General features: G+C 37.0%; 2 protein-coding genes across 2 annotated transcripts in view; both read left to right on the top strand.

Annotated features, from left to right (window-relative positions):
- LOC141600423 (transcription factor MYBC1) overlaps positions 1 to 1,466 on the top strand; it is a 2,101-nt gene extending 635 nt beyond the window's left edge. The window contains exons 1-2 of the mRNA XM_074420657.1: positions 1 to 698; positions 917 to 1,466. The exon at positions 1 to 698 is cut by the window's left edge and continues 635 nt beyond it. Of these exons, the coding sequence (XP_074276758.1) occupies positions 1 to 698; positions 917 to 954 (736 nt within the window). The 3' untranslated portion in view covers positions 955 to 1,466. The remainder of the gene's footprint in view (positions 699 to 916) is intronic.
- A 33,600-nt stretch (positions 1,467 to 35,066) lies between these two features.
- Positions 35,067 to 52,344, top strand: LOC141602257 (uncharacterized). Its single transcript, XM_074422561.1, has 2 exons — positions 35,067 to 35,086; positions 51,708 to 52,344. The coding sequence occupies exons 1-2, from the start codon at positions 35,067 to 35,069 to the stop codon at positions 52,342 to 52,344; spliced, it is 657 nt and encodes a 218-aa protein (XP_074278662.1).
- Positions 52,345 to 72,089: the final 19,745 nt, after the last annotated feature.

Below are 72,089 nucleotides of genomic sequence, written 5' to 3'. Positions count from 1 at the left end.
CCCAACTCACCCCAACTCCTCCGAGTTCGAATCCTCCTCCGCCGAACTCTGCGGCGGAGTCGGCGGTGGAGGTGGTGGTTCTGATGAGCCGGCTCGGACCCTTAAACGCCCTCGCCTCGTGTGGACCCCGCAGCTCCACAAAAGGTTTGTTGACGCCGTGGCCCACTTGGGTATCAAAAACGCCGTCCCCAAAACCATAATGCAGCTCATGAGCGTTGATGGCTTAACCAGGGAGAATGTTGCCAGTCATCTGCAGAAATATAGGCTTTATCTGAAGCGCATGCAGGGCGGTGGTGGTCACGGCGGCGTTCACGGTGGTGGGAATTCCGCAGGTGGGTCCGGGGATTCCGCCACAGACCGATTATTCGCGAGTTCCCCGGTTCCGGCTCATTTTCTGCACCAGCCGGGTTCCGCGGCTGCGTATGTGCCGGTGGCGGCGTTGCACCACCAGCAGATGGCAGCGGCGGTGGCGGTCGGACATTATAATCATCATCAGCAGCAGCAAAGGCAGATGGGGGGACACTTTGGGGGACCGGCACCTCAATTTGATACTAGTAATATGTTTTTGACAAGGCAGGCCCAGTTAATAGGAGGCCCAAATAGAAACGGTAACGGAAATGGTAACAATAATGTTAATGGTAATGGTAATGGTGTGTTGTTGCAGACTAATTCCGGGTTTATTGAGGATTTGGAGTCTGGTACTACTTCTAATCCTGCTGCTAGGAAAGTTCTTACTCTTTTTCCTACTTCTGATGAGTAACCATTTTTATGTTGAAAAAACTAAAAAGATGTTCTAATTCTTGTCGGTAACTTTTCAAGTGTAATTCCATTCACAATTGTTAATCATCGTCTAGTGTAATTAAGTTATGTTAAACAGTGATTTTTACCTTTTTTTTTTTTTTACTTGGGTTTCTAGTGACTGAGTCATTTCAATCGGGGGGGAGCAGCCTGTGACTTTAATCATAATTTATTTGGTTTTCGGAAGTGGTTGGAAATTGAAAATGATGATAAAGGAGATATCTTGGTTGATGAGGGCAGCTGTAATTGTTTGGAATTTGGAAAGGTAGTGTTCGAGCTGAATCTTAGCTAAGGCAGAAGAATTGTGTCAAGCTCCGCCTCCTTGAACCGCATTGACACCAAGCGTTCCTGCTCTGTTGTAGAAACGAGCATTGGTCTCCTATGAGGAGACGGCCTCACATATATGGAGCTAATAAGGGTTGGAATAAATGTATGGAAGGATCTCACAAAAATGGCTGTGTGAGGACTGTCTCCTCTGTGTTAGATTGGCAAGATGCCTTCAACATTCTTCATCAGAGTTCAAGATAACAGCTGAGTTGTTTTCGGCCAATGTAGTGAAAGTCTCATGTAGATGTGGTGGTTATTCCTTTGTAATTTGTAAATTGTGTCATTCCATAAATTAAAAAAAACCTCTGATTTTTAATGTTAATCAGATATGATTATCTTGCTGTTATGCTGTTAATGTTGCGTTGTAATGTCGGTCTGTACTGATCCTCCAACATTGTATCTTGTTTGATTCGCAAGTATACCTGTAATCTATAATAGATTCATGGCATTAAGCCAGATCTCTTGAATTGCTTATTAAACAATGGAAGGTTGATTAATTCAAATTGCATTTATTAAATAGCTGTACTAGACAGCTCCATGGTGTTAGGATCTGGCAAAATGTGCATTACTTGACTTGTCAAAAGGATCATCTTATCTCAGATCATGTGTTTAACAGAATCATATTTGGACTTGAAAAAGTTTTAATCATTGAGTAATGTGTTGGATATGGGAATCCTCCAAATTCTTGTACGGGGACATTAATTAACCGGGTTTCAGTTATTTCGAGCTGTGTTGTTACCGGATCATTTGGGTAAAGATCAATTCAAGAAAGTGATCATGACTTCATTTCGGGGTCGTTTTTTCAGGTCTTCTCCTGGACAGGCTAAAAGTTTGCTGATCTATATACTTGCAAATTGCAATGTAGGTGACTCCTCTATTAAAATGGCACAAAAACTTCCGAGAGAGTCTCTCAATAGCGTTATTGAGATACTTCTCTCATGATGGGGTGAGAGACCCACATAATTTATTTTTTCCTTATTATGCCTCTCACTAAATTAGTGAGAGACGGTCTCTCATGAGACTATGAGACCTAGTGGGTAATGTGACTTAATGTGGTGTTGTTTACTTTTTCTAATGATTATTAGTCTTTATTACACGGTAATTATGATGACAATAAACATTCTTTTTAATCTCTAAACTTTTAAACGATTCTGGAACTTATTCCTTTATTGCTTTCCGTCACCAGCACCTAGATTTTTTATGCTAGAATCCAACTAAAGATGTAGTTGATTTTTAGAGTATGAACTCCAAATTATACAAGGGATTAAGTCGACATATACCTATTGTTCAAGGTAGATATTTTGCTCATTTCATCGAATAAACCTCATCTTACTTTGTTTAAATAGAGAAAAATTCGAATGAGATTTACTCTTAAAACAAGAGAGACTATAATTTTGAAACTGTAATTCCCGTATTAAAAAAAACATCTCTAAATTCTTTACATATAGAGGTGAAAATGATTTGGTAGTAATAAGTAGTAATAATTTGAGTAATAAGTTTGGGAAGAAACAAAGAAGAAGACAAGGGACATACAACATGGTGGGGCGACAAGGGTAGGGCTGGGAAATAAACATGGGAGATGAGATCATCAGCTTATAATATAAATATTTGAGGTTAAGGATTTGTTTGGTAGGGGACCCAAGACCCTCAATACTAGTTGTAGGACTAAACTAATTAGTACACGTCTCATTTATTTATACATAACAAGTAGAGAGAGATGAATAGTGTATATGGTGAAGCCAAGTATATATCTCCCTCCTTAAACTAACCCTAATTATACACTATGGGACCAAACCCATACAGAGCATAAAGAATTTTCTGTCTTCTCTGGCCCCTCCCTCATTTTTCATCATTCATTATTCTAATCACAGATTCACCCACCAATAATGCCCTGCCTAATTTTATTGACTTTCGTTGACTTTTCTAATTATTATTTTACTACTCTAATATGCTTTTTTTTTTTAAAAAAAAAAAAAGAAATGTGAAAAAGTTTTTGAGTATTTAAACACGGTTGATAATAAAGTGGGAAACTTAGGAGAGGGAGATTTTGAGAAAAAGGAACATACATCGGATGTACTACATTCAACTTTTTTATTTTTTGAGCATATATGTATTTTTTTTTTAGCTTATTGCCTCAAACTTTATTTGTTTTTGAGCATATGTATATTTCTTTGAGCATATTAAAGTTTATAAGTTAGATTTTAATATTTTTTCTGTCAAAACTCAAATTTAACTAAACTAATCAATCAATCAATCAATATATATCTATATTAATAAAGGAAGCTTTTTTCGAGCGATTACGGAGTCTCCAACCTTCACTAAACACCTAAATAAAATAAATAATGCTAAATAATAAATATAACTACCAAAAAAATAAAATAAATAATGCTTAAAAAAAATCACCCGTTTACACAATACATAAATTAACAATAATCATTCTCCAACATGTATAATAAGTGTACACATAATCAAACTCCTATTATTATCTTTTAAGTGCACACATAATCAAACTCTATTACTCCATTATCTTTCTTTATTATTATTAGTATGTATGCAAGCGTAATTGATTGGAACTAGGACATAATTAGTGTATATAATGTTGGTGATTTTGATCACAAAGTCATTTAAGTGTATTCTGGTTTTCAAGCCGAAATCGGTATGAACTTGTGATTGATATAATGTGAGTTAGGGGGTGCGGAGTGCACACTCATATAATCGAAATTATCGAGTTCATGGGTTAAGTGGATATTATTATGATAAATGATTTTATCATGATTAGCGGTTATTTACATTTGCTGGTTGGTTTTGGTATGAAAACCAATGTTCTTATCCACTAATAACATGCTTTATATACATATATGCTATATATATATATATATATATATATATATATATATATATATATATATAAGGGAATGTGACAATAATTCATTTGACACATGAAAAATCAGATTTTGGTATACAAAGAAAATTATAAAATTCCATAAGTATTCTCTTTATCTTTGCCTAGATGAAGAGGGTCTCAACCGTCTTATCCTACAAGGGATTTCGTGTAACCCAAGGCATGAAATAGGGTTGAAATACTCTTAAGGAAAGCATGCTCTTCGTGATTCGGTTGATATCCAAGTTTATGATCATTATCACTGTTACCCTATACAAATATTACCAACATTCTTAAGAGTATTTACGTGTTGTGGTAATGATGATTGTGTCATTATGCAAGATGACATCAGAAACTGAATTTTGATATGGACTGAAGACGATATGTTCATTGATGTACGTATGGGTCTGTGACTCAGTGATGCGGAACTTCGGTCAGTTTTACGTGATTAATACAATAATACATCAATTGTATTAACCACAAAGGGAAATCAAAAATTGGATAATCACAGACGTTTGACAGTTGGGTTCTTGAATTTGTATTGGGAATTAACATATTAAAGTGGTACAATGGTTAATAGATGAGAAACTGCAACCGGTGTCGACTGCCAAATTGGTGTTGGCGAATCAAGTCTTGAAACATCACTAGAGATAAGTATATTATTTGTTTTAAGTGATGTTTGATAATGGTTTGCAAGTTTATGAACTGGTTTATCTATTATGCGGTTTAGTTCACATGGTCGTCATTAGGGAAATATTTGGTGGACCATGGTTACTTGCTTAATTGTTATGTGTATGGATAATTACATGTTAGTATTCATGATGATTATTTATGATTACTAAGAAATGTTTGAAGGCAAGTTTATTTATTTGTATCACGTCATGGATAGATTAATTACATTCTCATGATGATTAATTATTATTATTCATATATATCAGTTATATTGTCTAGGAATATTAATGGATATCATGGCTAATATGCATGTCTTGAAATGACTTGTATTAATTTGATGGCAATGCATTTGCATGGTGATGCAGTTTGATTTTGATAACGTACACCGTTGCATACTTGTTTGATAGAGATTGTTAACATCAGGATTAATTATGTGATTTTGGTGTGTGTTTTCCTAATCATATAAGTAACTGATATTCACAATAGTTTGTCATCTGGTGTTAGTTCTCATCAATACATGGACATGCGGGATTGAGTTGCAAATAGCATAGTGTATTGATGAGGGTTATTGTTGTCATGATCCGTTTATGTGGATTTGAGACACCTTGTTTTGGTTCAAAGAAAGTTGAAAACTCCATGAAAATGGATATGTAAAGAAACATTTATGAAATATGATGTTTTGATCAATGAATATTTGATCGGTTTTTTAACATGTTGTTAGTGTACTAACTGTTTTATAATGATTGTTTAACATGTTAATGTTTTGTGTAAAGCATTTTAATATTTGCTAATGTAATTGATTTTTACGATATAATCTCAGGAATAATGGTTTGTGATAACCATGGTGATGAGATTATGGAGTCATGGTGGTTTAGCCATGTAAGAGGTAAATTGACAACATTGAATGTACAACTATTGACAATCCGATTATGGAGTTGTCATGTGTTGTAGGATTAATGATAAGTCGATCTTTGGCATAGACCAAAGATGAATTTTCCTTGTAAAAGGTGGTTCCATTATCATGGTCTTCTATGAAGGACATGGGGGAGGTAGTATGATCCTTGGTATTAGGATCAATGGTGAGAGTATGATTACTATTCTCTGGTTAATACTCCTAAGGGTCGAGTATGACGCTTTTATCCAATAATAAAAGTGGAGTCATAACTTGGGTTTTCACAAGGGCTTAATTATCGCGGTTTGACAAGTTGAGTAAGTATACTATCATAGCTAGTACTCATCTTTGACAAAGCTATTAAACAAATGTGAAAATGTATAAAGTAAATCATGAATTATGATTTGTCCCATGTCGGTTTTCCTTCGGTTTTGGAGGGATAGTATATATATGCAAATTGAATTACCAATGTAGAAGGTTAGTTTCTACTAGTGGTAGTGTATTTTACTTGGGAAAGTATCATGAGTATACAGACTTTCAAGAAACGAATTTGCATTATGAATTTGGCATTGGAGTTGATATGCGTAGTTTTAGCGTAGCCGGTCAAGGCTAAGTAGCTAAGGAAATTAATCTACGGTATTACTTAAAAGTTTTGGACCAATTTCATCCACGATTTTTGATAGTGAATAACGGTGCGCACCGGGGTGTTTTCTATAACACGATTTATGGACTATCATAGATGAGGTTGATTTTGGTTGTTTTAATGAGATCTCAACGTATCTAGTGGATCACTTTGCATAAAAGATCAACTAGGGACTTGGTTAACAAGTCGGATATCGGGATGATAAAGCCTAAATTGATCTTTTGTGGTAGGACACCCAACTCCCCTCTAATTTATGTTAGAGGCTGAGTTCAATGTGGAAAGCCTATTATGAAAGATTGAAGCACATAATATATAATGTCCCGAAAGGATGTGCTTAAACCTGCAAGAATGGTAGGATCTTTGAAAAAATGCTATTGCAGGGCATGATTAAAAGAATCCACCTATATGAGTGTGAAGTGTAGCCGCTTCTTAAAGCTAGGGCTTGGCTTTGTATGCGCTCATGAATGGATATGGACACATGGCTGTTAAAAGTGTCAAGAATAAACTTTTTGGAGTTATTTGAATTTATGTGCATATTATCTTCATGTATTCAAAATGGGTTGAAGGGTTCAATCCGTGGGACACCCTGATTCTCGAATATTTGGAATGTGTAATGTACTAATGTGGAAGTTCAATCCTTGGGACACTTTCATTTATGCATAGATTTGTTTGCTTTGTCGTTTTATTGGAAACAAGGGATACACTTAAATGGGGGAAGAATGTTGGTGATTTTGATCACAAAGTCATTTAAGTGTATTCTGGTTTTCAAGACGAAATCGGTATGAACTTGTGATTGATATAATGTGAGTTAGGGGGTGCGGAGTGCACACTCATATAATCGAAATTATCGAGTTCATGAGTTAAGTGGATATTATTATGATAAATGATTTTATCATGATTAGCGGTTATTTACATTTGCTGGTTGGTTTTGGTATGAAAACCAATGTTCTTATCCACTAATAACATGCTTTATATACATATATGCTATATATATATATATATATATATATATATATATATATATATATATATATATATATATATATATATATATATATATATAGAGTAAAGTTCTTCTAAGTCCTTCATATCTTTTGAGTCCCTAAGTCCTTATAAGGGCTCTTGGATGAAGGGAATGAAGGGATGAGATTACATCTCAATGGATGGCCACAAATCAATCTAGTCTAATTAGCTCCTCATTGCAATTAAGTTACCCACTAATCCATTCATCCCTCATTATCACAAACTCCTTACCTCTCTCTAAATCTCACAATCTCTCCTTTTTCTCTCTTCCTCTCATCACCAAACCACAAAAAAAAAAACCAAAACAAAAAACCAAAACCAAAAAAACCAAAACAAAAATTTGAAAAACAAATTATCTCCTCCTTCCCTCCCTCCCTCCCGTACCCTCAAACAAATGACCACCCGACCCCCCCACCACCCCCACACACCCCACAACCACTCGACCCCCCACCACCTCCCTGCGCGCCCCACATCCGCGACCCCGACTCACCTCCACACCCCAACAACCGCGACCCCGACTCACCTCCACACCCCAACAATTCATCTCCCTCCTTCCCCACCACCACCCCACTCACCCCCCCGACCACGACCACAACCACAAACCCCCACAACCTCTCCTCCTCACCGCCTTCATTCCCTTCCCCGTCGTCGTCCCCTTCCCCGCCGTCGTCCTCACTGCCTCCTCCCACCCCAGATCCTGACACCTCTCCTCCTTCCACCACGCACTACCGCTCTACTCCCTGCCACCTCCTTCCACCACGCACCACGGCTCTCCTCCTCTCCTACTGTTTTTTGTTTCAATTCATTTTGTTTTTTTCAGATTCATTTATTTTTTTTATTTTTGGTTTTTCTAGTATTGGTGTTTATTTCATATAGTCTTGGTTTTTTTTATTTCATATGTCGTTTTTTTTTCCAGAGGGTTTTGGTTTTTATTTTTTATTTTGTTTTCATTTTTCATTTTTCATTTTTTAGTTTGGTGAGATCTTGTTTCCATTTTTTTAGTTCAACAAATCTTGTTTTTTAGTTCAACAAATCTTGTTTATTTCGGTTTTTTTCTTTTTGATTTCTTAATTTCGGTTTTTTTATTATTTTAGATCTAGTATGGTTGGTATTTATTTTGGTTTTTTATTTTTGTAATTAAATATTATTTTGTGCTAAAATTATAGATCTTGTTAAAAAAAATGCACAACCTTCAAACATTAAAGGTACACTTTTTTTTGTTAAAATAGCACTTATTTTTTAAAAAAATTACACTTTTTATGTTAAAATTACACTTTCTTCTGTTAAAATTACACTTTTTGTTGTTATAATTACACTTTTTTTGGTTAAAATTACACTTTTTCTTGTCACAATTACACTTTTTCTTCTTACAATTACACTTTTTGTTGTTATAATTACACTTTTTTTGGTTAAAATTACACTTTTTCTTGTCACAATTACACTTTTTCTTCTTACAATTACACTTTTTTTTGTTACAATTACACTTTTTATGTTAAAATTACACTCAATTCTGTTACAATTACACTTTTTCCTGTTAAAATTACACTTTCTCTTGTTGGGATTACACTTTTTCTTGTCACAATTACACTTTTTCTTCTTACAATTACACTTTTTGTTGTTATAATTACACTTTTTTTGGTTAAAATTACACTTTTTCTTGTCACAATTACACTTTTTCTTCTTACAATTACACTTTTTTTTGTTACAATTACACTTTTTATGTTAAAATTACACTCAATTCTATTACAATTACACTTTTTCCTGTTAAAATTACACTTTTTCTTGTTGGAATTACATTTTTATTCTTTTAAAATTACACCTTTCTACTTTAAAATTACACTTTCTTCGGTTAAAATTACACTTTTTCCTGTTAAAATTACACTTATCTCTATTAATGACTAAAGTTACACTCTTGGACTAAAGTTAGACTAATTTGGACTATTTGGATAATTTGGACTATTTGGACAATTTCGACTAATTAATTTGGACAATTTGGACAATATGGACTAACTAATTTGGACATTTTGGACAATATGGACTAACTAATTTGGACTATTTGGACTATTTGGACGAACTAATGGAGTTTACGACTAAATTGAATACAATATTTACAACTAAATTTGGACTAAAATTATACAATTTTGGACTAAAAATACATTTTTGGATTGAAAATACACTACTTACGAATAATTTTGAACTAATAATACACTATTTACAACTAAATTTAGAGTAAAATTACACAATTAGAACTAAAGTTACACAATTCATTTATTTTGAGTCATTTAGATTGTGCAATTCCAATCATTGTCCACTAAAGTGTAACTTAGTAAATTGATAGTGTGTGCATCTTTTATCGTTTTATGAGTGTAATTTTAGTCCACAAAAGTGTAATTTTAGTACAAAAAAGTGTAATTTTAGTCTACAAATGTGTAACTTTAATCCACAAATGTATAAATTTAGTCTACAAAAGTGTAATTTTAGTCCACGGAAGTGTAATTTTAGTCCATAAAAGTGTAATTTTAATCCAAATGTATAACTATAGTCCAAATTTGTGTATCTTTAGTCCAAATTGTGTAATTTTAGTCCAAATTGTGTAATTTTAGTCCAAATTGTGTAATTTTAGTCCAAATTGTGTAAGTTTAGTCCAAATTTGTGTAACTTCAAATTAAATTGTTCTAACTTTAGTCCAAAAGCGTAACTTTAGTCATTGAGGAGATAACCTTAGTAGAGATAAATGTAAATTTAATGAAGACAAGTGTAATTTTAAAGGAAAAAAGTGTAATTTTAACAGAAAAAAGTGTAATTTTAACGGAAAAAAGTGTAATTATAACTAGGAAAAAACTGTGATTTTAACCAAAAAAAGTGTGATTTTAACGGAAAAAAGTGTAATTTTAACGGAAAAAAGTGTAATTTTAACCGATAAAGTAATTTTAACGGAAAAAAGTGTAATTTTAACCGATAAAGTAATTTTAATAGATCCTAAATAACACAATACCAAAAGAAAATTTTAAATACGAAATTTGGAAAATATATATAACAAGATGAATATTAACAAAGTGATATCAACAAGAAAAAAGTAAAAAATGAGACTTCATAACTAATAGATTTAGTACTATAATTTTAACCGGAAAAAAAAGTGTAATTTTAACACAAAAAATTGTAATTTTAACGAAAAAAAATGTATTTTTAACAAGGAAAAAACTGTGATTTTAACTGAAAAAAGTGTAATTTTAACGGAAAAAAGTGTAATTTTAACGGACAAAAGTGTAATTTTAACCAAAAAAGTGTAATTTTAACCGAACAAGTAAGTTTAATAGATCCTAAATCGCAAAAAAAAAACCAAAACATCAAAATTGAAAAAAAAAAAAAAAAAAAAAAAAAAACGGAAATGGAAAAAAAACGGGTCAATGAAAATTTATCTATTTTAGTAGATCTAAAATTAAAATTAAAAAAACTCACAAAGTTAAAAGAATATTATATAGCAAGACGATATAAGGAGAAAACAAAACAACAAAACAAAATAAAAAGAACACTCAAACATCAAGTTAAAAAAAAAAAAAAAAAAAAAAAAAAAAAAAAAAACGTCGGGCGGCGGCGGCGGCGGCGGCAGAGGTGGTGGTGTCCGGTGGGTGGTGGTAGGTGGATGGTGAATGAGGAAAAGATGAGTAAATGATTTATTTGGATTTTTTGGGTTTTTTATTTGTTTGGTTTTTTGGGTTTTTTTTTTCTTGGTTTTTTTGGAGAGAATATGGAGAAGTGAGATATAGAGAGAGAATGAGGAGGTGTGATAATGAGTTGGTGAATGAAAGATGAGGAGGATTAATGTAGTTAATGAGAAAATTAGAGGAATATGGCAAAATTAGAGCATTAACCTTAATTTTTGGGTTTTCATCTTAGCCCTCCATTTCCAAGATCCAATGGCCCATAATGGGACTTATGGACTCAAGTGTAAGACTTGGACTTAGATGATCTTTTCACTATATATATATATATATATATATATATATATATATATATATATATATATATATATATATATATAAGGGAATGTGACAATAATTCATTTGACACATGAAAAATCAGATTTTGGTATACAAAGAAAATTATAAAATTCCATAAGTATTCTCTTTATCTTTGTCTAGATGAAGAGGGTCTCAACCGTCTTATCCTACAAGGGATTTCGTATAACCCAAGGCATGAAATAAGGTCGAAATACTCTTAAGGAAAACATGCTCTTCGTAATTCGGTTGATATCCAAGTTTATGATCATTATCACTGTTACCCTATACAAATATTACCAACATATAAACCCGCCGGCGATGAATATTCTACCCATTAACCTTTGAATGCTCCCCCATCCCCAAAATTCAAGCACGGCTCTAATTTTTGTTGTAATGCATTATGTTAATATTTCACACCAAATATATTTCTTTTAACAGTAAGATCTAATTTGTACTTTTATTGGTTTACAGAAAGCAATAAAGGGTACTCATTTGGACATCGGTGTTGAATCAATGCAACATCAACAATAAGAGAAGTAATTTTTAGCATGTCGATGTTATTGACGGTAAGTCTATAATTATAACCTTTCTTTAAGAACATCTTTACAATTATATGGACTTACATATGAATAATGATTTATTTTTATAGGTGTTACAATGTCTATGAAGAAGAGTAATAAATATCTATTGTTGGACGATGCCAGTATTGTATTTTGTGAATCAAGTTTATTAATGATGATAATGCTAATGAAAATTCTTCACTGAAGTTTGTTTGTTTTCTTTACAGGTTATTTCATTCATCTATTTGATCCATTTTATTGTCTAAGATGGAGATATTTGTATTCATTATAAACTTCTTAAATATTTGAGGTCCATATAAAGAGAAAAATGAAATTGTAATAGAAATATCATACATTCATACTAAGATTATAATACCGGTAAGAATTTGGTTGAACATATATTGTTTGCTTATATGAGTAATTTTTAATTATGTTATAAACACGGTAGAATTTTAGTTAAACTAAGATAACATTGAGATAAACTATTAAGAATTTGACTATATCTTAACGTCTATATATTTTGTATGTATAAAACAAAGGTTTTAAGGGTTGCATTGCTTCATTTTTTACGTACAAAAGTTTGATTGTTTTTTAATCATTACCGATTTGCTTTCTACCCGATGCTTTAGTTCTTATTATTTTGATTTTTTATACAAAGTTTTAACAATTTTTTTATATACTCTTTTCTATAGGAGTAAACATATGATTTGTACAAAAATAGCTTATATAAAACTAGACTATATTATCTGTTTATCTTATGAGTGCTTAACATTATATAATTCAAGTATAAAAAATTAAAAATCAATTTTCTTTTAGTTGGTTGTGCACAAATTATTAAGAGAGACGATATCTCATTAATGTGAGAATGAGAGACCTCTTTTATGTAGTTACCATTTTTATTTAATAGTTATTTTTTTATTTTAAGTAGTTTTTAGTTTATTTATTGGTTGTCTCTCATTAATGTAGGTAAAGACGGCCTCTCGGAAGATTTACTGGTTGTTTGTGTTATAGCGATAATTTTCAATGATTCATAATTAGAATTAGTCTTTCTTTTTTGGTACAAGAATTAGTATCTTTCTCACATCAAGTAATTATGATTGTATGCTAAAAACAGTAGTAGGTTTTTGACCTTGCAATGAGTTGTAGACTAGATCTATCTAGCCAAATTCCGTCTTTAAAAACTTCTCCAAAGTTATTAAGAAAAAAACTTCTCACGTATGAATATTTTATTAAGCTCAACTCTAATCGTCAATAATATAAATCTGGTGCAACTTTCATAAAACGCTTATTATAAATTCTATTGTATTAAATTACAACTTAAATCCACAATAGAAATACACATTTTATTCTCCAAATATTTGTCTGTATTGCATAGTATATTGTCTTCTGTTAGCATCCATGTATTTTTCATTACCTATGGTGATAGAATTTTTTTTAAAATGTTTGGAGATGGATGAATAAAAATTCATTCTTTATCTTACGTAATCTTATATAGTTTTCGAGCGATAAACGTTTTCTTAATGATTTAGGTAAAAGTTATTTGTTTGATATTAAAATTAAATAGAGTTGTAGTGATTTAGGTATGATGAGAGTAATTCAAATAGAAAGAAGAAAAAAGAAAACTACTAGGGTAAGTTCACGCCCTTTCCGAAGTCCGATCACTATTATTATCGTATCGTTTACCCTTCTCCGGACATGTTTGGTGCGATATCGTTTACGCAAGAATTTGCATACTAAAATTGTGACTTTCAAGCGTGATTAATGAGTAATGATTATAAAGTTGAAGTTAAGGGTCGGTTTAAGCGGTTTAAGTCAACTTTTTTTATACAAAGGTGTGAGATTAGACTTGTACAACTCCGACCCGAAACTATTCCAATGAGGTAAAACTTTCAAGCACAAGAGACTTATTATCGGGTCCGTTTAATAATGAAAACAAAAGCTTGGTTATCTCCCAGATCAAAGTATTTTTTTCGTTTTAATCATGAATTTGATGTTTAAGATATGTACCGCGCCCATTTTTGTATTTTATTTTACGAAATTTATTTGACTATCCGTCTTAAACTAGGAGTCTACGACAGGTCAAGTATTATGTTTTCCTATGCATGTATTTGACTATCCGTCTTAAACTAGGAGTCTACGATGGTCGACGGGTCAAGTATTATGTTTTCCTATGCATGTACGCAAGTGGGTGTATATTTGACCCTTTTTAATGTTAAAATAAGATAATTACTACCGTCTTAACATAAAATTATTACATACTATAAGCATAAGTTTTTTTTGCTATCAAATATCAATGCCTTTAATGGTAGACAACAGTTATAACAGTGGCCAAATTAAAGTCCGGGTATACATTGATGAACATGTTATGGGGCACTAGCAAATACAAAAACAAATATTTATGACTCCTTTGAGTGATGTTAATGAAAAATATAAACAACGACTCGCACGAGAAATAACATAACATGGAATAAAAATTGATTATCAAGTTTAATAACAATATAGAAATAGTAGATAATTTTATGAGTTTATCAATTCCTTTATAAATATAAAATGGTATGGAGTAAATATGTCGTTTTAAAAACCTACTATCAAGCAAGTAGACAGTACTTAGAATCCAGAATTAGCAACCACCGACCCTACTTCTTAACAATGAGATACGGAGTAGTAGAAAACTTAAGTTTAGAGTTCTATTCAAAGCAAAAGAGTTTTAAACGAATTAAAAATATTTGTAGATACACTTTTCTTATATTTTGACTTGTGAAATTGAAATTAGTGAACGCCATATATGACAAGTGAATTATAAAGAAGATTTTAGGTTATATTCTTTTAATTTAATTTCAGTTTTTATAAGATCAATTTTAGATTTATTAAGTTTAGTTCAGTTCAGCTGAGTTCAACTTATTAAGCTAATGTTCTTTTGGACTTAATTTCAGCTCATTTCATTTTAGCTCAACTTTATTCAGTTCAGTTCAGTTCAGCTTCATTAGGTTTGGTTCAGTTCAACTTATCTTTTGGTTTATTTTGAGCTCATTTCAGTTCAACTAAGCTTTATTCAGTTCAGCACATCTTTTCACAAAACTCTTACTTCAGTTTCATCCAGTTCAGCCCAGCTTCATTCAGTTCACCTCCATTCAATTCAGTTTAGTTAATCTTCATTAAGTTCAGTTCAACTTTTTTCATCAGAAAAGAACAGGGCTGAAGGATAGGATCAGTTCAGTTCAGTTTTATTCAGATTAGATATGTTCAGTTCAGTTTAGTACAGTTCAATTCAGTTCCGTTCAATCCAGTTCAAAAATAATAGGGCCTTAATTTTATATAGACTTTGCAGGCTTGCAGTTATCTACTGTACCATCGAAGAAGTAAAGTTAATAAGATAGAATATTACAAGTGGCCCGTGCATCGCACGGGCATTAAATCTAGTATATAACTAAAGGAGGCTTTTTTTTTTCTAATTATACTATTAGTATAAGAATTAGGAGATAATTAATTATTTACAACTTTTTTATTATAATTAGGAATATAATTTTCTATTAGAAATGAGAATTAATTAATTATTTTACAATTTTCCTATTGGAAATAGAAAATAAATTAACAATTTATTAAGGTTTTTTTTCCTAATTATACTATTTATTAAGCCTTTTTTTTCCTAATTATACTATTAGAATTAGGAGATAATAATTATTTAAATTTTTTCTATTATAATTAGGAATATAATTTTCCTATTAGAAATGAGAATTAATTAATTATTTTACAATTTTATTATTAGAAACAGAAAATAAATTAATTATCTACAATTTATTAATTTTAAAAAATTATTCATTAGTATTTGTTCAATTTTTATTAAATTAGAAGGGAAAAAACCTTTGATATATTTATTATATCCAATTTTATAACAACTGCCGATTAAAAAAATGAGGTATTATGAGGCTAAAAGGCCCTAGGCCGAACTAGATTGTGACAAATGTGCATGCATAATACGTACTGCATGGAATTTACTCATGTAAAGAGTAAAATGAACGCTGAAATATGCCCCTACGTCTTTTGTTATTACTAATGTCATATTTAATTATACATAATACGAAGTTTATTTTTCAAATGTCATATGTATTTCTCCTACTAATTTTAAAGTTATTTCCCTCATAATACACTTCAACTTCTATTGATAATTTATTATATATTATTTACATTCATTTGTCATTATATAAAAGTATATTAATCAAAATTTTAATAAGATATTCACAAAATTAAAAGATAAAGAAAGTTGCTAATTTGCGAATCGAAATATTATATTATGACATGAGTAAATGTTTTGAAAAACTTTATTGTGCGATTGTTTTACAATTTAAAGTAAAAATGGTACCACGAGTAATAAAATAGATTTGAATGAGTCTTAGAGGTAAATCAGATACACTTATTATAGAAATATGCATAAGGTTAAGATTCAATTCAAGCAACGATCAACATTAAAAAAAAGTCATGAAAAACACATAAAAGGGTAAGAGTAGTCTTTCCCTAACATAGTGAAGGCCGTCTCTCTCAAGCTTTTATTCTGACAAATTTACATGCATAAAAAACGGCACTATTAAATTATATGGAGCAAATTCATTATTGTTAACGTTATATATTTTTTTTTGTGTAAATTGAGGACATCATCACTATAATTTAGGGAGAGATACGAAGTGGAGAAGGGTGAGACCGTCATGCATAATACGATGTTTTAACCACCTTTAGGCAAAAATATAAAAATAAATGAAAAAACCTAAACCTAAAAGGGGGTCACGTACTTGTCAACTCTTTTATACAAGTAGTTCTCTGCCGCATTAATATTCTCATGAAGTTTATGACATTTATTTCATATTAATGAAAAAAATGATTATACTGTTTCGTACAATTTGTGATTTATAACTTTTAGCTAACTTATTTGAACTTGCTTAAATTTATATATTTTAAGTGAAGAATATTAATTATAAATATAATAAAGATAAAGTTTGATCTTTAATTTTCTCAGAGATTAAAAAAAAACAATTTTTATTTTCTTATAATATACTAATAAAAGGTCATAATGTAAAACATGAAATTACACCACAATTTACTATTTCAATATGTCTATGATCAACACTCAAAATATCACATTTGTTATTTAAATAGTGTAAGAACTCTCAAAATGCTAAAAAAAAATGTTCAATCTGTCGTTATCAAACAAAACCTAAGTTTCTGCATTTTTTTTTGTCATGTTCAACTTAATCTTTACGGGATGTAAAAATGATGAAGTTCAGAAAGTAGCGGTTAGTTTTCTGTTAATTAGATGGACTTTTCAAGAGAGAGATGAAAGCTTTGCATTTTAGACCATTTTATGTGTGAACCGAATGGATTAAGTAGTGGGCTAAAGGTTGTTTCGAGTGGGAATGAGGATGATTGCGACGAGTTGGTTGACTAAGGTTTTTCTTTACTAGATCTAGAAAGGGGATAATAATTACTCCTCACATATATATATTAGAGAAACGGGAAGAAAATTAAAAGCCAGAGGGAGTATGAGAAAATAAAATTTGAAGAAAAAAGGACAATAAAAATGAGATGGAGGTAGTAAGATTTATTTATGCAAAATGAAATAAATAGCAAAGTTCGTGTATATATATAATATTCAAACTTATTAAGTTTACAAACATAGTACCCAAACACTTTGTTTGAGTATCTGGAATGGTGGTAGGGGAGGGGACGAGAAAAAGACTAGGAAGGGAAAGGGAGAGAGATAAGAGAGAAGATTGCTTCTTAAACTTTTTTTTGTTGAAGGAGAAATAAATTGTCTTCGATAACGGAGACGATGATCCATATCATCTGGAGTAAAAATTAGTGTTTCATGGAGGTGAATGTGATTTATAACTTCTTAGATGAAAAACGTGGCAGAAAAGAAGTGATAGTGGTAGTGGATTGGAGGTTGTTTCAAGTAGTAAGAACTAATCACAGTGGCTGATGTTTTATTTTGCGGTTAAATTACTGGGGTGGAGGGAGGGTGCATTTGTGGAGGGTGATGAGTTTAATGAGGATAGTGATAATAAATAAGGTTATTTATCAGCAAAATATAGCCTGCATTAAAACATATAGGTAACATGAATAATAACAAGAAACCTCATAAGATCATACTGATAAACTTGATCTTGACCCCATCAATTCAAATTAAAGTAAAATCTTAATTCTAACAACATTGTCGAGAGCAAGGGTTAGTTTCCATTGGATTGTGGATTTTTCTAGAAGTAGGAATTTGAGAGAAGTTTCGAAGACAAGGATCGATCTTTCAAGGGATGAGATTGTTTTAGCCCATGTGTGTGAATAGGGAAGAAAAATAGGGTTCTGCGTGAAGGATTTTATTTCAAATGAGAAGATGGGGGCAAGACTATTGTTATAAGGGGTGTCATAACCAGCCTCAGTCTCAACCATAATTCAAACGTACTTCTATAGTTTGACCGGGAGATATAACATTCTAACTACCTCTAAATGTTTTTACATAATTACAATTTGATCCAGCAATGATTAATTTATGGTTGTTATTCGAAAGAAGAAGATTTGTTGCATCATTAAGTTGATTATGCAGAGTAGATATTATTTTTTTCCTTGTCCAATTGAAAAACAAACAGGTATTAATGAACAAATTCTAAAAACTATCAGTCCAAATATCATATATATAAACTTCATATTGGTTTTATTTTCCTAAAAAAAAGTATTTTATTAATCAAACACTCTTTTATTCTTATGTCAATATTATGTTAACGGAAATTATTTGTTGGTCATACGGCATACATAAAATCTTAGATATGAACGATGTACTATATGTCTATATTCCTTTTTATTGTGAAATTTGTCGCACATTATTTTAATATCCGTGCAACGCACGAGCAAGAAAATTAGTATGTAATATTTTTGAGTTTTATTGTAATTTTTTAGAGCTTAATTTTTAAGTGAATAAACTCAGAAACTTTATGGTAAAACTCAAAAACTTTAAAATAAAACTCAAAAACTTGATTAGAATACTCAAAAACTATAGAATTGGAGATAATACATCAGATGTATAATCCTCTTACTGGAAGATTTTTGGTACAGATGTTATCATCCGTAATTTTACTGAACTATTGTATGTCAATATTAGTTTTCAGTTCAGTTTTATATGGTACAATTTAGTTCTATTTAACTCATTTTTACTCTGCAATTCAATTTGTTTTTACTTGTCAATTCAGTGTAATTTATATTATTGTTCATTGTAATTAATTTAAAATCATATAATTATAATTCGGTTTATAAAATTTCAGACCTTTTAGTTCAAAAACACGAAATCTCTGTTAAATGTCTTGAACACTAATATGGAGTAAAGAAAGTAAGATGAGTAATATCTTTGTGGCCAATGTATGTAGTGTTCAAGTTTAGTGTTTGATGTAGCTACCCAATTAAATTTTAATGAACATGAGTAAATCTTTCCCGTAAAAAGGTTGAACAATTGGTTAAACTGAAAGATGATTAGTCGAAGAAACCTAACTTCGGGGAAACAAAACTAGGTGTCACATCTTGTATGTTGTAATAAAAAAAGAAAAAGAAAATGTTAAGGAGTTATAATTATGATTATCTTAAGTAGATACTTGTAAAGGTTGAGTGAGGGTGGGATTCCAACTAATCAACTTAAAATCACATCTGCCGGCATATATATGTCCATTACTCTTCCACCCACACTGTCTTCTGTCCCGTGAAAATATCACCAACTATGAATATACAATATGAATATGATATCGCCCAACACAAATTTTCATTTAAGACGAGTACTATTTGTCTTAAGTTTAAAATAGGTTAAATATATATCAAATTATATGATAAGTTACTTAAAAAATACCAAAAATTTTATCTTTATTATCATCATATGACATATGATAATATTTAACCTCTTTTAAGCTAAAAATGGTACGAAGTAGTAAATTAATGTGACTGCTTATAGTGGACTAGTGGTAACATTGGCATTTTGTTTGCCCATAATTTTTCTGCTCCCATGGTTAATCGGTTAAACATGGAATTGGAACAAGTAATAATAAACATGGCATGTTTTCATTTATATTTAAGGTTACACCAAAGTGCCATTTTCAAAAAATCAAAAGGCCTTTCACTTTGCTTTAGAAGTATGTCTTGTGTGAATCTTGAAACTATTTTACAATAAATTATTATGAGACTATTCAATAACCGAGTACTTAAAGTTATGGAGCATATAAAAAAAGTACTACGTACTAAATATGAAATAACGAGAGACGATAAAATAGATATTAACATTTTTTCCTAATCAAGATTAAAGAAAAAATACAATTATATAACATTCTACTATATAACAATGAATATATTAAATAAAAAGTGTCACATGTATTTGGAAATTTTAATTTTTTAATATAATGCGTACTCTTTCCGTCCAAGAAAATAAAAATAAAAAGTACTCTTTTTAACAGTTTATTCAGCTTAATTATATATTTTGAACTAGTTTAGATCTCGTGCAATCCATGCACGGTATATATAGTGTTATCACTTTTTAGTATATTTTACAATTATTATATATTGGCATCTCATAAATTTTCTTCTATTACCTCGTCGTCTTTGAGTTGAGAAAAAAATTTGATCACCAAATTACTCAAGACAATTAAGTGATATCATGAATGTTTATTCTAAAGATTTTTTTAACTAAAAGTTAATGATTTCATTTTATAAGCTTTCTCAAATTATTTTAATGAATGCTCTTTTTATCATGCCACTAATAACAGAGATTTATATTTTTGTTTTATACGAAATAATGTATGCGTCAAGTTATTTTTTATGAATAACATCAATGAAATATCTAGCAATTTGTAGCTTATACTTTTATACTCATTATAATCATTTTTTATACTTCAGACTGTCATGAAAATATTATAGCTTGATAGAAAAGAAACTCATATTATTATTGATAAAAATTAATATATTATATTTAATGAAAAGATAATAGTTTTAGTGAGAACCATTCATTTGTTTCCTTATTTAATCAATTGTATTTGGAGGGAAAAAATTTCAAATTGCTTATTCTTTTAGTATATAGAGGATTCGATTTCTTAAAACAAAAGTTTTCTTATGGCTCATATAAGAACAATTATTATGTGACATAGTATCAAGAAAATTCACAATATAAAATTGTCTTATGCTATAAATTACAATCCATCATGTGCTCATATTCAGTTTAAATTAGATAGTGCAGACAACTAAACTAAAAAAAAAAAAAAAGGAATGAAAATGTAAAAGAAATGGAGGAGACTAAGAGCATCCACATTGAAGAGGATTGCCCATCCTCTTAGATGAAAGAGGGTGTTAAGAGGATGTCCTCTTCAATGTGGCAACATCCTCTTCACATCCTCTTTAAAGAGGAAGAGGAAGACATCCTCTATAAATAGAGGATGTCCTTGTCTTGGCCCTTGTGCCAAATAAGAGAGAAATGGGTGGTGGGGACTACTTAAAAGGAAGGAAATAAGATCCTCTTTGATGTGGAAAAGAAGAGAGGAAGAGGATGAAAAAAGTGGGAAATTGGGTAGTGAAAAAAGAAAGTAGTATGACCAATGAAAAAATTAGAAAAAATTGAAGAGAGGAAGATGACCTCCTCTTCAATGTACATGCTCTAAGACCTAGTGAAATAGGGAGTCCCTTTATAAGATACGATGAACCATTAAGTTATGCCACTATCCTTGCAAGTTCGTGACTCGTGAGCATGTGAAAATTAAAAAGGTCTTTGGCATGGAGTGGTTGTCACTTAAAAAAGAGTAGGCAACAAGGATAGGGTGTTTGACCATCCCTTAACCTGAAGGGAACAATTTGCTTGAGATCTCCAAGATGATACAAACAAAAAGTAACCCTAAATTCACTCCCATACTATACTAGTTTGTACTCCGTAATTAGTACTTCGTATAGTACCAAAGCCCATAAGGTATCTTTGATAACACCATGTTGGGAATTTTTGGGTAAAAAATAATGCCATCGTGTCCTCTCTACCAACCAAATTAAACCATAGATATTCCATTTAACTTCATCTTTTTAAGGTGTCCATTCACTTTACCTGAGTTATCGATGCAAAGGGTCGTTTAAGTAACTCCTTGAGTTTTACCTCATCCACACATCAACTTTCCATCTTTAATTGATATTTTGAATTTTGAATTTTATCCATTCATTTTTTGTTCAGGGTCCTCCCGACTCCTGTCTATTGAACCTGATGCAAAGGGCCGTGTTTGTAACTCCTTCCCTTTACCCATCCGCACATCCTCAGTTTCTGTCTTTTACCATTGTTTTGAATTCTATCATTAATTTATAGTTCATACTTCATAGGCCCTCCTATCTATTGAACCCGATCGAGGAGTGCGACCCACAAAATTAACAAGTACATACAAAGCATTTTCATATAATTACAAAGGCCCAGGTGCATTAACTCGTCCCAAACCTGCTAACTAGCTTGCTTATCCATTAGCCAAAAATACAAGGCTAGCCCGGTCCATATTCAATCTAAACCCACATTTAATCACCTCTAAATTTCATTCGGGTTGGGAGTCATCACTCACAAATTATCATCCTATATCTTACTTAAGGTGTCAAGTGACTTAGTTTAAGTGAATTACACTTTTTCCCGAATTTTTTTTAAAAATAGGGCTTAAATTCAAAGAAATTATCAAAATGAGGTTTTGTTGAAAGTTATTACCCAAAATGGGTCCACGTCATACCCGAAGCTAGAGTAGTATTCAAGTCACTTTCCCGCTAAGCGACTATATCTTAGTTGGCATGAAAATACAATTGCTTTTAAGGACCCTTCATCTTAGCCCAAGTCGCTTAGGGGCCCAGCGACTTGAGTCCAAATCGCTTAGGGGCCCAGGGACTTCTTCCCTTATTAAAAAAAAAAAACTTTTGCAATTAAAAATGTTGCTACTGTGAGTTGAACCGCTGACTCCTTCCCATAGTCCACATGGATTAACCACCAAGCAACGCTAATTATTGTGATATAATTAGGCATTTAATTAAGATATTTAATACAAGTAAGACAGGGACAATTAATTACAGTATTTAAATATTAAGTGCTACATTTCAGCATAGAAATATGCGTGTAGCATTGGTAGATTGGTAGTACACATTACAACCCTTACTATTGGCAGGTCTCGTGTTCGACTCCAGCTGTCCTCATTTTTTTTATTTTATGGAATTCGCTATGGTCGCTCAGTGGCTGAGCGACTTAACATAAAACCGCTCACCGACGCAGCGACTTGAATTCTTAACCCAGCTTCGTCAAATCCGATTCTACGTAGACCCATTTTAGGAAAATACTTTGAAAACCAACTCATTTTGCTAATTTGTTTGTTAGAAAACCCCATATTGGAAAAACATTCCTTTTTCCCCCAATGCAAAACCAAAAACAAACTCAAGAAAAAGATGCTCATGTATAAAGAGTGGTCATGAGAAGCTCCATAAATTATGGAGTATTGAACCTTGCAATACATATTTACGATTTCTGCTTCTTTTTTGTGTGTGTTTGTGTTTAATGAAGACTAATAATAGTATTAGGAAAAAGAATATGTAATTGCGTAATGGCGCCTTGAGTGCACCTCATGTGCCTTATGGACCTCAGGCAGCCTCAGGCGATAACGCCTCAATGCGCCTTGTGTCTCATCTGCACTTTTTAAGCTAAGATAGCAAGAGGGGCGAATGAATCGAGATATACTCGACTCCACAGTGAAGCAAAGGAAAGCAAGAGCTACAACAAAGGAAGCTAAGTGTAGTAATTATGATTATATTATAAATGCAAATGAGAAAAACCTCGTCTTGAGGCACATACGACGCGAGTTTGGACATGAATCCCAAATAAACCATTAAACCATACAAACATTGCTACATATATACTTGACGATTAATGGTTCCGGGAGTAGTCAAAGCTAAGAGGTTGCTGAGGGAATGGAGCCTGCAACAAGAACATTAAACAATATCAGAACATCAAGAGTAATCTCTGGGAATTTAACACAATATATAGCTTTGCAAGAGAACAACATTATGCATTATGGTATTTAATTTACACAAGTGACAACTGACAAATAACTCGAATTGACGCCACATTTCATCACCACGAAATTACAACAGATCCCACCTAAGGAGGTAGGGAAATCGAATGTACGCAATCCTCATCTTCATGTTAAAAAACACAAAATAGTTTTTCAAATGACCCAAAATATATATAGCATCCCTTGACGCCTGTGTCATTCCTATTGGGCCATAATGGACCATGGCTTGATTAGATGAAGGCCCGTAGTTGAGAGAGGATTGGATCATACTGCACAAGGTGTGGTTGAAATTAAGGCACACTGAAAGGGTCATAAGACTCATAACTCTGACCAGTTGGGAAGCTCTTCACATACCTGAAGGAAATAAAATTGCCAAATAAACTAGCAATTCACAATTAGTCTTATGTGAAACCGTCTCATTTTAACTAAGTAACAACACTTGAATTCACGCACGCTAGATTTTGCACTAGTCCGTTTCACTTTGACACCGTTCCAAATTACTCCACGATATCTAATACTCTACAATTAATTCATAGTAAAAAAAAAAAGCTTTGATAAAAGTGTACAATTAATAATATTTGCTCAAATATTTTGAGACAATGAAGACAGAAGTGTCGAAAAATGTACAAATGAATTAAATAATAAAAGTATTATGACTTGATGGAAAAATTCACACATATTATGACTTGTAGAGTTGTAGCCCATGTTACGGTTCGTTTTTTTTCGAACTCCTGTGACACGCCCAAGATGCATAAGGGAGCTCACACAAAGCATACTAGCATTTCCAATGTCTATACCAGTTCCGGGCAGCTCAACAACAGTTCACTCCAGCTCACGACTAGCTCACTCAAGTGTACTCAGCTCACTCCTAGTCGGGGCAGCTCACTCTTAGTTGAGGTTAGCTGGACAAGCTACTGTGAAGTCCAAAAGTCCATATATGCCGAAGAGGTGCGAGTATGCCAAGAGATGCGACCAAGGGCCATGTACCAAGCCCCTTGTCCACATACATTCCCCTTAAACCATCCTTATCCTCTCCCTCTCCCTTATCCTTATCCTTATCCTTATCCATTCCCCCTCACACACCAAATACATCCCCCTAAGGAATATTCCCTTGTGAGAGAGAAGCATATACATCCCCCTTGTCATCCTTATCCTTTCCCTCTCTCACACACAAATACATCCCTCTCTCACACTATCCATTTTGGCGCCATTTATCAAGGGGAACGAATGACTCCTTTTCCCAACCAATGCCGCCACACTTGAAGGGACACGAGGGACACACCTCTTCACCCTTTGCCGCCATGTATCAAGGGACACAAGGGTTCACTCCTTCCCTCCATTCCCGCCAACTATGAAGAGGAACAAGAGGCACCTTTTCAACAACGTGCCTCCCGCCAAAACGCCAAGAGGAGCGAAGGTCGCACCCCTTCACTCCATACATCTCATTTGGACGCCTATTTGGAAGAGTAACAAAGGGATTCTTATCCCTTATCCACACAACACCAAAAGGCACGAAGGAGACACCTATTGGGCCAAAGTCCAATCCATTAGGGTGCCTATAAATAGGAGGCATTAGGCCTCATTTTCATTCATTCAGTTAATCAATTAGAATTCAAGTTTGTATTCTTTTATTATCCAAATACTTATATATATCTTACAAGCATTGTATTCCTACAATCTTGTAACAATATTGTAATAGTTTGTAATCATTCTCTTGTAAAACATTACATCTTCTTTATTATTATATATAGTAATACTTTGCGATGTTTCCGCACATCTATTGTTTCGCATTGTTATTACGGGCCATATTCTTCCGAGTGATACTTGTCAATGGGTTTTGCCTGACTTGTGTCAAGACTCTCGCTTTGACTCAAGTGGCGCACGGTGTAATACTATGGATTTTCTTTGGTGACTACTCGACCGAGTAGAGCCTACTCGGCCGAGTAGTGCTGTTGTCGTGGGTTGTTTTGGTTATGCCGAGGAATACTCGGCCGAGTATAGTGAATACTCGACCGAGTAGAGGATACTCGGCCGAGTATACACTTTACTCGACCGAGTATCCGGTCTGGCGAGTGTTATTTTGACGGTTTGATTAGGGAGTTTTTAAGATTATTTTTATATCCCGCGTCAGTTTCTAAACATCATTTCAAACTTCATCATTTCTACGTTAACCCTAATCTCTCCCTAATCACTTCATAATCATTCCATAGCATTGTTGTGTGTGTAATCTTCGGAGTTCTTGCGTATAATTCCTCATTCTACTGTTGGTAAGTTCTATTTCTATGTTATTCGTATTCGTTGGGGTTACTGTGTACATTTACGGAATTGGGAATATGGGGTTGTGCAATGTGTAATTGTGTTATGTGATTATTGTATAGGAGAAGACTTCGTAGATGAGCCTTTCGATTGTTCGAGTTCATTCTACTTGTTGATTGCTAAGGTAGGGTTTCCCTACTCGCCATTGTTCATTGTTAAGACATGTTTGTTGTGTGACTGTTGTTATCTGTTAATCATCGGAGTATGGAGATTGTTGTGACGATGTTGGTGTGAGGGTGTTGTGACGGCTGTGATGTCGTGTGATTGTGATTGTGGTGGAGTCACTTGCGGGAGTGGCTTCACACCCTAGTTCGCCCTCCGTGGAACCCGCCACGGGAGGGGATGTGCACATTAAGGGACGGGGATTGTTTGTCGCTCGTTGAGGAGCCGGACTAGGTGGGATCGGCCGCGGTCACCCATCGGCGGTGAGGATTACCCGTTGCGATAGGTAATCTGCGGGGCTACACACTTCGGTGTGTAGTCGATTCTGATGTGAGAACGAAAGATTGGGATTGGACGATGATCGATTGATTACTTCGTTTGTTTGTCTTATATTGATTGAGTAATACTGACCCCGTTGTTGTTTGTGGAATCTGCGGTGATCCATTCGGGGATGGTGAGCAGGCTTGACAGGTATTACTAGTGATGAGCTTGGGAACAGTCATGGGAGTATTGTCATCACCAAATCATAGTATCACCGTCGAGTCTTAGTTTGATTTCTTTTATTGTCGGACATTGGAGTTGTATTTAGTTGAATCGGTTTTGGATTTGGTTGATGTAAACTTTATACTTTACAAGTACTTTAATAAATGTGCTCGATTCGACGCTTTTGATATGTACTAACCTCGGGCAACCGAGATGGTAACACACTTTCATGGTAGGGTGGTCCTGGTAAGGCACCTTGGTATGAGGGGGTGTTACAAAGTGGTATCAGAACCGAAGATTCCGGCACCTAAACAAATGAATTTAATGAACTTAGGGAGTCTAAATAAAATGAACCCGGGGAGAGTTGTTTGGAGCTACCGCAAAGACTCGGGAGACGTCCCGGAGTCGCAAATTGGCCCTCATTAACTCGAGCCGGTAACATGGGGGAAGTGTGATGAGAGTTGGGTTTTGTATGTACATGTATGTGAAGATGCATGTTGGTAATAGTTGATAATTGAAAGGGTATGTGTTGAAATTTGTAAGTGTGGTGATTGGAGAAATGGTGGAGGTGACGGGTTTGTGAATGTTTGTTATGTTGGATTTAGAATATGCATGAATTGTATGTTAGTATGATTATAACGTGGCATTTAAGTTCTTGATGTTATGTGTTTGCTGCGGGAATAGTGAGCATGATAGAGATCTTTATACTGTATACCCGTCTATAGTGTGACTCGGCCGAGCAGGGCAGGTACTCGACCGAGTAGGGAGCACTCGGCCGAGTAACCAAGCACTCGACCGAGTGTTGTTTGGCAATGAGTAGCAGTGGCTATTGTATGTGATAACTCGACCGAGTAAGTACGTATACTCGACCAAGTAGTGACTACTCGGCCGAGTGTTGTTTTACTCGACCGAGTGTTGTTTCTGAGTTTTTGACGTTTGCTTCTGGAGTCGAATACTCGACCGAGTATCTAGGATACTCGACCGAGTAGTCTTTACTCGACCGAGTATGGTTGTATACTCGGCCGAGTGTTCCTTTGGCGGAAGATTGTTACGTTTTGAGCCGTAGGCTTTTGTGCTTACGTTTCCCTATTTCTTGTCAGCTCAAAATGCCGCCCAAAAGAACTCCCGCGCAGATCCAAGCTTCTGAGATGACTCTTGATAAGGTTGCTCGTATGATTAAGCAACAAGAGGCTCTCCTTGAAGCTCTCAAAAATGTGGGAAAGGGGAATGAGAAGTCGATGGATGCTACTCAGCTCAGCATCATCATTGCTCGCTTCAACCCTCCCACATATGATGGGGTAGGTGAACCAATGCTACTCAAGAAATGGCACCGTGAGATCGAAGCTCTCATGGAAATGATTAAGTGCCCCGAAGACATGATCGTCGAGCAGGTAGTGTACTACCTAAGAGGTGAAGCTGCAGTTTGGTGGCAAAACGTCAAGGAAGATGCTAGTGAGCTTTTACCAGGTGAAGGAGCTATTCCTTGGTATGGGTTGAAGAGTGCTATGAGGGGAGCGATTTGTCTTGAGCATATCCGACACAAGATGAGATCCGACTTTGATTCCTTTACCATGACGATCAAGAGATGACAGTCACCGACTACTATCATCGGTTCCCCGGAGCTATCTCGTTATGTTGAGGACATGCGGCTAGGACGAGAGGGTTTGGCTCTCCGTTTTGAGAGGGGTTTATCTGCTAAGATCGTGAGTCGTATGCCAGCCGGGTTGCTACTGACCTCAAGGAAGTGTACTTGAGAGCGGGTCAAGCCGAGAGAATGGTAGATCTCTCAAGAGAGATCGATGAGAGGACTCGCTGCGGAAAAGAGGAAGGCCGACGATGGAAGCAACGATCGTCGGCCGACCACAAGAAAGGGAACTTCAACCATGTTAAGGCTTTTTCTGGTGGAGTTTTCTCGGGAGGATCTCGTGGTCGGGGAAAGAATGGAGGTCGGAGTGTGAGTGACAACTCCAACCTTACATGCTTCAACTGTGGTGGGATAGGCCACAAAAGACGGGAATGCACAAGCTACAAGCCCGACCGGTTCGGAGCTCGGCCGGGAATTTTTCTCGGGGGCCAACCCGGAGTTTTGCTAGTAACCGACCGGGAGGTTCATGGGGCAACAGAGGTGGACAGGGGCAACCCGTGGCGGTTACAACCGCGGTGGTAGTGGATCATATCGGCGCCAGAACAACAAGACACCACCCGAGATTCGGCGCCAAGCCAAGTGCCTTCAATGTTTCGATTCGGGGTGGAGGACAGAAAAACAAAGGGGAAGCTTTTCATGATGGACAAGCGGGAAGCACGGGATGATGCTCATGTAATTACCGGTACCTTTCTTGTTCATAACGTACCGTCCTTTGTTTTGTTTGATTCAGGGGCTACACACTCTTTTGTGTCTAAGAGTCATGTTGTGTTTATGGGTTTGGGAAAGTTTGAGGTTGTTAAAGATGGCGTGTTCATACCTTCGGGAGAGTCTGTGTCGTGTCTCAAGTTGTATAAGGGAGTATCTATGGTAGTTGGAGGGGTAGATTTACCAGTAGACCTGTTAGAGTTTCCTATGGATGGGTTCGAGGTGATAGTCGGGATGGATTGGCTGGGTAAGTATGATGCCAGGATAGATTGTCGGCAAAAGAGAGTGTCCTTAAAGGGTCCCAAGGGTGTTAGGGTGTCCTATAGAGGGTTTGTGGTAAAGCCTAAGTGTAGGTTCATAGCTGTGATGACTTTAAAGTCATGTTTGAGGAAGAAGTGTCCCTTGATTCTCTGTCATGTGAGAGACCACCGAGTAGAGCCGCCGACGGCCACGAGATATCTCGTGGCGCGAGAGTTCGAAGACGTTTTTCCTGAGGAGATACCGAGTTTGCCTCCCAAGAGGGATGTTGATTTCAGCGTGGAGCTTAAACCAGGAACAGGTCCTATATCTAAAGCACCTTACCGTATTGCACCTAAAGAGTTGGCAGAGTTGAAAAAGCAGATACATGAGTTGCTAGGCAAGGGTTATATCAGGCCTAGTGTGTCATCGTGGGGAGCCCCAGTTCTTTTTGTAAAGAAGAAAGATGGGAGTATGAGACTGTGCATTGATTACAGAGAGCTCAATCGTGTCACAGTGAAGAACAAGTATCCGTTGCCTAGTATTGATGACCTGTTTGATCAGTTAAGTGGAGCAGGTGTGTTTTCCAAGATTGATTTGAGGTCAGGATATCACCAGTTGAGGATAGCAGATGAGTATATTCCTAAGACAGCGTTCCGATCTCGATATGGACATTACGAGTACGTGGTGATGCCTTTTGGGTTGACCAATGCACCAGCAGCTTTTATGGATTTGATGAATCGGATCTTTACACCGTTCTTGGATAGGTTTGTGGTTGTTTTCATCGACGATATCTTAGTCTATTCTAAGACTAAGGAAGAGCATGAGGAGCACTTGAGGATAGTCTTGCAGACTTTGAGAGAGAATCAACTATATGCCAAGCTATCTAAGTGCGAGTTCTGGTTAGAGGAGGTGGCTTTTCTAGGCCATGTGATATCTAAGAAGGGGGTCTCTGTGGATCCTAGTAATATTGAGGCCGTAACCAAGTGGGAATCGCCAAGAATGTTCTTGAGATTCGGAGTTTCTTAGGCCTTGTTGGCTACTACAGGAGATTCGTGAAAGATTTCTCTACCATAGCGCGGCCTATGACATCTTTGATGAGGAAGGAAGTCGATTTGTTTGGGATGAGAGTTGTGAGACGGCGTTTCGACTTTAAAGGAACGCTTGACCACAGCCCTATCCTAGCCTTGCGGAGGGATGTGAGAACTTTGAGGTATATACCGATGCTTCAAAGAATGGTCTTGGTTGTGTTTTGATGCGGGAAGGGAAAGTCATAGCTTATGCTTCGAGGCAGTTGAAGCAATATGAGGAGAACTACCCTACTCATGACCTGGAGTCAGGTGCGATTGTTTTCGCTTTTAAGATTTGGAGGCACTACCTTTATGGAGCAACTTTTAAGGTGTTCTCTGATCATAAGAGTCTAAAATATATCTACACTCAGAAGGAGCTTAACATGCGACAGAGACGGTGGATGGAGCTGATCGGAGATTACGATATGGAGATCATCTATCACGAGGGTAAGGCTAATGTTGTTGCAGATGCACTGAGTAGGAAGAGCGTTCATTCGCTATGTACAACCATGTCCTTGCTGAAGTTGAGGGATGAGATGTCTAGGATGGGGATCTTTATGATACGAAAGGGAGATACCATCGGGGATTTGACGATCGAGCCAGAGTTGTATGAGAACATCAAGAGTAAGCAAGAGCTTGATCCTAAGATTCAGGAGTGGAAGTCAAGGGTAGAGAGTGGAACGGTTTCCAGGTTTTCTATCCATACAGATGGGAGTGTTCGTTTTGATGGGAGATGGTGTGTTCCTGAGGATGCAGAGTTGCGGAGAGTGATCTTGACGGAGGCTCATTGCACTCCTTATTCAGTTCACCCGGGTGGGGACAAGCTTTACAAAGACCTTAAGAAGACTTTTTGGTGGCCAAACATGAAGAGAGATGTAGCTGAGTTTGTAGCCAGATGTTTGACCTGTCAAAGGGTCAAGGGTGAACAAAGGAGACCACAAGGTAAGATACAGTCTTTGGAAGTACCCGAGTGGAAGTGGGAGTCGATCTCCATGGACTTCATTGTGGGGTTGCCTAGGTCACAGCAAGATAACAACATGATTTGGGTGATTGTTGATCGGTTAACCAAGTCAGCCCATTTCGTTCCCATGAAAGATACTTGGTCTAAGATGCAGCTGGCATTGGGTTACAGGAGGCATGTGGTTCGGTTACATGGTATACCTAAAGATATCGTCTCTGATCGTGATGCGAGGTTCATATCCAAGTTTTGGCAAGAACTGCAAGAGTTGATGGGTACAACTTTGAAGATGATTACTGACCTTTCATCCAAAACCGATAATTCGTCGACAACGGACCATAAAGACCTTAGAGGACATGTTGAGGGCATGTGTTATTGAGTTTGGGGGCAGTTGGGAAGACAGGCTTGATCTGATCGAGTTTTCATACAACAACAGTTATCATACGAGCATCGGGATGGCACCTTTTGAAGCTTTGTATGGCCGGAAGTGCCGAAATCCAGTTTGTTGGGATGATAGTTCTGAGACAGTGGTTTTAGGGCCACAGCTGGTACAAGATATGGTTGAGCAAGTCCAGTTAATTCGGCAAAAGATGAGAGCAGCTCAAGATCGTCAGAAGAGCTATGCCGATTTGCACCGCAGGGACATTGAGTTTGCGGTAGGTGACAAGGTCCTTTTGAAAGTGTTACCTATGTAAGGTGTTATGAGGTTTGGGAAGAAAGGTAAGCTAAGCCAACAGTTTATAGGTCCTTATGAGATTTTGGACCGTGTAGGCGAGGTAGCTTACAGGTTAGCGTTGCCACCATCTTTGGATAGGGTACACAATGTTTTTCATGTATCTCAACTTCGGAAGTATGTGAGCGATCCGTCGCATATCCTTGAGATGGAGAACATCGAGCTTGATGAATCCCTGTCCTACGCCGAGATTCCTAAGGAGATTCTTGATCGCAAGGTTCGTAAAACCCGGAATGGTGAGACGGTCTTACTCAAGGTCCTTTGGTCTAATCATAATGTGGAAGAAGCCACATGGGAACCCGAGGAAGCTATGCGAGAACATTTTCCTACTCTTTTTGATCAGGTATGTTTGGTTACGGGGACGTAACCGTTGTCTTTTTAGGGGGGTAGGAGATGGCCGCGGTCGTGTTTTGTCTTGTTTTGTTGTTTTGTTTTGAGTCGGGGTACTGAATTTTGTGGTAACTTGTGTAGTTCTTTGGCGTTGTTACATGTGGTTAGTATAGTCTTGTTGCGTTGTGTTGTGCATTGTTTTAGAGTGGAGTGTAAACTTCTTGACGAAGTTCTTTTTAAGGGGGGAAGACTGTAATACTACGGATTTTCTTTGGTGACTACTCGACCGAGTAGAGCCTACTCGGCCGAGTAGTGCTGTTGTCGTGGGTTGTTTTGGTTCTGCCGAGGAATACTCGGCCGAGTATAGTGAATACTCGACCGAGTAGAGGATACTCGGCCGAGTATACACTTTACTCGACCGAGTATCCGGTCTGGCGAGTGTTATTTTGACGGTTTGATTAGGGAGTGTTTAAGATTATTTTTATATCCCGCGTCAGTTTCTAAACATCATTTCAAACTTCATCATTTTTACGTTAACCCTAATCTCCCCCTAATCACTTCCTAATCATTCCATAGCATTGTTGTGTGTGTAATCTTCGGAGTTCTTGCGTATAATTCCTCATTCTAATGTTGGTAAGTTCTATTTCTATGTTATTCGTATTCGTTGGGGTTACTGTGTACATTTACGGAATTGGGAATATGGGGGTTGTGCAATGTGTAATTGTGTTATGTGATTATTGTATAGGAGAAGACTTCGTAGAGGAGCCTTTCTAATTGTTCGAGTTCATTCTACTGTTGATTGCTAAGGTAGGGTTTCCCTACTCAGTTTACTGTTCATTGTTAAGACATGTTTGTTGTGTGACTGTTGTTATCTGTTAATCATCGGAGTATGGAGATTGTTGTGACGATGTTGGTGTGAGGGTGTTGTGACGGCTGTGATGTCGTGTGATTGTGATTGTGGTGGAGTCACTTGCGGGAGTGGCTTCACACCCTAGTTCGCCCTCCGTGGAACCCGCCACGGGAGGGGATGTGCACATTAAGGGACAGGGATGGTTTGTCGCTCGTTGAGGAGCTGGACTAGGTGGGATCGGCTGCGGTCACCCACTGGCGGTGAGGATTACCTGTTGCGATAGGTAATCTGGCAGGGCTACACACTTCGGTGTGTAGTCGATTCTGATGTGAACGAAAGATTGGGATTGGACGATGATCAGTTGATTACTTCGTTTGTTTGTCTTATATTGATTGAGTAATACTGACCCCGTTGTTGTTTGTGGAATCTGCGGTGATCCATTCGGGGATGGTGAGCAGGCTTGACAGGTATTACTAGTGATGAGCTTGGGAACAGTCATGGGAGTATTGTCATCACCAGTCATAGTATCACCGTCTGAGTCTTAGTTTGATTTCTTTTATTGTCAGACATTGGAGTTGTATTTAGTTGAATCAGTTTTTGGATTTGGTTGATGTAAACTTTATACTTTACAGTACTTTAATAAATGTGCTCAGTTCAGACGCTTTTGATATGTACTAACCTCGGGCAACCGAGATGGTAACACACTTTCATGGTAGGGTGGTCCTGGTAAGGCACCTTGGTATGAGGGGGTGTTACACACGACCTATTTCATACCCGAAGAAATGAGGGCGTGACACCAAGCACTCACAACCCTTGTTACTCCGATATTTCACCTTGCCACCTTGGTTGTGTGTCCGACACTATACACATACGACACTTTTGAGATTCATTTTAGGCCAAAAAATTGAAATTTTGTGAGAATATAACCATATCCAACGCTCTCACACCGTGTTGTTTCCAACACTTGCAGTAGATATATATATATATATATATATATATAGAGGCAAGATCCGGTGAGTTTGCCACTTTTCGTGAGTTACCCCCGCATTTATATACCAATGGATCTAACAAGATCAAGGGCTGAGATTAGACCAAAATATATCCTAACCTACCAAAATAAACGACGCTTAACAAAATTAAGCCTCCTGTATTCTTCATCTTCTTCATATTCTCTTTTTTCTTCCCTAATTTCTTTATTCTTTCTCTCTGTTTTCCCATTTTCTTCAATTTCAAGATGTTATTCAATCAAATATTCATAAAAACTTGATTAATTCAAGTCGAAAACACAAAATTAATTCATCATATTTGTTCAATTTGATTAATACATGAATCAATCGACATTTTTTGCCCAGAACTTGCAAAAACCTTGGCACAAATCGAAAAAACGAAGGTAATCGGAGATTATATAAGTCAATATATGTTGCTTTGCGAGTTATGTCAATTGATATTCCGTTAATATACTTGTCTATCATAACGTTGGCATTTGCTTGGTGATTTATCATCATAATCTTGAAAAAGTGTTGGTAATCTAGCTTAGCACACCAACTGTATGTTAAAATGTCTAGTTGAAGGTAGAAACTCACTTATTGTAATGAAGAAACGTGGTTATTTAATAGTTATTCAAATGCATAAACTCAGTTATTGTATTGTAGAAACTCGATTATTGTAATGTAGGAAGTCAGTTATTGTAACGTATAGACTCAGTTATGGTAATGAAGAAACTCTGGTATTTGTAGTTATTGTAATGTAGAAACTCGATTATTGTAATGAATAAAGTCAGTTATTCACCCTTTAGTTGTTTAAAGTCAATTATAGTTACTTTACAGTCTAGTTATTGTAATATATTGACCGAGTCATTCTATATGATGTTCTGTTAAGTTATATTCTGTTTTTGATGATTTGCAAAGTTGAATCAAGATAGACGCAGATAATTGACGTTCAATGGAAAAATTGATGTATATACTTGGTCATGTGTTGTTAGTTTTCATCTTGTTTAATTGAAAAGATCAGTTATTATAATGTAGAAACTCAGTTATTGTAATGTAGGAAAACTCAGTTATTGTAATGTAGCAACTCTGGTATTTGTAGTTATTTCAATGTAGAAACTCAATTATTGTAATGTAGAAACTCAGTTATTGTAATATAGAATCTGGTATTTGTAGTTATTTCAATGTAGAAACTCAATTATTGTAATGTAGAAACTCGCTTATTGTAATATAGAAACCGAGTTATTGTAATGTAAAATTAAGTATTTATAGTTATTGTAATGTAGAAACTCAGTTATTGTAATGAGTAAATCGTGTTATTGTATTGAGATGAAACTCAAATATATTCATATATCTATCTTGTGATTGTTTTCATCATCTTTAATTGAATAACTAGTCATTTTCATTCAATCAATCATTGAGATTGGTTAATGCAATTAAAAAATCTGAAAAATGAAATAATCATATATAACAAGGCTAAAAAAATTCACTTACTTTCATTATATAACTATTTTGTTTCCAACACATTACACTCAAATATCTCCAATAAATTATAGCTAAGCATCATCATCATCATCATTACATCTAAGCATTTCAAATAATACATCTAACAATAGTAACATCACAAATATTACATATATTTATCTTCATTACAACGTCTAAAAATATTTCTTCCAACGAGAACCGTGTCTTGCCGTTGTTTTCATGTTTCTTCCACCAATATTTCTTCCCGACGAGAACCATCTCTTGCTTATTGATGTGGGCTGAACCAGTAGACAACAAAAGTTCACTGAAAGAAATAAAAACAAAAAGGGAGTAAGTTATAAATAACTACACAACTATAAGTAGATTATATAAGACCACAACAATAATTACAAATTTAAATAACTAAGTTAAAACAATACAATAATTGAGATGTACTATTACTATAACCAACTTAAACAGATTATATAAGAAGACGTCATCTTACAACAACTTTAATTTGAAATAACTAATTTAAAACAATACAATAACTAAGTTTGAATAATACAATAATTCGGCTAAAACAATACAATAATTGTTGTTAACAGATTAAAACAACAACAAAAAAAGTAACTGCAAAATACAATAACTGAGTTTGTATAATACAATAACTCGGTCAAAGTAATACTATAAATCGTTGTTAATGATTAACATGGTAAACACAATTAACAAATCAACGAAAATGAAACGGATATTAAACAAGAACGATAATGAAAACGCACAAATCAGATCTAGAATAACAAAATTAGTGCTTACATATAGTGAAATTGAAGAAAAATACGGAGATGAAGCGAAAGTGACAACGAAATCAATATGACGAAATCTCCTTAATTGACAAATTAGAACAAGGATGATGATGATTGAGGATGAAGATTGAGTATAAATCTTAAATTCTTGATTCCTCTTCTTGAGTTTCCCTTGATTTTGCACAATATAGTAAATATGTCGATGTGATTTATTAGGATTTATGCACAAGTTTAATCGCAAAGAACGGTAAACGATTGATATGAGAATTGATATTATCGAGATTTGTATAGATGTTGAAATCGTGGATTGAATTGTTCTATTGTTTTGTTTTGATTTATGAAAATTAGGGTTTGACAGTAGATAAAATTAGCAGGGAAGGAGATAGTTGAAATAACGTAAGATTGAATGAGGTTGAGGAAAAAGATGGGTTCTTATATGTTGATCAACATTAAATCTCAGCCATCCATCTTAGATTAGATAAATGGTCTAGATTTAGAGGGGTAACTCACCAATAATGACCCAACTCATATGATCCTATTTATATATATATATATATATATATATATATATATAGAGAGAGAGAGAGAGAGAGGTGGGATTCGGTGAGTCCACCTAAATATTTGAGTCCATGAGTCCATAAACAATATCACGCACTATACAAAACAATATCACGAAATTTTTTTTTCAAAATAAAAAATTTTTTTCGATTTTTTTTTATTCGAATTTTTTTTTTCGAATTTTTTTTTTCAAATTTTTTTTTTCAAATTTTTTTTTTCGAATTTTTTTTTCGAATTTTTTTTTAACAATTTTTTTTTTCGTTTAAGCTGTGATATTGTTTAGTATAACGTGTGATATTGTTTAGCATAACTTGTGATATTGTATTACAAAACAATATCACGAAATTTTTTTTTTCGAAATTTTTTTTAACAATTTTTTTTTCCGTGAAATCTTTGATATTGTTTAGTATAACGTGTGATATTGTTTAGCATAACGTGTGATATTGTATTACAAAACAATATCACGATTTTTTTTTCAATTTTTTTTTTTTTTTGAAAAAGTTTTTTTTCCAGCTGTGATATTGTTTAGTATAACGTCTGATACTGTAAGCTGTGATATTATTTAATATAACGTGTGATATTTATCATGGACTCACAGACTCAAAAAGATAGGGTGGACTCATGTGATCCTAATTCTATATATATATATATATATATATATATATATATATATATATATATATATATATATACTCCCTTCTATTCTTAATGACCCTCCCCTTTCATGGAGGGCACGGGAATTAAGGGAGGGGAGTATTATATGGTAAAGTATTGTAGTGGGGTAGGAGATTGGAGATAAGGAAGGTATTGTGTGTAGATACCTCATTTCTGCACCTCTCGCAAACCACCCAGTGATGATTGGGCCGCATGTTTGCTACGCGGAACGATTTGTGACAGTTCGTAAGTTTATCATCAAGTGATTGCTCAAATACTAATGTCTACCTCTTAGTTGTCATCTACGTGCCGATACGGTCGTTTTGACAGTAATTAGAGTACATTTGGAGTCCGGGCCTAAAACCGTCTTCATTTTCTGATAACTATTAAATCCCGAGTCAGAATGTTCTGGAATGTTCCGGATATTTCTATTCCATATTTTATAAATATTTCACAATCTTTATCCTTTGGTAAACAATTTCCCGTATATTCACACAAGATATTACGGAAAACCGAATTATTCCGTCCTTCTATAACTCAAACACGGAAATCTTTCTTCCGCAGGAGGAAACCACTTGGGAACAGACGCAGCAGGTGCTGCGCCTCTTCCAAGAGACGCAGTGACTGCTGCGCCTCTTCCCAGGTCCTTTTCTGCGTGTTTTTCGAATCTTTTTTCATATCTTTCCGAGATTCACTTCCAAAGACTCTCCGAAACCCTAATTCCTTCACGTGATTAGTATAAATAGGAGCCTTCGCTCCTCATATTTCTCACGCGAGTGTCCGCCCTTCTCTTCTCCCTTTGCATTCTAGACCTTTGTTCTTACTTTTTGGCGTCTACGTGCTTGAACATTCGACCACGTAAGCTCGGATCCTTCTGAGTACCAGCCTCGTTTGCATGACCGACCAATTTGACCAACTCCACAATCAATCAACTTAATTAATCTAATCGTTTTCCTCTTACGAGGGCACTTTCATATTTGCATTATAGTTCGAGTCGAGCATCGCTAATCGATAACTTAGTCCTTCTCGTTTCGTCAAACATGTAAGTCTGAGGGTGTAAATCTCTTTTTTTTTTATTGTTATTTACCTTTTTTGTATCACTAATGTAAGGTTTACGTCGAAAATACCTCTTAAAACCGATTTATAAAACCGTGATTTAAAACCTCTTTTTACGAATTTCCAGAAGACAAACCGTCGAGAAAAGACGCAGCAACTGCTGCGCCTCTTCGAAGGAGCGCAATTCCTGCTGCGCCTCTTCGTGAGGTTGCCGCAGTTCCTGCTTCCTTTCTTCTTCCTTCGTCCTCTGTAATTCGTTCGTCTTTGTTTGTTTTCGTTTGTTTCTTGCTAATTCTTTGATATGATAGCGTATTAATTTCACCTGTATATTACTATTCATCATTCACACGTTTAATTCACCATTAAATCCGACTTAAATCCCTTATAATCTCATATTTGCGGGTTTTCGTCATTAAATTCAATCCGGGTTGTAGGAATTCAATTCGTTCATATTGAGTTTCTGGAATTCGATCTTTGATATATTTTCATCCATATTCGTCATTAATTTGTCATTAATCCGTCATGTTTAACCTATTTAGTTCACCCATGTCACTAATCAATCATTCGTTCATGTAAATAATTCGTTTGCATCCGTCTCATCCATGTTTTATTGCTTTTATGACCTTAATCATATGTAAATAACGTGTTAATCACTTTCATCCGAGTTAGTTATCATAATTAATCATTTAAATTCACCAATTAATATTAACGATTTGCGCTTCGCTTCACAAATTTTAACTCACCCTTGGAATGACGCAAAGAATCGCTGCGCCTCTTCCAAAGGGCGCATCCCTGCTGCGCCTGTTCCAGGTTGAGTTCTGTCTCTGAACTCCGTTGTTGCTTGGCCTAGTTTAATTAGCTTACGTATAATTGACTATTAACCGTATTATAACCTTCTGACTTGTTCGTTGATTCATTCTTTTATTCTTTTTCTCCAAATTATCCGTTTTAAAGGTATTTTCGACATAAATCGCCTAATCCGATGTAATTATTGTAATTTTTTATTATCGTAATTTTCTTATTGCATTTATCATTGAATTTTATATCATTTGTATGTTCTCACATGTAATTGAACATTAAATCCTACTTCGACCCAATTGTTTGCTAATTACGTGTCAGCCGACTTAGTTAATTCTTCACATGCTAGGGTTAAAACTTGGATGTTGCATTGCATGCATATAATCGACGATATATCGAGTATAGATGATGTCCCTAATCATTAGTAGAAGCCGCTATCGAGGCGGACGGGATTAGGTGTTCGATCAAAAGAGCTTCCTAATACGTACCCTCACCCCTTACTCCAGATCTCTGTGAACATCCGTGTTCATTGGCATACACGAGAGTCATTCTAGACATAGAATGCTAAGGGTAACGATTGCTTAGTGTTCATGTCTTTACTTTGTGTCTAGACATGGCACGAGGTATTCGAACGGTTCCAATTTCCCATAAAAATTGGTGGCGACTCCAACAAAAATGTAAACGCTTGTTCTCTTCCTCCCAAGCGCCCCCGTGGGCCCCCGCTGTCCACAGTTTGGCGACTCCGCTGGGGAATAATACACTTACGTGTAGCCAAGGGTGAAACTTGAACAAGGTTAAGGAATAGTTTATACAAGACAATTGTCGGTTTTCATAACTCGGTCTTCCTAGACCGTTTCATTCGGCCTTCCTAGGCCCAACCCAACCCATTCGACCAATCGTCCCGTCTAAACGGTCCTAATTCTTATTTGGGCCTAAAGATGGACAGCGATTGACGTCATCCATACCATGATGCTTACTCTTGTTTGTATCAAGGGCCTTCACTACTTGAGGAAATGGACTAGGAATCGGCCTTACTCTTGTTCGGTACGAGCCTCTCCACAGACTTCGGGTGTGATGGTTCGGTATGACAACCCACCCTTTAAACCAAAACCCTTCTAAATGCACTCAGCATCCCGTTATAATGCTTGTATAAATGTTTTTTACCTTACGTGATCACCATTTCTAAACGAAACCATGTCGATTTTTGCAAAAACCAAAACCCTTTTTTTAATCAAAATTTCGAAAAGGCCATTGGATTAGTGCAAAACCCAGTCAAAAATCTGTCTGTTTGTCGAGTCAAAATTCGGGCCACAAGCCCATTTCAAAACCTCACTTCGAGTCCACTCCTACAACTACACTATAGTTGACTAGGATACACATTTTTAAAATTTTCGTCCTTTCTTCAAAGCTCACTCAACACAAGTGGCACACACCCACTTCACGAGTCAAAACATTTCTTCCTTTAGCAAGTGTGTTAGAATGGTCGATCGTGTTTTGATTCATCGGTCTCTTATCCAGTTTTCAAGATGCCCGGAACCAAATAAACAAACCTCCACCAACTTCAAGATGGTAATGATCGAATCCTAGCCGCACTAGCTCAAATCCAAGTTACTCAAGACCAAGTGTATGATCGCCTTGACACCATTGAGGGCCGGATCTATGCCGTAGAGGGGAGATTGCCTCCTCATGAAAGTGAAGTAGTGGGCGACTACGCGGATGAATCCAAGGACGAAAATCCTCCCATGGGGCTGACTGTAGCTGAGAAAAGACTCTAATACTTAGAGGAGCAATTAATGTACCTTTAAGGGGATGACATTTATAGAGAGAATAATCGCAAGTATGAGGTCGTCAACTCCAAATTGCCAACCAACTTCAATATGACGGATATCCCTAAATTCAAGGGGCACGAAAACCCTTTGAACCACATCCGCGCCTTCAAGGATTACATGTCTATCAAAGGCATCAAACCCGAGATGTTCTTAAGGATCTTTCCTTCATCTCTTGACACCATACCGAAGCAATGGTTCTACTCTTTGGATCACAAGAAGATCGCTACTTGGGAAGATGCCGCGATCAAGTTTGCCAAGCAATATGCGGATAATGCCGAGATCCAAGTCAACATGCGCACTCTAGAGGTTCTTACCCAAAATGACAAAGAAGGATTCACCGACTTCCTAAGTAGGTGGAGGAAGACTAGTACCCAACTAGTTGAACGCCCGGATGAGGCTACCCTTGTGGAGAAGTTCGTGGACAATCTCAAACCCATTTATGCCAACCATTTGAGATACCAAAACATCAAACTTTCAAGGACTTAACCGTACTAGGGACAAGGATTGAAGATGACATCCGTAAAGGGCTGTTGTCCAAAACGGTAGGTCGAGGATATCAAGGCTCAACAAGTCGTTCTTACGGCTCCACTAGCAAAACTGATGAAGTTAACCTTCTCGAGCCATCCAAGAAAAGTACCCCACCAAGGAAATTCACAAATCTTGGGGATACTTACTCCAACGCTCTAAAAAGGTTAATTAAGCAAGGCAAACTTCAACCCATTGGACCTACTCCCGAACCTGAAAAGAAATCCAAATTCTGGGACGAGAACTCATACTGTGAATACCATAGGGGTAAGGGACATGACACAGAGAAATGCTACAAATTGAAAAATGTGCTTCAAGACATGATTGAAGATGGCCGACTCCCAATCCCGCCGGGAGGTAAACCCAACAACACTCAGAATCCTCTTGGAGTTCTAGTGATTACGAGTGACGAATCTACCTTAGATTGTTCACACCTCATTTCTCCAATTGAAGATGAAATCCATGCAATCGAGAATGAAGGGTTCTACTCTACTATCTCCCCTACCATTTCCGACTTCATCACATGGGCAAGGAGTGTGGATAGACAAGTTTGGGAATTAGAAAATGTGGTGACAACTTTACGTGATCCCAACGCAACACCCAAGGAGCATGTATCACTAATCTTCTCTCAAAACGCTACTATGCAAGAAATAGTCGCCGTGGTTGATAGACTAGTCGACCAAATCATACGACTAGAAGATGAAATCATGAGAATGAGGGAACTAGCTGCAATCAATGGAGTTTGGGCCGACGATGATGAGGACGAGTACCTCATCGAAAACTCCCTAGTCAAAGAAATAGTCCAAAATGGTGAAGACCAAGATGTGGACCACCTAACTCGTTCGGGACGTCCATATCAAAGCACTACTCAAAATGGTCCAACCAACGTTATCACACCAAATGAAAACAAAGATGATGTTGGGAAATGTGTCCTCAACAATAGTGCGATCACATGATTTAAATATCATTATTAAATCTCATTACAAGAATACGGAAGGGATGATACATAATATATATACACTACTACAGATACAGGCTATAACAACGGTCAAAAACCGTTGTTATATAAAAAAGCGGACGTTGTTAAAGCGTCCGTTGTAGAAGGTTTTAACAACGGTTGGTTTACTTAAGGAAACCGTTGTTAAAACTATTAACCACGGTTTTATGTATAAAAACCCGTTGTGGAAAGTGTGACTCAATTTTGGGGGGAAAGTTATAACAACGGGTTGTAATATACAAAACCGTTGTTATAACTAAAGACAACGGGTTGTTTTAAAATAGCCGTTGTTGTTTGTTCTTAAAAAAAAAAAAAAAAAAATTAAATATTACTAGATGCATGCATAATTACGGCCTGTTAGAATTCCAATGCATGCATTATTACCGACATTCACTTTATACATATGAACGGATAATATGGAATGAGAAGGGTTAGTAATAGGATTTGAAGCAGCATTATTGAGAGAGATGATGATGATTATGGCACAACTTCCTAACATATATATTAATTAAAAAGCAATTAACTCAACCCACACATTGCTTAGTATAAATACATTGCATATCTCAACTAACATTTCCATTATCTCATATATTCATCTCCAAACTCTAACTGTTAAAACAAACTCTACTTAATCTTTCAAATCAAACTCAAAAACTCTAAGAAAATGAATGATTTCATCCTAAAGACTCTTACCATGATCGAGAACAACAACAACTTCATCCGCCGGTTCCTCCATATTGAGGAAAGTTTCAGAGCTACCTTGCGGGAAGCTCGATCCGCATCAAGCACGCCAAAGAAGATGGCTTGACGGAGCAAAGAAGATTGCGGCTATATGACGATATAGCAACTGCTGAACGGAACCTCCAAATAGCCAAGGAGGAGAGGATGGATACGATAGAGCACAATAAGATCCTCCATGAAAATATAAGAATTGCATTTTTACATATGTAATTTTTTTTTTTAATTTATGTATTTATAAATATATATATATATATAAATATATATATATATATATTAATTATGTTTATCTTACTTCTTCATCTTGCTTCTTCATTGTTTTAGTAACTAATTATGCGAACAATACTTAAACAAATAACATAATGGTCGATAAAAACACATATATGCAAAAGAAATAAATAGAAAAAGAAAATAATGACGATGACAAAGGATTTTAGAGATTTACCGATAAATACGAGACGTAATAGACGATGAAATCACAATGACGGCGAGAAGATAAAGCGACGATGAGAAAAGAGAAAATAGAGAAAGAGAGAAAGAGAGTGTGTATGTGTTTTGTGTTTGTTTGTCTGCTGTGTTTGTGTTTGTGTATTAAGGGTTGTGTTTTGTGGCTGCAGCAGACTTCTGTTTGTGTGGTTTATAGTATGGAAGGTATTGACAACGGTTATTAAACAACAACCGTTGTGAAATATGTTTTAACAACGGTTGTAAAAAACACCCGTTGTCAAATATGTTTTAACAACGGGTTTCAAAAGTAACCGTTGTGATTACTTTTCACTAACTTTGCGCCAATTTTGCGCCAAATTATTAACAACGGTTCCGCATGTGTGACCCGTTGTTAAAAATAATAACAACGGTTTTTATAACTATACCCGTTGTAATTGATTTTAGTAAAATTCGCGCCATACATTCTACAACGTCTATTGTGATTTTCGTGAATAATCGTTGTTAAAGGGGCGTTGTAGTTGCCTAAATTTGTAGTAGTGATATAGTCAACTGGTCCACACATATCGGTAATGATTGGCTGGCTAGAGTTTGACATTACTGTCGTGCGACGGTGGTGATCAGTTGATCCCTTGAGGTCACACCTAAAGGACGATTCCCTTAATTGAAAAGGTTAATTAATTGTATACCGATACAAATTAATTAATTCCTTAAAATTGAACAAATTCAATTTGTGAGAGAGAATTTTGATATCTTATTGTAATGGGATTAAATAAGATTTATTTTAGTAAATAAAATGCTTTATTACTAAAATTGTTTATTGTTTGAGAAACAATAAAGATAAGAATGAATGGTTGATTATAATTACAAGATATTGTGAACTATAATTATATGACCCATTTTATTTATGTGATCAAGTATCACTAGTCAATTTGTTGAATGTAATTTAATTAAATGATATTTATGTGATAAATATGCATTTAATTAATTAGTAACATGTATCATACTACATGTGACATATTGTGTGACAAATGACAAATTGACAAAATAAAATGGTAGTCCATTTTATATAGATGGACCGAAATATGAGTGTTATGGGTGTTAGTGGGTGAATTATTTTATGAGATAAAATAATCTAATGATACCTAACCTACACCTAGTCTTACAAGTCTAAGATTTAGAAAAGAATAAAAGGAAAAGTAAAGGACCATATATTGGTCCTCCTCTCACCCACAAACCGTGTGGCTTGCTCTCTTAATGAGAGTTTTGTTCTTTTATCATTTTACACACTCAACCATTAGAAAGACATGCAAAATTCTCTCTCACATGTTCATCTTTCTCCTTCATCAAAACATGAATTTTTGATAGAATTTGTTCATAAGAGATTACTAAAATTATTAATGTAATATATGAGTATTAGTAATCAATTTTAAGGTAAACCACAATATAAATATCTAGTGCATATTAGTTTGTGGGATTAAGGGATAGTTTTGGGTGCAACTAATTGGAGGGCTTCTATTTGAGGTCATGTATGTTCATCCATTAATGGAAAGCTCAAGAACTAACAAGAAGGAGATCTTGTTGGTGCCCTATATGACCGAAATTATTATGGTGAGAATATGATTTCTTCTCTTATTTATTTTAGTTTGCATGCATAAGATCAATCATTAATTTTATGACGAATTAAATTATAACATATATGAATATGTTAAGTATAAAGATCTACTTTTCCTTCAATCGGTATCAAGAGCCATGGTTGTTTGCATGCAAATCGGTTAAAAGTTTTTCCGAGTTATAAAGATTAACATATAAAACTTGTAAATTTTGTGTTATTATGATATATCACGAAATTAATTCATGCATGTTAATATTTCTGGTCCTAAAATGTTTTAGGATATTTTGGTTATATTTACGGATTTTTATTGTTCATATTATACAATAATGGCATTTAAATATGATTTTATGAGTAAAAATGTCATTTTCGGTCTAAAATTAGCTATACTTCCAATTTTCGAGTGATTTTTGGATATGTTGTCACATATATTATTTTGAGATAACCTGTAAATTTTCATAATTTTTGAACTTGTTATGCTCGAAAAATGGATTTTTCATTATTAAATTCGTATTTAGGTGAAAAATAGGTTAATATGAGTTAAATTTCGAATCTGGTCATAGAAATTTAATATGTTATCACATGCAATTTTACAAGATGTGTGTAAAACAATGGGCTATAGTGAAGTTTTTTTGCATGATTTATGGATTTTTGAAGAAAATAGCATAAATAGTGACATTATTAGTGAAAAATTAATAAAACATAATCTATGACTAAGGAAAAACGTCAAATGTTGCATTTTATTATCTTTTTCAGATCTAAAATTGAAAAGTTGATGAATATATTTTTCCCATGTTTTTATGATCATTTTAGTTAAAATCGTTAAACCGCAACATTGTTTTTCCGGAAAATTTCGAAATTTTTAACCTAAGTTTTTGAACATTATGAGTGTCATGGTATTTTCCAGAATGTTCATGAGTTTTAATTTCAAATTTTGAATTTATTTGAAATTTTGTGATTTATTTGAAGTTTATAGCTTATTTTTGTAATTTTAGTCCATTAATGAACAATTTTATAAATATGAGTTGATTATGGTCAAATTATTAGTGAAGACTAAATTTTGAGTCCTAAGAGGTTAGGGTAATTAACTTATGCATAAATATGAATTTATATAATTTTTGTGATTGTAAAACGTTGAAATCACGCAAATCCGTAAAAACCGAGTAATATACGATATTGGCTAATTAAAGGCGATTTAGCATAAAATTGAGCATGTTCATACATATTATAATGCTTCATTTTCTTTATGATCGTCATAATTTTAATTTATGTAATTTTTGAATTATGTAATTTTACTTAGTATGGCCTTAGATTTTAATTGGTATTTCCCGAAATGTATGGGAATATCAATTCGGTTGTAATTTTATTGTGATCTCGTATCACCGTTTTGTAATTCAATAGATTTATTTTATTTTAGTTACAAATGTATAATAGGAAATTATGTAATTTATTATGTAATTTTATTCATTCCGGAGTTCCCAAAGACGGATTTCTTCAAGATGGCGATACATAAAGACGGTGTTACCTCGAGATGTGTGCCACAACCGAAGTTCAAGGGACCAATGGAGTTGGTTTCCGAGTATGTAATAGTTAAATAATTTCTCTATTTTAGGAAAGGCCATACTAGGATTTATTTGTTTTTTATGCTTGCATTTTATTTTATGTCACATGCATCGCTAAATCGCCATAACTAAAGCATGCATCTTCTTTTATCGAGTTTTTCGACCGTGTCAATTATAATTATCGTAGTTCACCGCTTTAGTTCACTTAAACGTGATAGATAATAAATTGACATGACCACTCGCTAAAATAAACAATTGAGACTTAGCCTTACCAAATAGTAGAAACCATGAAAACCTATTTCGCGAGGGAGTGCACTCGGCCCTACCGGGGTACAAACCTTGTTACGTAGGGGAAGTGGGTGATAAATGTCTATCCACCGAATTCATGTTGATAAGGGATGAATCGGCCCTACCGTGCCCAAGTTGATATGGATTTGGATCATGGACACATTTATTCGAAATTTGGATTGAACTCAACAAAAGTTTTTGATAAGGGATGTATCGGCCCTACCGTGCCCTTGTCGAATGTGTTTTGGGCTAAAGATAATTGTTAATGTAATATTATCGACCAAGAGTTCTAAAAGTAGAATCGATTAAACGTTAATCCACCGAGTTATATTGATAAAGGATGAATCGGCCTTACCGTGCCTAAGTCGATATGAATTTGGGTCTTGGAATCATTTATCATAGTTGGGTAGAGGTCACTATGTAAATGCTATACTTGTTAAATTATTTACAAGTATTTATAAAACGATAAATGTTAAGTTTTCCACTATTCCGTTATCATTTTTGTTCTATTTCTTTACCACAATTCATATACGATATCATTTCGATTTTTGATTCAAATCTCCATTAAAACGTCGTAACTAAAGACAAAATTTGAATTTTTCTTCAAAAAACCTCGTTTTATCCATTGGAAGGATCTCTTGTGGAGAATATAGATAAAAGTTATTCATTATCAAACAGGTTTTTGATTCTTGACTAACACATCTACTTACAATGGATTGTTTTTCATATACTTAATTGAATTAAGTACCTTGAAGCGATACATTATTTTGGTAATTAGTTTTGTGAGAATTCGTAATTGACCAAAATAGCGCAACCACTTCAATGAAAGTTTTAAGACTAAAACGAACAAATGAAGAGTAATCTTCATGAATTCAATTTTGCTTCTCAAAGCAAAGACTCATTGAAATGAGTGGGAGTATTCTCTTAAACCGTTAAGATGAGGACGAGGTTCAAGAAGTAAAGATTACAATGGAATTGATACAAGGTAATGTTAAAAGTAAAATTGTTGAGAATGACGATACTAAACCTATCAATCCCGACCGATAAAGTTTCCATTGTCTTAAATGTTAGACACGAGAAAGGAAACTACCCCAAATTATTGAAGAATCAAAAAGTTAGTTGTGGGACATCTAATGGGACCTTCTTCGTTAAATGTTTATTTGATTAAACATAAATTTTGCTAGTATTACTTCGTCAATATTAGAAACCGGTGGTGGTTTTCATCATTATGTTTGATACATAGGATGATTAGAATATCACGACTAGCAACAATGAAGTCAAGAGATAGAGTCATTGTGTACTAAATCTAGTTTTCGGGTTTGGAGTTGTACTTAATTGTGACTATTAAGTACATAAACTCTAAATAAGAATACAATTTGTTAAAGATACAAAAGAGGTTTCACTTTTGTGACCCTATACACCATGATTTGATGTATGGCTAACTCATCATCAAGGTGATTATATTCTAAACCAAACTAGAATGATATATCATGAAGATGATGCAAGACTCAAATTGGTAACCCAAGATTAAACCTTAAATTTTGGAATGATGAACGCAAAGAGTTATCGAGTACTCTTGAAACCATTAGATTGTTAATGGTATATGCGTATCTTGTATTCAAAGCAAGATATCTCGTACCTTTTGGTTGAAAAGGAGATCGAGGTTATAAATCATCGATCCAAAATAAGTTGATCATTTTCTTTTACCAACGATTTAAGTTGACGCTAATGTGTTCACTTAATAAGGTAAATAGAGAAATCTTTGAAGAATTTCAAAGAGTTCAAGGAATCACGATTTAGTCGTGATGGGATTATCAAAGTGAAGACTTTGATATAAGCCAAATGAATTGTGATATAGCATCACAAATTAATCTCTCTTAACACGCATTATAGGATAATGTATGATTGGACAAGAATTCAAACGTTATTCGATATGGTTTGGACTTCAATCAAGTTACTTTGAGTTACTTGATCCTTTTGGGGATTTTATCATTTTTGTCTAAATTATTTTTCCACTAGATCGAATCATATGAGATATGAAATGGTAAGGGTACCATGTTTTGTAAGTTTTCACAAGAAACAAATGCTCATTTTTCCTTTTTCAATTATCACGAGTACGACGGGTTTGCGGCTCGTGGAGCTGTCTTTCTAAAATACTAGTTTATTTCTAGAAGATAGAGTGGGAGAAATTATTCAAGAGCCACAAAGAATGCCACAGAGAATGTTATGTCGCAAGAAAGACCAGTCTTTCTTGGAAGATGAGACGTTTTGTGTAAGACATTGTTTCTTCAAAACCTAGGAGGTTAAATTCGTCACTTGTTAAAAATGATGAATTCATGTTGCTTTTAAGAAAGTAAAGAGCTTATAACTTACAAAAGAAATTGTTTGATTCAAGTTGATTACTTCTAGAAAGTAATGAACATATGACTTACATACGAGTGTTTAAGTCACAACTCAATACAAGGCTTAGAGCCATGAAAATCCGAAACAAAAGGGCTTGATTAGTGACAAAGGGCTTTGCACTAATAAAGAGATATTTCAAAGCAAAGATTGGTTGCAAAGGGTTTTGCACTAATTGAAATGATTAAGTCTATTTGGATCTTCTTAGGCATTGTGTTTCATTATGAGGATATGCATACATCAAGTGAATCTAAAACCCACTTCTTCAATAGAAGGAATGTATTCAATACATGTCATGAGTTTTATAGATTCTTGTAATCCTAAGATAATGTGAAACTTAAGAGAGGATCTTAAGTAGGACATCAATGAGTTGGAATCAACATTTTGATCATGTGATAAAACATTTCTCGATAAGTCGAGAAGTTGTGTTTATACATGGAGTTTAGTGGGAGTTACGGAATTTTTAATTAGTCCGATATGTGGATGACATATTGATCATTGAGAATGATTTAAGACTTTTGGAGTATTATAATACATCTTGAATATCCGGATTTATGAAGATAAATCCACATGATATTAGCGTCAGTAAGAAGTCTTATGTTGATAAGATTCATGACTAGTTCAATTAAATTGAACATATTTGATTGATTTCATTTGCTTCCGCTGCCGAATCAATTAAAAAGAAATGATGTATAACACTTCATATGCTTTGAGTATGATGAATTGTTTTCAAAATCGAATTTAAGTAATCTTTACCAAGTAAGCCATAAATATTACCCTTAAGTGCTTGCAGAAGCATTAAGGCTATGATGCAAAGTGTTTATGATGCAATTTTGTGTAAAGGTGTTACACAAGTGACAATTGACAATTGAGATTGCGCATGGTTTCCGACAAAACCATAATCAAAACACATTAGGATGGTTAAGATACCATTGTGGTTATGTTATTTAAGAAATAGATTTTCTAGAATCGTTCTAGGAAATAAAGAACAATGAGAGATAATTATAACGGAAATTGAGTACACTTACAATCATGAGATGTGCAAGAGAATGAGTCCCGCACACTGTGAAAACAGTGGGAGCTATTCTTAGGCTAGAGGGCCTATGTCTTGATTGGATCTCGACACGTACTCAGAAAGTTTTGTAAAAAGGAAAACGAGTATGTAGTAAGGTTGAGTAAGGTACAAGAAGTTGGTAAAACCTACTAACCAAAGCCTTCTCAAAGGCTAAACATGATGAGTCATGTCATTTCAATTAAATTGAGATGAACAACTACATTCAAGATCAAATTAGATTATAGAATATGAAATAGTAATCAGGCATTGACTATTCATATGTGATAATCGCATTTGTCGTTCGAGTTTTACTTTAAAACTCTTTTGTTATACTTTGTTACATCCAAACGGGTTGTAGAGACAACATTGAACCCCGTTGGTGAGTTGGGATAAGAGTTGCTCGCCAAAAGCTGAAGGTGGTTTGGGTATTAGGGAGAGTTATGCTTGGAATCTAGCTACTGTAGGAAAGCTTGTATGGTGGATTTATTGTTGCCCGGATAGACTTTGGGTGCGGTGGATCAGTAATGTCTATTTAAAAGGATGTAGCTGGACTGATTATACCCCTGTGGGAGATATTAGCTGGGGGTGGAAAACAGTTTGTAAGGTCAGGGACAAGTTAGCTACTGGTTTTACTAATGGTCAATGGGTGTTGGGTACCAAAGGGTACACTGTGAATTCTGGATATGAGTTGCTACGTCAGAAATACCAGGAAGTTCATTGGCACAAGTATGTCTGGAATAACTGGGTTATTCCTAAACATCAGTTTGTGGGTTGGCTGATTGCTAGGGAGGCATTACAGCTTAAAGACAGATTGTTTACTCTAGGTATTGCATCTGATGACATCTGCTTACTGTGTGGAGCTGCTGCTGAGGACTTTGAGCATCTATTTCAGACGTGTAGCTACAGCAGCAAGATTATGTATGAAGTGGCCAGATTGTGTGAGTTCACTAGTCCACCCAGGAATGTGGTGCACTGGGTTGGGGATTGCAAGCTCTCACAATTGAAGGAGGGTATGTTTCTGTGTATCATTCATGCTGCACACTATCATATCTGGATTCAGAGAAATAAGGCAAGAGTAGATGGTTGTCTGCTTAGGCCTGAAGCTGTTCTAAAGCTCATCAAAAAGGACAGTGTGTTATGGTTGAAGAACAAAATTGGCCCCTGTATTGATAGGCGTGACCAAGCTTGGGTCAATAGAGTTATGTTGCGTATGTAATATCTTTTTAGATATTGAAAATGCTTGTATTAAATTGTAGCTTGTAATAGCTGTTTGTTCTTAATGGAAATTTTCACATTTCACCAAAAAAAAAAAACATTGAACCCCGTTAAAGTGAACCCGGATTAACATAGTATTTGCCCATAGTCGCTTGTATGAGGTGACGAATCGAAGTGACTAGAGTGTGATGCGATTGATGGCAAGTTCAAGTGCCATAGAGTCATGTGAGATGACTAGTCGATCACATAGGCAGACTGTTAGGAACACTTTGTCGGGCAGTGACCGCTTATAGAGTTCTGGAAAATTTATATAGCCTGGTCGTGGCGAGAGCTGCTATAGTATTCTAATGAGTCGATTCTTTTGACTAAAGACTGTTCACCTAAGATGGCACAGTTTCAGATTAACTTTGATTTGTGTTACTACGACCTTCGTAAATGGGGTCAAATGGGCATATTTTGGGTTATGATGGCTGTGGCTAGTCGAAGGGAATAAGTGCGATAGGAATTGTCCACCCCCTTGTCAGGGTTAAAACAATATCTCAGGGCCACTCGAGGAGTAATGAACTGGAAATGCGAGGCCACGCCGGAAGGTATCTATGATAGATAAATCCGGTCAATCAGTTATTCTCCAGATCGAGGAAACCACTCTCGATATGATCACTTGCAAGTACGACCCGAAAGACACCTTGCATTGAGTGGGAGATAGTAATAGGACAAGAAAATTGGTGACGCACACTTGTCGAGGACAAGTGGGAGATTGTTGGGAAATGTGTCCTCAACAATAGTGCGATCACATGATTTAAATATCATTATTAAATCTCATTACAAGAATACGGAAGGGATGATACATAATATATATATAGTCAACTGGTTCACACATATCGGTAATGATTGGCTGGCTAGAGTTTGACATTACTGTCGTGCGGCGGTGGTGATCAGTTGATCCTTTGAGGTCACACCTAAAGGACGATTCCCTTAATTGAAAAGGTTAATTAATTGTATACCGATACAGATTAATTAATTCCTTAAAATTGAACAAATTCAATTTGTGAGAGAGAATTTTGATATCTTATTGTAATGGGATTAAATAAGATTTATTTTAGTAAATAAAATGCTTTATTACTAAAATTGTTTATTGTTTGAGAAACAATAAAGATAAGAATGAATGGTTGATTATAATTACAAGATATTGTGAACTATAATTATAAGACCCATTTTATTTATGTGATCAAGTATCACTAGTCAATTTGTTGAATGAAATTTAATTAAATGATATTTATGTGATAAATATGCATTTAATTAATTAGTAACATGTATCATACTACATGTGACATATTGTGTGACAAATGACAAATTGACAAAATAAAATGGTAGTCCATTTTATATAGATGGACCGAAATATGAGTGATACGTGCCTAATGTATAGTCTTTTTAGCCTATTTCAGCACGTATTTCTATGCATTTTCATACTATTTTTATGGTATTTTGCCCCGAATATGCTACTTTGGTTCGTTTTGTCCGTTTTGTAGAAATGAACGCGAAAGTAGTGGAACCGTACCCTTTTTCGTCCTTTTTGCATGCATTTAGAGGAGACGGGATTATTCCAGAGTAAGATACTGCATTTGGAAGCGTCGTGGCACGCATTACGAAGCAATTAGGCGCGGACTTGAGCTGGAATGAAGTCAAGTACTCGATCGAGCTCTTTTACAAGTCGATCGAGTGGTTTTCATGCCCTCTGGTGGTCGATCGAGTGGTTTTCCACTCGATCCTTAGCTTGCACAAAGACCCTCTACTCGATCGAGTGACTTTCTGGTCGATCGAGTAGAAATTGCTGAAGAGTTGCTCGATCGAGTGGTTTTAATCCACTCGATCGAGTGGTTTTTATGGGTTTGGGCTTTAATTAGCCCGCGTGATGTTTTATTTCGCATAAACTTTTTTTGTTTGCTATTTAAGCACGCTTTACTAGGTTAATTAGGATCATCTTTTACTCTATCTTTCACAGTAGAAAACTTTTACTACGTTCCTTTTATTCCTCTTCACTGCTACTTTATTTTGGGATTATTATTATTCGGATTCAGTTGTTCTTTACGCCGGATTCGCATTGATTGTAATTCCTTCTCTTCCTTTATTAATAATAATCATTTGGTTGCTTTAACTTCTTGTTTAGGTTATTATCTCCTTTGCCCTAATTTTCCTATTTACAATTTATCGTTTAATTATAATGTTTTCTGCTGGGATTTTAATTGCTGTTAGTTTAATTACCGATATGAGTAGCTAAACCCCTTTCATGTTGGGATTAGGGGATCTGCGGTAGGAATGTGACGATGTAGTGAATGAATTAGACGAATTAATTACGAGACTCTGTCACTATAGCAATTTAACTGTAATTTCCGACCTAGTTGAGTGCACGCTTCTATGTCACCCTTTAATCTGGCTAAAATTAATCCTGGATCGAAAGATTGGACTAAATAGGCCTGCTATAAACAGTGGACTACCCTAATGAGGACGAAAGTTAAGTTAGTGGTATTTTAGGATAGAAAGTGGACCGAAAGGACCTTTTAACATCCGTCTCACATCTAGTTCGTCTGAATCATTTACAACTGAGTCATTGGACTACCGTAGTGAACCGAATTCCCGACATGTTCCTCTCTTCTTGATAGTTTAATCGTATTTTATTGCCTTTACTGCTCCTTATTTTATTTCTCTTCTTTTCAAACCTCGTAGCTTGGAACAAATTTAAACAACCCCCCAATGGTTACCATAGGATTAGAATTAGACAGCTATAATTACATTACCTCCCTGTGGATTCGATACTCGACTGCCTCTACTACATTTTAGTTGAGACCGTTAGGTTTTATCTTTGATAGGGTTGCGATAGCCGTGTCAAATTTTGGCGCCGTTGCCGGGGAGGCAATCGTTCAATTTATTAGTTGTTTTATTTTTAGTCCTTTTCCAGTTTAAGGAACACCCGTTCCTTAGACTATTCTTATATCCCGGTTGTAGTTTCCTCTTATGCGCAGGTCACAGGGCAGTGAATTATTGCCTTATAATCCTGAGCTTGAGAAATCTCTGCGCGAGTTGAGGCGATCACAAAAGGTATTACCGACAGAGGAAGAGCTAAGTACTCTGTCAAGCTTTCACGAGAACGAGCTTTTCGAGGAAGATCCATCTTCATCTCCAGTCTCCAATTCATCAACTGAGACAGTTACTTCTCCGGACTTTCTACAAATGGCCGAAGAAGCAACCATTGCCAGTCATTCTGAACCGACAGCTACGGATCTCTATAAGGGATTTGTACTACCAGGGGAGGCAAGAAAATTGAACCGAAGCCTCGCTTATATCGGCTTGATCGAGAGAAATCGGTTCGGGAGCAGAATCGAAGATGCGGCTCAAAGATATGGACACCTTTATTGATTACCGCTGCTCCATACCCTCTCCCACTGGCGTGACAGCGGATCAGATAAAAGAAACCATGTTTATTTTCTCACTCCGCGATGCTGCAAGGGAGTGGTATAGGGATTTAGACCGAGCTGCTCACGGTATAACTGACTGGAATTCACTGGCTTTAGCATTCTACAAGAAGTACTTTTCTGCATCAAAGACTATTGCCATTAGAGCTCAGATAACGAGCTTTAAGCAAAGGCCCGACGAGAACTTTCACGAGGCATGGGTCCGCTTCAAGAAGTTGGTGCGAACCATTCCGCACCATGGGTTCGAGAAGTGGAGTCTTTGCGATTAGTTCTATAATGGGCTGTACGACGATCAGAGGGCTATTTTGGATGTTGCAGCTAATGGCAGATTTGCTGAGAATCTGGGAGAGACTAAGGGGTGGAAGATCATAGATGATTTGGCCATCCATAAAGCTGAATATGGGAACTCGAGAGGAAATCAAAGAAGAGCTACTGAATCTTCTTCTGTCGATGCTCTAGAGGCTCTCACGGCCCGATTTGATAAATATGAACTGGGAGGAGCCTCGAGAGGAGGAATTTACCATGTAAATGCCGTTACAGACGGTCCCTTCAGCTGCAAGAGATGTGGAGGAGAGGGGCATGTTTCAGATAACTGTCCCAACTCCTATGAGTCATGTGCTGCCTTCCAACACTACAGGCAGAACAACAGTTACTACGAGCCGAATGTCCACCCCAATTTGAGGTGGACTAGTCAGAATGTGCAAAATCCTACCGCTCCTCCGCATCAAGCAGACCATATATTCCTCCACACAAGAATCAACAGGGCTATCAGAAGCCTCCTTCTTTCAACCCTCCTAATCAAGGTGCATCATCTTCCAGTGGGGTGAGTGAATTGAGTGAGTTAAAGTCTATGATGCAGTCCATTTCAAAGCAATTACAACAGAAGGACGCGTCATTTAAGGCACTTGAGACTCAAGTTACCCAACTTGCTGCGAATCAATCCTCGAGGAAGCAGGGTCAATTACCGACTCAAAATGAGAAGAATCCACATGAGACGGTAAATCTGATAGAATTAAGAAGCGGTCTTTCTTATGAGGGACCGGAAGTGCAAAAATCAGACCCTAGGGAAGCTATTACTGATGGTGAACGATGTCTTTATCGAGAAAAAGGGCTCACGACAAAGCAGTTACTCGATCGACTGAAGACTGGTGTTCGATCGAGCAGAATTGAGGATGATAGTGGTCGATCGAGTGATTTTTCCACTCGATCGAGTGAACAGGAGGAACAAACTGGTCGATCGAGTAGAATTTATACTCGATCGAGTGAAGCAGATAATGAGGTTGGTCGATCGAGTGGAAAGTTTACTCGATCGACTGGTGTTGAAGAAGAAACTGCTCGACCGACTGAAGAAGTTGGTCGATCGAGTAGTATTGATGACGGGAAACTTATACGAGAGCCTGCTAGTGCTCGTTTAAGTGAGATATCACCGGAAAGACCTCGTTCGAGAGGTAAGAAGCGTCCAAAGGATACTGAACTTGCTCCGGAAGACACTTTGGAAGAGAGAAACAAAGGACTCGAGATACCTATCACGGTTCCTTTCCCGAGGAGGCTGAAAAACACGAAAGCTAATCAACAGTTCGGCAAATTTGTCGAACTTTTGAAGAGTTTGGAAGTCACCGTGCCGTTCATCAATTGCGACTAAGATACCCTCTTATTTAAAGTTTATGAAAGAAATTTTAGCACGTAAGAGGACTATTAATGACAGTGAGACCGTAGCTTTGATCGAGGTGGGGTCACCCTATTTCAAAATAAGTTACCCCTAAGCGATCGGACCGGGTAGTTTTTCGATTCCGTGTCATATCGGTATGCATTTAATTGATAACGCTATGCGATTTAGGCGCTAGCGTAAGTGTCTTACCTTTGTCTCTGGCTAAGAGACTCGGTTTGACAAAGCTGAGTTGCACCAACATGATCGTCCAGATGGCCGACCGTAGTCTATCACGGCCATTAGGTGTAGTAGAAGACGTACTGTTCGGATCGGGAAGTTCTTTATTCCCGTTGATTTTGTTGTCTTAGACATCCCCGAAGATGCACACACACCTATTATTTTAGGGAGACCATTTTTGTCTACTGCCCGTGCAGTGATAGACGTCGGGGGGAAGACTTTCACCTTTCAGGTAGGGGACGAGGAGCGATTTTTCATCGCCTAAGTTCCGGAGGGCTCCCATGCAAGCTCGGCCTTGCAATGCCCTCTCTTCTATTGACCCTATTATTGACACTCCGGATGAAAATTTGGAGAAATGTGCTTTGCTATTGTTAACCCTCCGCCTCGATCGAGAGCAAAAAGGAGGAAAGTTCGTCATTTTCCATGCTGCAGTGCGGATGAAAGCAATAAAGGAGTTGTCAAAGGACGTTGTGCAACTGTTATCAATCAAACTGGAAGTAAGGATGCCAAAGAAGATGACAGAGGAGCAAGGACGAGTAAAGTTCGAACCTACGTGGATTGGAACTACATTCCTCCTACTGATGCAAATGGTAATTCAAGCTCATGGAAATTAAAGAGGTCGGTCAGTGTTGCTGAAGTGACGTCCTCCAGTCAGAAGCCCACCGAGGGGCTACTGAAATTTGATGAGAATTGAACGGGGAAATGCCCCGTGTAACACATTGTAATAGATAATTTTTATTTGACTTTCTTTTGAATTTGTTTTATTGCGTTTTAATTAGGACAATTAGTTTTAGACAATTTTTAGCATAGACGTAAGACTATAGACTGTGCTTTTGCGTATTTGGTATTTTGGGAAACTCTTGGATGTGTTTTTATGCAGGTTTGGGGAAGTTTCACGCAATTCAAGGAAGAAAAGATGGAAATTCAAGAGCCTATGCGAGAAAAGTCTTCGATCGAGTACTTTTTGTACTCGATCGAGTGAAAATTTGGTCGATCGAGTAGTTTATTTACTCGATCGAGTAAAGCAAAAAGAAGGATTGGTCGATCGAGTAACTTTTTAATCGACCAAGCAGCTGGACCATAAAAGGGCTCGATCGAGTGATTTAAAACCACTTAATCGAGTGAAATGAGCAATGGACACGGGAGTTTTCTATCTTAAACTCTTTATTTCATACTTCATTTCATTTCACCCTAATTTCCGTCTAACCCCTTCCCCTAATTGCGATTTAAACTCCCCCAAATCCCCATTTTCTTGCCCAAATCACCAAATCCGTCACCTACATTTCATTGCTTGCATTTTAATCTTCAAAAGCCCCTTAATTTCACCCCTATTTGTGTCCATTTTCGCGGTTTTAAAAGGGATTTAGGGTTTGCGGGTTTTTCGATTTAAATCCGCCATTGTTGCTTGTTTACTTGAGGATTATTTGCATCTGTAGGTTCATCATCATCAAGTAAGTGTTTCATTCACCCTCTTTGCATTTTATCTTCGATTAATTCGAATTTCATGAGGTGATATTGAACTAGGGTTTCGAAAATCCATGTCTAGTCGAAATTTTCGACCTGATTGTGTTTGTATGCCCTTAATTAGCTTGCTTGATGATCTTAATTCCCCTTCCTCGCTGTCTTGCATGCTTAATTCGATTTCTACATGAAACTATGCGATATGGGTCAGGACGGTCGATATCTTCGATTGTCACTAGGGTTCTTGTTGCTGTAATCTGTCTAGTAGCTTTAGAGTTGCTCAATTGCTGTTAACATTACCTGTTTTGACCACCCTTTCGCCAAATATATGCTATTAGGGTATTTCAGTCGAAGTCTTCGACTGTCAGACGGGTTTACGAGCTTTCGTGCCTTGTTTAGCCTCAGTCATCACTTACTCACTGCTGTTGATTAACTGTCATCCCGTCCCCTATCACCAATTGCACACTGTAGTTCGAATTTGTTTGAGGATTGTTGGGAATTCTATGCTGTAGAATCGAATTTTTCGACTTTTAGGGGACTTACATGCTGTCACATACTGGTTAACGCGTTGTTTTAGCCACGGTTAGCAGCCATTTTTCTTATCATGTCCCTTGCTTTGATTACAGGATGGAGTCTAGTACTTTACCTTCTACTAGTACCACTTCTAGCCCGTCCTTGAGCGAGTCAGTGGCCCCTGCTGTTGCCACTACCTCTGCCCTAGTCACCACTGCGCACTCCGCTTTTCCTTGTTTCACCGGGGGCGGTTTCGCTCGGCTAGCTCGGTGGAAGCCCGATTCAGTGCCACTTCCACTTCAGCGGCCACCACGTGTACGTCGGCCTCCACTTCACTTTTTGTGATCGACTCACTGCTGCGGCTGCGGCCGCCCGCCTTGTAGCGCTTTAGTCCCTTACACGGTCAGAGCGGGCGCGCCTTGCGTTCCGAGACGGAGGTCGGGGTCGTAGACGGTCTAGAGCTACGCCGGCTCCTGTTGTCTCTACTCCACCCCATCACTTCCACATTTCTTTGCTTCGCTTCTACTTACGAGACGATCGAGTTCGAGGGACACTTCCCTCGACTCTCACCCGGACTACCCGCAGGTATTATTCGTCAATGCTTTACACCGCGATAAATTTTATAACTGTTCTGAAGTGTGAACATATGCCTTCCCGATTTTTAGATAAATCGGCATTAGAGAAACTTCGGTATTTACGAGTCGATCAGTACCTTGCTACGGGTCACGGGGATGCCTGGCCTCATTACCATGAGGGGCCACACCTTCTTAGAGCTGAGTCTCGAGTTTCTCAGCTCTTTTACCTTCTCCCCAGACGCACATGAGACCGACCCCGACAGTCGTTCAGTCTCCTTCCGGTTATTTAACCGGACCTTTCAGATGCCTCTGGCAGAGTTTGGTAGTTTACTTGACCTCGCCTCCTCGGGCATGAAATCAGACTCGAGGAAGGTTTACAAACAGGTCTGGCGGTGCTTGGCCCAGACCCGTTTCCAGAAGCGAAAGCTCCACCAGGTCCACCACCCCCCCGTCCGTTGTTTTCTCAGACTCATGGGGAGCTCTATTTTCGGCCGAAAGGAGCCGAACAACATCACGAACCGCTAGCTCGCCATCCTGGGCGGTTACCTGAATGTCGACTGTTAGGGTCCTTTTACCTTCAACATTACCTACCTCACTGCCCAGTACCTCCACAACCAGGGGAAGAAATAGACGGGAACCATTGCCTGCGGTGGCATAGCCACCATTCTTGCCCATCGCCTTTTCCCCACCTGGCCACGTGACCTACAGTACCTCACGGGAGAGAGGTTACTGAGTCTGGATGCCATGCTCTCTCAGCATTGGCTGACCCCAGACCACAAGACTTGGAAGATTGACGGCTCCTTGTCTGTCGACTTACCCTGCGACAGTCTCCCCCGTCTTGAGCCCTTACCTACAGTGGTAAAGAGCCACCGTCTGCATGCCTTGCCTCTACTTTACCTTCCACTCTAGCCTCGACCACCTACTGATGCACCAGCCGCCAAGAAGCGGCGAGTTGAGACTGGAGAGGGGTCTACACCTGCAGGGAGTACCCAGCCTTCCACGGCTACTCCCGATCCGACCCCTACTCCCACTGTTACTACTACTCCTACTCCTACTCCTGCTCCACCTCCCACTGACCAGACCCAGACCCAGGCTCAGACTGAGCCGGTCTTTCCGGCTACTTTTAGACCACCTCCTCCCTTTGTAGCGCCCGCGGTCCGGGACCAAGGGGGCGCGGTTCTGATCTGTGATTGAGCTTGCGGAGCGTCGGGCTCGTATGGAGAGGACTTAGCTTTGACCCTACACCCTCTGTACGAGTACCACTTGCGGAGACACAGACCGATCCCCGAGGGTTGGCCACACCCTTCCTTCTTCCGGTACCCGGTGAGGGGTACCGGTGTCGAGGACGAGGAGGAGAGCGAGGACCCGAGGTGGCGGTGGAGAGAGCTCGCGGCGAGGAGCGGGAGAGGAGAGAGGAGGGGAGAGACCCGTTGTCTGGGGGAGATGGAGATGGCGGCGGCGACTTGACGAGTAGCTAGTTTCTCTACTCACTTCCCCGATTTTACGGTGGTTTGGGGAAGTTCGTGTTTTGTATGTTTTCTTACTCTTTTATTTTGTCTCCTTTATTTATTGCTTTTATTTTATTTATAGGTTGTACATTCCCGATCCCCCATATTTCTGCTGGTGTATGCTGGAGGACAACGAGGGCGTTGTCCGTTTTGGTTTGGGAAGGGTATTGCATCCTTTTGAGTCTGCAATTGCATTTGTTGTTGCATTCACGTTTATTTTTCAGCCTTGCATTGTTTTATTTCATTGAAAAATCCAAAAAAAAATTAGAAAAATTTCAGAAATTCAAAAAAAAAAAAAAAAAAATTCACGTTTATTTCTGCATATAGGTTGAGTCGGAACGGTAGATTCCCATGATGAAATTGCACTATAACTTGTCATTTTACTTGAGCCTTGCACTTTTATTGATAGTTATTAGCTTTGTCATACGCATAGTCTACGAGTTTCTGTTCAAATATAGCTGACTGTTTAGACTTGACCTATAAATTGGCAAACTACTTAAAAATTCTGAGTTTTTAGAGCCACAACTGGTGACATTCATGACCAGTTCATTAGGAATTTTGAGTAGTACTCCTTGCATAGCATGTTCATCTCATTTGCACATTTATGACATTCAATTTCTTGTCAAATGCACATATTCGGGTTTGTGGTTGGTGTCACATGCAGGGAGGGTCTTGCAAATTTCCCTTTCTTATTACTTTACACCCATTTAGCTCCACATAAGCCAAAATTGCCTTTTGACCCATTAGCTACATCCCAAACTAAGCCTGCCTAGTCAAGCTAGTTAGTATGTTCTTCTGCGGTATATTTTTCCTTTGCAATTTGGTCTGTGTTTCTTGTTTTGGAGTTTGGAGTTGGCGTAAGTATAGAGGAAGAAAGAAAAAAAAAGAGAAAAACGTGAGAAAGAAAAAAAAATGAAAAAAAATGAAAAATGAAAAAAAAAAGAGAAGGCTGGAACGTAAGAAAGGAAAAGAAAAGAAAGAAAAAAAAAGAAAAAAAAAAGGAAAAGAAGAATGTGAAAACAGTTGTGCCCCTCTTGTCTGAGTTGAGAAGATGTTTGAAGACGTACAATAGAAAAGGGGTTGCTTTGTTTCAGTTAGTTGTTTCAGACGGTGTTTAAAAAAGGGAAGTTTGTGACCGTCTGACTTCTCCGTTCTATCCCATATTTTTTGAGGAGATTGTGTTTTGAGTCTAGTGAGTTTTGTGCCAAATGAAGGGCACTTGTACTTAGTCTTTCAGTCAGTTGAGATTCGGATGGTTTCATTATGGTCCTGTTAGGAACTAGCTTGACGCTTTTACCTCCACGTTTCCATAACTTGTTTTGCCTTTTCTCACCTGAACCTCACTATTCCCATATTATTTGCAAACCCTCGGCTGTGACGGACATTATCGGTTGGAATTTGTGCATTAGTGCTTGAATTGTCTTTCATTTTTGTTGCATGCATGCTATGTAGGTCGCAGTTAGGTGAGTGACTGTCTTTTCTTCTCTCTTTTACATATAACATTCACCCTTTGCTTCATGAGAGAAGAGTGACCACGTGAGAGTCCAGTTTTGTTGGTCTTGCAAGGTCGATAGGTCGGCTATATTTACGAACGACTTATAATTCGTTTGCATATTGATTTTTTAGCTTTAATCGTTAATTTTTGTTGCATTAATTTGGCTCAAGTAGACAAGTTAAGCTAGCTACGAGTTATCATTTCCGTTCCATTAGTTTAGTTTTGAGTTTACTCGAGGGCGAGTAAAGGTTCGGTTTGGGGAGATTTGATACGTGCCTAATGTATAGTCTTTTTAGCCTATTTCAGCACGTATTTCTATGCATTTTCATACTATTTTTATGGTATTTTGCCCCGAATATGCTACTTTGGTTCGTTTTGTCCGTTTTGTAGAAATGAACGCGAAAGTAGTGGAACCTTACCCTTTTTCGTCCTTTTTGCATGCATTTAGAGGAGACGGGATTATTCCAGAGTAAGATACTGCATTTGGAAGCGTCGTGGCACACATTACAAGGCAATTAGGCGCGGACTTGAGCTGAAATGAAGTCAAGTACTCGATCGAGCTCTTTTACAAGTCGATCGAGTGGTTTTCATGCCCTCTGGTGGTCGATCGAGTGGTTTTCCACTCGATCCTTAGCTTGCACAAAGACCCTCTACTCGATCGAGTGACTCTCTGGTCGATCGAGTAGAAATTGCTGAAGAGTTGCTCGATCGAGTGGTTTTAATCCACTCGATCGAGTGGTTTTTATGGGTTTGGGCTTTAATTGGCCCGCGTGATGTTTTATTTCGCATAAACTTTTTTTGTTTGCTATTTAAGCACGCTTTACTAGGTTAATTAGGATCATCTTTTACTCTATCTTTCACAGTAGAAAACATTTACTACGTTACTTTTATTCCTCTTCACTGCTACTTTATTTTGGGATTATTATTATTCGGATTCAGTTGTTCTTTACGCCGGATTCGCATTGATTGTAATTCCTTCTCTTCCTTTATTAATAATAATCATTTGGTTGCTTTAACTTCTTGTTTAGGTTATTATCTCCTTTGCCCTAATTTTCCTATTTACAATTTATCGTTTAATTATAATGTTTTCTGCTGGGATTTTAATTGCTGTTAGTTTAATTACCGATATGAGTAGCTAAACCCCTTTCATGTTGGGATTAGGGGATCTGCGGTAGGAATGTGACGATGTAGTGAATGAATTAGACGAATTAATTACGAGACTCTGTCACTATAGCAATTTAACTGTAATTTCCGACCTAGTTGAGTGCACGCTTCTATGTCACCCTTTAATCTGGCTAAAATTAATCCTGGATCGAAAGATTGGACTAAATAGGCCTGCTATAAACAGTGGACTACCCTAATGAGGACGAAAGTTAAGTTAGTGGTATTTTAGGATAGAAAGTGGACCGAAAGGACCTTTTAACATCCGTCTCACATCTAGTTCGTCTGAATCATTTACAACTGAGTCATTGGACTACTGTAGTGAACCGAATTCCCGACATGTTCCTCTCTTCTTGATAGTTTAATCGTATTTTATTGCCTTTACTGCTCCTTATTTTATTTCTCTTCTTTTCAAACCTCGTAGCTTGGAACCAAATTTAAACAACCCCCCAATTGTTACCATAGGATTAGAATTAGACATCTATAATTACATTACCTCCCTGTGGATTCGATACTCGACTGCCTCTACTACATTTTAGTTGAGACCGTTAGGTTTTATCTTTGATAGGGTTGCGATAGCCGTGTCAATGAGTGTTATGGGTGTTAGTGGGTGAATTATTTTATGAGATAAAATAATCTACCTAACCTACACCTAGTCTTACAAGTCTAAGATTTAGAAAAGACAAAAGGAAAAGTAAAGGACCATATATTGGTCCTCCTCTCACCCACAAACCGTGTGGCTTGCTCTCTTAATGAGAGTTTTGTTCTTTTATCATTTTACACACTCAACCATTAGAAAGACATGCATAACTCTCTCTCACATGTTCATCTTTCTCCTTCATCAAAACATGAATTTTTGATAGAATTTGTTCATAAGAGATTACTAAAATTATTAATGTAATATATGAGTATTAGTAATCAATTTTAAGGTAAACCACAATATAAATATCTAGTGCATATTAGTTTGTGGGATTAAGGGATAGTTTTGGGTGCAACTAATTGGAGGGCTTCTATTTTGAGGTCATGTATGTTCATCCATTAATGGAAAGCTCAAGAACTAACAAGAAGGAGTTCTTGTTGGTGCCCTATATGACCGAAATTATTATGGTGAGAATATGATTTCTTCTCTTATTTATTTTAGTTTGCATGCATAAGATCAATCATTAATTTTATGACGAATTAAATTATAACATATATGAATATGTTAAGTATAAAGATCTACTTTTCCTTCAGATGACTCCACCGACCATTTGCTCAAGCAATTACAGAAGACAAAGGCTGATCTTTCAGTCTGGAAATTGGTAGCGAGCTCATTCCCACATCGCCAAGCTTTACTGCAAGCTTTGGCCAAACTAAATGTAGCACATAACTCAACACCAGAATATGTAGTCAACTTGGTCTTCCAAGAATCACCGAAGCTAAGTAATCATATTACTTTCTCAGACGAAGATTTGCCACCTTTTGGCGCTAGTCACATTCTAGCTCTTTACATCACTGTCATTTGTCTAAAGAAGAATGTGCCAATGACCTTGGTAGATGATGGCTCCGCGGTCAACGTCATACCCCTCAAAACGGCATACAAATTAGGCATGAAAGAGTCGGATTGGACCCCTACCAATCAAGGTGTGCATGCATATGATGGTACACGACGAAAGGTGGTAGGACTTGCTAACCTAACCATAGCCACAGGGCCAATTGAGAGGAAGGTTAACTTCCAAATAGTGGACATTGAAGCTTCCTTCAACATACTTCTAGGAAGACCTTGGATTCACGCTTTCAAAGCGGTAACATCTACCCTTCATCAAAAGATCAAGATCCCACTAAATGGCAAAGTGGTGACGATCACTTCGTCACCCATCAAGGCAATAATCGAAAAGAAGTCGAACAATCAAGTCCTTGCAGATCCAGTATATGAACTTGGGGGATTCCAAAGCATAAGTGTCATAGAAAGTGAATTGGCACCCTTATACTATGATCCCTACTCCAACTTGGTGGTCAACCACATACTCAAATCCCAGGGATACTTCCCTGGAATGCCTTTGAACCCTACTCGAAGAAACACCTTCGCACCATACAAGGAAGGCAACTCAAAGAGAATACCACTTGGACTAGGGTACAAACCCACTAAAGAAGAGGTTCTCGAAATGCTCGCTCAAGTCCAAAACCGTAAGCATGTAGGAGTCCAAATGCGACCCTATCTCCCCACCCTAAATGGGTACTTTGTTAAAGAAGGAAGTCTAGAACTCTATCACGATTTTCCCGAGCCTTGGCATTACCTCGAGAGGAAGCTAGCTGGAATCAAGATCTTTCACGATTGCTACTTCATCCCTCCAGAAACGGTTCCTACCGTCAAAACCCGTCAAGCACCTTGCTTAGACGAACAAGCTGTTAGCCCATTGTTCGGAGAGGATCGATTTATTAGAGCCGCGCAGGATGAGATCATTACCATGATACTTCAAGACGACCGCTTTAACCCCACCGCGTTAATCACATAAACTAACGCGAGTCAGCAGAAAGGATGGAGAAAGTCAGTCAAGTGGACCAAAAATAAAGGAAGACTCTTCAAGCTCACCACTGGAGAAGGAGAGATGTTCAAAGGAGAACCAGAAGACAATGAATTCGAGTCAGAGTCGGAGTCTAGAGAAGTCATTAGGGAGTCTCCTCCTGTCGTCTTCCCCATTCCCTCTGTTTCTCCTAGCTTAGCCTCGAGTAGTCACAATAGTTCGGGAAATGTCCCAACCACTGTCCCTTTGCCGCCACTGACCATGGATCAGATGGCTTCTTTGTTTCAACTTTACTCAAACCTTAATATGAATAAATCAGGTTCTGCTTACTCTTTGTGTTATCTTGAGTGCAATTCTGTTTACGATGATACTGAGGATGACCAAGACCCAGACTCAATCGAAATACCTCCCTACGAAATACTACAGGAAAGGGAAGGGGGACCAGTAATAGAGGACACCGAACCCATCAACGTAGGAACCGAACTAGAACCCCAAGAACTTAGGATAGGGACTACCTTGAGCTCTACCGAAAGGGCCAATTTCATAGACCTCCTAAACGAGTTCAAAGACATTTTCGCTTGGTCCTACAAGGACATGCCAGGGATCGACAGGGATATCGCCGAACATAGAATCCCGATTAAGCCAGGTTTCAAGCCTGTAAAACAGAAGCTTCGACGAATGAGAACGGAATGGGCTCTCAAAATTAAGGAAGAAGTTGACAAGCAATTCAAAGCCGGGTTCATCAAAGTTTCCGAGTATTCTGACTGGGTAGCCAACATAGTACCTGTACCCAAAAAGGATGGGAGAATCCGTGTTTGTGTTGATTTTAGGGACTTAAACAAAGCCAGTCCTAAAGATGACTTCCCTCTACCACACATCGACATATTGGTGGACAATACTGCGGACCACGCATTACTATCCTTCATGGATGGGTCCGCGGGTTATAACCAAATCAAGATGGCCATAGAAGACATGCATAAGACCGCCTTTGTCACTCAATGGGGAACCTATTGCTATACGGTCATGCCGTTTGGTTTGATCAACGCCGGAGCTACATATCAACCCAATACGTTCTCATGCAAGGAGAGTTATACAAAAGAACACCTCTTGGTGTAATCCTACGTTGCCTTGATCATTCACAGGCACGAAAGGTGATGGAAGAAGTCCACGATGGAGAATGCGGTCCTCACATTAGTGGGCCCATGATGGCAAAGAAAATCACACGTCTGGGATATTATTGGACCACAATGGAATCCGATTGCATCAAATACGTAAGACATTGCCACAATTGCCAAATCTTCGGGAATGTACAACATATCCCTCCTTCATTGCTCTATACGATGACCTCTCCCTGGCCATTTTCTGCCTGGGGAATTGACATAATCGGGAAGATAACACCAGCCGGAACAAGAGGTCACTGTTTCATCCTAGTGGCGATCGACTATTTCACCAAATGGGTAGAAGCGGCTTCCTACACTAGTCTCACGGCTAAAAATATGGCAAAGTTCATACAAAACAACATCATCTGTCGATACGGTTGCCCACATGAGATCATTAGTGATAATGGATCACATTTCCAAGCGGAGAATGAGCAATTTCTAGCCAAGTACAAAATTAGGCATCACCACTCTTCGCCCTATAGACCACAGACTAACGGCGCGGTAGAAGCAGCAAACAAAAACGTTGTCACAATTCTCAAGAAAATGATTGACAACTATCGAGATTGCCCAAGCAAGATACCCTTTGCTTTGTGGGGATATCGTACATCTGTTAGGACGCCCACTGGGGCTACCCCTTTCTATTTGACCTACGACATGGAAGCTGTACAACCGGTCGAGCTAGAGATACCATCCTTGCGTATTCTACTCGAAAGTCAAATCCCAGAAGCCGATTGGAAGAGGGATAGATATGAAGAACTCATCCTCCTGGATGAACGTAGGCTACGCGCCTTGCATAATGTCCAAACATATTAAGCACGTATCAAACGAGCTTTCAACAAAAGGGTTAAGCCAAGAAACATCAAGGAAGGAGACTTAGTACTCAAATCGGTTAGAGCTCTTTTACCTGTTGACCCACGGGGAAAATTCAAACCTAATTGGGCCGGAACATTTCTAGTCAAGTCCATACTCCTAGGGGGTGCGGTTAGAATCACAGACCTAGACGGGAATGAGTTTTCCAACCCAACAAACCTTGACCAACTAAAACGGTACTATGCCTAGAATAGGAACAAAAACGCGCCTCGCGTAACCTCACGTGTCGCTCTTGTGGCACTAAATAAACGGCCCCTGGCCAAGCTGAAATAAGCTAATGTCACTTTGCTCTTGCACTTTGACAATTTTGTCGTCCTCATATCATCAAATAAACTAAATTCGCACCTTTAGAGTAAGCAAAAGCTCTTGCTTATTTTCTAAGTTCATCACAAGCTCTTGCTTTGAACAATTATTCTTTTACATTTACTCGAACTACGCGCAAGGGTTTGATTTCATTTTTAATGAATACGTAGGCAATCCTTTATAGGATACAACCCATTATTTTAAAATGTAAATAGAAGGACATTTGCATTGCATTTGGAATTCGACAAGAATAATAAATAGAAAATCACAACGGTTTCATAACCATTTAACTTTTTTTTATTTATTTCATTCATTTTCTAATAGTAATAATACGCTACATAATAAAAATAGAATAGGCTAGGATTCTAAAAACCCCACCTTTTTATTACAATAATAATAATAATAATAAATAATAAATAAGGACTCGAGCTATTCTTCCATCTTCCCTTTGCCCTTGTCATTTTTGTCATATTTCTTGTCACGACCTCGAGCCGGACGCTCTTGCGCCACTTCGGACCTAATCACCAACGGTCTTTCTCGAGGCCTAGACTTCCCATTCTTGCCAGTCACCATCTCTACGACAGGAGAGGTCTTCGGTTTCTTCGAAGGATGAACGACTCGAAACCCGGCTTCTTCCTCTCCCTCAGTCAAATGCTTTTCCTTCACTTTCTCCACCTCGCGCACCTTGTAGTCAACGGGCTCGCGCTTCCTCAATCTCTTGCGCTCTTCCGGGGTAGTAGCTTTTCTCCATCGCAGATAAGAATCCGACACCCATAAGGCATTAGCAGAAGAGTTCAAGAACCATACATTTCTTTGGGCCCATTTAATGGCCCACTCCCTTCGGCTCTCCGTAGTAAGCGCCACAGCAGTCTGCGAGACAGTATCAAGCTTTGGGATTGTCTGTTTTAGTCCAACTTGTCTCATCAGCCTTTCCGGGAAAATGCACACCATAAATTCCAAGCCAGGAATGCGCACGGACCGAGTAGGATCCAAAGAAGACACTCTAGTGACAGATTTGAGGTGCCACCATGACACAATCACCTAATCAACGGGTCATCATCACTCTTCAGTTTGTTCTCCCAATAATTGTAGACTCGGGTGAAGTCCACTATGTAAAGCCTGGTCCTCATTGCAATTGAACGAGCATGATAAGAAGGAACATGAACTGGGGGCTTGATCAATCGAAGCCGTTCCATAAGCCAAACCTACCAAAAACGGGTATTAGACAACAACAACAACAACAACAAAAAAAAAACGAAAAAAAAAAAGAGAAAAAGAGAAGAAAAGTTCTTTTACCTGCAGAATGACGGGACTTCCCAAATACGGTAGGTCGCGATTGGCTTTCCTATTATCCAAGCCCAAAAGGATCTCTCATAGACATAAACAAGCTGGGCTCCTGCGCAGCTCCATTTGCTCAACAAGGCCCAGAAGACGGGGATCACCTCTCAAGTCTTCATCAACATGCCCTTGGAAGACATACACGTGCAACAAGCAAAACCCAAATGCCCTTCGCCTGGCAACATAAGAAACGGTGGGGTCAGCCCTGTTAATAAATCGGTCAATGAAGTCCAACATTCGCACTCCCTTCGAGGTCACTAAACGGTCCACCTGAAGTCTAGTCAACCCAAGCAAGTCTCTAAATTTGCTCTTGTACCCTTGCGAAGTAGAAGGAATGGCAGGCAAGTGTTCGGGGTCCCACCCACCAATCGCAGCAATTTCTTCAGGAAATGGGCAAATATCGCCTCCGGGGAACGCAAAAACATGGTAATTCGGGTCCCAATAATTAAGACAAGCATCCAAGAATGGTTTGACAACCTTTATAAGCTTCAAACTCAGCAATGATCCAAGATTTATAGGCGCCCATATCATATTTCTCCGTGTTGGAAAATTCGTTGGTCCATTCTTGTAAGCGAACCTCTAAAGGATTCATGATGAAGGATTATTTTGAGAGTTTTATGTAATAAAGACGAAGAAGAGACGAAAGAATTGTGTGAATAAAAGCTCCATCGACGTCTTTATTTATACAAATTTCTGTTTCCAAAAGTCTGCCAGAACGGAACAACCTGGGAATAGGCGCAGCACCTGCTGCGCCTCTTCAAAGGGACGCAGCTCATGCTGCGCCTCTTCCTCAGCTTAACTTCTGTGATTTTCCGCATTGGATCTTTTCTAATTCCTAGACGAATAATTTCCTATTCCTACGGGTTATTATTTTGGTAAATACGTGGAAGTTACCATATTTCGTGTTTCCTAATTCCGCGGGCACGCATTTCGAGACGACATCGACATTTTCGTCATTTTACCACACTTGTACATATTCATTTTAGGAAATAACTCTAAATTTAAATTTATTCCATTTATTTCATTTTTTTAATCATCTCATTTCTAACTTATAGATTTCTATTTTTTCCTTTTTTTTAGGGGGTAACCCTCCCTACCGTCCGGTCATTTCCGGCAAAATTTTTGCATTCTTTTGAGTCATTCATTTTGCGCTAATTCAGGCCATGTATATATACAAATGTATGTTTTGCGTGATTTCTATGTAAATTTCGGCGGCATGACGGCGTAAACCGTCATCTACCAAACCTGTTCAAAGCTAACCTGCAGGTACAAGCAACGCAACCCAGCAGCAAAGGCACTCAAGCCATCTTATATACAACCAAAAAGGGAAATGTACAACAAACTGGGGGCTCGAGCCCCAAACAAAGTCCAGAATGTTCAAAATGAAGGTCCAAAATGTACAAATGTGCAAAATACGGCCAACAAACAAACAAAAACTAAACAAAGCTACTGTTGGTCGCCCTCCAGCTCCGCAACTCTTGCCGCAAGAGCAGCAATCTCGGC

The sequence above is a fragment of the Silene latifolia genome, chromosome 9 (genome assembly GCF_048544455.1).
Source record: "Silene latifolia isolate original U9 population chromosome 9, ASM4854445v1, whole genome shotgun sequence".
Lineage (NCBI taxonomy): Eukaryota > Viridiplantae > Streptophyta > Magnoliopsida > Caryophyllales > Caryophyllaceae > Silene > Silene latifolia.
Note: the sequence above shows the minus strand (reverse complement) of the source record. Positions and strands in the feature narration are given on the sequence as shown.

Coding starts and splice junctions, on each gene's coding strand:
- LOC141602257 (XM_074422561.1), top strand. CDS start 35,067: ATGGTAATGAAGAAACTCTG. Junction 35,087..51,707: donor ATGGTAATGAAGAAACTCTG/GTATTTGTAGTT, acceptor GGGAGATATTAG/CTGGGGGTGGAAAACAGTTT.